Source organism: Musa acuminata, chromosome BXJ1-3 (assembly GCF_036884655.1).
Source record: "Musa acuminata AAA Group cultivar baxijiao chromosome BXJ1-3, Cavendish_Baxijiao_AAA, whole genome shotgun sequence".
Taxonomy (NCBI): Eukaryota; Viridiplantae; Streptophyta; class Magnoliopsida; order Zingiberales; family Musaceae; genus Musa; species Musa acuminata.
Genome location: NC_088329.1, coordinates 9710801 through 9782676, shown reverse-complemented (window position 1 = coordinate 9782676; position 71876 = coordinate 9710801). Strand labels below are relative to the sequence as shown.

The 71876-nt window shown below is 39.3% G+C and overlaps 5 protein-coding genes across 6 annotated transcripts; 4 read left to right on the top strand and 1 right to left on the bottom strand.

Moving 5' to 3' along the window:
• Positions 1-27997: 27997 nt before the first annotated feature.
• Positions 27998-32479, top strand: LOC135622485 (stromal cell-derived factor 2-like protein). Its single transcript, XM_065124385.1, has 6 exons — positions 27998-28419; positions 28508-28648; positions 29851-29991; positions 31580-31629; positions 31713-31842; positions 32052-32479. The coding sequence occupies exons 1-6, from the start codon at positions 28318-28320 to the stop codon at positions 32136-32138; spliced, it is 651 nt and encodes a 216-aa protein (XP_064980457.1). The 5' UTR covers positions 27998-28317; the 3' UTR covers positions 32139-32479.
• A 2329-nt stretch (positions 32480-34808) lies between these two features.
• Positions 34809-38773, bottom strand: LOC135636160 (two-component response regulator ORR24-like). Its single transcript, XM_065147761.1, has 6 exons — positions 38481-38773; positions 38189-38341; positions 37511-37909; positions 37331-37404; positions 35691-36932; positions 34809-34856 (listed from the first exon to the last, which is right to left on the bottom strand). The coding sequence occupies exons 1-6, from the start codon at positions 38605-38607 to the stop codon at positions 34809-34811; spliced, it is 2043 nt and encodes a 680-aa protein (XP_065003833.1). The 5' UTR covers positions 38608-38773.
• Positions 38774-40094: 1321 nt separating this feature from the next.
• LOC135637011 (large ribosomal subunit protein eL39) lies at positions 40095-40760 on the top strand. Its single transcript, XM_065149336.1, has 3 exons — positions 40095-40229; positions 40320-40423; positions 40510-40760. Exons 1-3 carry the CDS (start codon positions 40227-40229, stop codon positions 40556-40558), a joined length of 156 nt encoding a protein of 51 aa, XP_065005408.1. The 5' UTR covers positions 40095-40226; the 3' UTR covers positions 40559-40760.
• An 11463-nt stretch (positions 40761-52223) lies between these two features.
• LOC135622475 (plasma membrane ATPase 4-like) lies at positions 52224-56603 on the top strand. 2 transcript variants are annotated; one of them, XM_065124373.1, is made up of 14 exons: positions 52225-52398; positions 52485-52604; positions 52712-52810; positions 52897-53034; positions 53117-53431; positions 53505-53831; positions 53973-54092; positions 54293-54415; positions 54495-54909; positions 54990-55504; positions 55583-55756; positions 55858-56040; positions 56141-56319; positions 56388-56603. In XM_065124373.1, the coding sequence occupies exons 1-14, from the start codon at positions 52348-52350 to the stop codon at positions 56482-56484; spliced, it is 2856 nt and encodes a 951-aa protein (XP_064980445.1). In that variant the 5' UTR covers positions 52225-52347; the 3' UTR covers positions 56485-56603. The 2 variants fall into 2 exon arrangements, with proteins under 2 accessions (XP_064980435.1, XP_064980445.1); XM_065124363.1 differs by having other exon boundaries at positions 52224-52398; positions 54990-55756.
• Positions 56604-67356: 10753 nt separating this feature from the next.
• On the top strand, positions 67357-71211 carry LOC103978167 (homeobox protein knotted-1-like 13). The gene is made up of 6 exons (XM_009393873.3): positions 67357-68268; positions 69196-69316; positions 70119-70315; positions 70398-70529; positions 70610-70746; positions 70834-71211. Exons 1-6 carry the CDS (start codon positions 67483-67485, stop codon positions 70835-70837), a joined length of 1377 nt encoding a protein of 458 aa, XP_009392148.2. The 5' UTR covers positions 67357-67482; the 3' UTR covers positions 70838-71211.
• Positions 71212-71876: the final 665 nt, after the last annotated feature.

Sequence of the window (71876 nt, the reverse complement as noted above, 5' to 3'; positions counted from 1 at the left end):
AAAGGTCTACCTACCCGAAGCCTCCCATTATCCCTTAGGACCAACAAAAGAGAGAACGGGTTTGAGAGAACGCCTCAATCGGGATCCACAAGCAAACATCTCCGAAAATCACTTCATAAACAATGCAAATTACAAACAAACTTTACAAGCTCTGAACAGTTGCACAACAAAGGGTAAAATGGTTCATTATAGACCGAGAATCTCTCGCACATGTCCACATGACACAACCTTTATTTACAAGCCTAAAGAGGCCACCAACCCAACTAAAATGGGACTATTAAGCCTTCGGCCGTCCCCCTACATGCTGTACAAGGCATGAACATACCAAAAGACACGGACATACATAAGCATTACATCAAACATCCTGTTTAGAAGTTTGTCCGTGATATTCTCCCCCACTTATTCCTTCGACGTCCTCGTTGAAGCCTTTGTCGACACTGCAACTCCTCGCCTTTGCTGAGTCTTCAATCTTCTGCTCCAGCTACAATGCGCCTCTTGGCTCCTAGCTGCTCTCCGTTGCTGTTTTTGAGTAGTCGAACCTTTGATCCGCCATGCTGCTTCAACTCATCAATGACTCTGACTCTGGTGTGGGGTTGGCTGAGTTGTGTTGATCATTGTTGATTCCTGCGGATCCCCTAGATGAAGGAAAAGACCATCCTTACTGCACTAGTCTCTCAAATTCCTCATGCTGCTTGAATTGGGTGGATGCTTGTTAGAGCTTTAACGAGCATCGTCTCGCAAACTTCTGAAGTTTTGGGTCCTTCCTCCACAAAATTTGCTCATTGACTCTTCTTTCACTTAGTTGTCACATCCAAGTAGGTTCGCATCACTTCCGCTTTCGATTGGCATTTCGTTGGGAAATGAAGCGGATAATCTACTCTCAGTAACACTGATCACCGTTGGTGAGGATTTGACAACTATTGTCTTTCATTATCTTCGAAGGGTCTTTGAACATATGCAGAGCTCCTCTACTGGATAGATAAGAGAATTGGGGTACTCGGTTTCGCCCATTCTCTTAAGAGTTGAGAAGGCAAAGGTTACTTGACTTCGCCCGCCTCCTCGAGGTTGTACTCCATGCATCGAGCTGGTTACTAGCCTTCGCCTGCTCTTTGCTCACACTTCTGAAGCACTTGAAGTGTTTGCACTCCTTGCGTTGAGTTAGTTACTGTGATTCACCTTCTCAATGCCATCGAACTTCTGGAATGCAGGAAGTTTTCACCCCAACTTGGAGTAATTCTCTCATAGGTTTGGTCGCCTCTGGGATTGTACCGTCTTCTCCATCAACCCTGCCGCCTACTCCACTGAGTAGCAAAGGTACAACACTGCGTACTGCCTGCTTCGTTCCTTGGTTATGCACTCTTGCATGACCAGAAGTCCTTCACTTTCGGCTATCTTGATGAGAAGCTCATTGACACCGGTCTTACGAAATTCCTCGGCCTCTGCCCTTCAGCCTTGTCTCGGTACTTGGAGATTGCCTCTGCATGCTCCACCTCCTCGGCCCCTTTCACGACCAAGCGCTCTCCCTCCATGAGAGCAAGGGATCAATGACTTTCACGGAAGTCCCGCCTCTGCGGTACCATGGCGCTGCCATGCCCATGGCACTACTATCCGTCGCCTCGCATCTGCATCCCTTTTCTTCATAATCAGTAGATATGCCTCTGTGGCACTCCTCCGAGTCCACCTCCATTCTAACTGATGCTTGATTTTGGGTAGCTAAGTCCCCCTGGACTCGTCATCGCTTCCTCGCCCTTTTCGACCCCCTGCTTCAACACCTCTGTGTTCTCCAAGTAGCTCTCCTTTGGTCGATGGAAAGATAGACTGCAACTCCCATGCATGGCCTCTGCCATTGCATTATAGGGTCTGCACCGATTTTGTTCTCCTTAGCTTCCTTGGTAGCAACGTTCGCTTACTCGACCTTGTCCTCTGACTTGTCGGGCTCCCTTAAGCGAATATGAGCTCTGGAGTAGTCCAACTCTCCAGTTGCTTCGATCATACCTCTGCATGATCAAATCCCTCCATGGAACTCACTGGTACTTGCATTCGAACTTTTCCCTTGGTGGAACATAGCCCCCATATGCTGATGACCAAGGTTCTCATCCGATGCAAAATTCGATGCACGCACGGAAGACCCGCCTCTGCGGTACCATAGCCTTCACTCCTTGAATCCATAGCCCTTCTTGCCGTCGTGTTGTTCACCGAAGTGGAGCTTCCAGTAACTCCCAATCATACCTCCGTATAATCTAGTCCCTCACGGGACTCACTGGTACTTGCATTCGAACTTTTCCCTTTGTGGAACACAGCCCCCATATGCTGATGACCAAGGTTCTCATCCGATGCAAAATTCGATGCACGCACGGAAGACCCGCCTCTGCGGTTCCATGGCCTTCACTCCTTGAATCCATAGCCCTTCTTGCCGTCATGTTGTTCACCGAAGTGGAGCTTCCAGTAACTCCCGATCATACCTCCGTATGATCTAGTCCCTCATGGGACTAGGTCGTGTGTATCGCATTGCCACGAACTATTCCACCACGATCCGCTGCACCATGTCGCCTCCTGGTGACATCTCCATTGCATTCTGATCCTTGTGGAATAAACTCGAATTGTGAACTCTCCATGTGTGGCCTCTGCCAATACATCGCAGGGTCTCTTCCACCTTCGATTTTGTTCGCTCCTTTGGCAATCGACCTTCATCCACCCACTCTTGGGTCACACCTAGATGAAGCACCGCTCTAGGACAGTCCGTCGACTAGTAGCTCCCGAAGTCCTCCGACTTCGCTGCAATTAGTGCACCATTATCTGGATCCTAGGCCTCTGCCCCTACCAGCACAATCTCCGCTGCGCATCGCTTTCTTCATGGCAACTTGAATGGCAACACTGTGGCATATTCTTCAAGAGTACCCGCCTCTGCGTCCTCTTGCCCCGTGCTAAGGCCTTCTGAACCCAACTTCGCCTCCGCAAATTGAGTCGCCTTAGTTCCTCCATCAAATGCTCCTCCGAGATAAGGTGCATGTGCCCAGAAGCTCCCTTCATCTTTGGCACCATGCAAGATGAGTCCACTCCGTCAGAATGAAGGACCCATGGAACAGCATGATTCTACTCCTGCCTTTGCAAGAGTTCATGTCCTTGACCTCTGTCTAGGGAAAGCACTGTGCCTCTGCTCCATGTTCCAACTTCTATGCTGGCTCCCTTCATGCGGCTTGGGTACTTCGCCGAGTTACACCCAAGTTGCTCCGCTCCTCGTTTTTGCATTGAGTCGATGGTGGAACTCGCACCCACCATTCCACGGGTCAGCCCTCCCTTGACTCCGATCTCCAAATCGACTCCAAGTGTGCCTTCATTTGTGTTGCTTTGGGACGCTCCCCCACTTGATCTCGCAATGCATCCACCAATGCATTCTCTCAAGCGAGATCATGCGATGACTCCTCACCGCTTGCTCGGTCCATTGAGCTTCGTGGAGTTGTTGTTTGTTGAGGGACTCCTCCTCAACATGTGTGGTCCGTCCCACATGATTCTCCCTCTGGAGAGCCGGGACTTATCCCTCTTGGATAACTGTCCCATTGGAGCAAAATCTCTCTTCGTTTCGGAGACCACCATCCCCTTAGACTACTCCGATCTGCTGAACAAACTATGCATTGTTCTACCTCCTGCAAACGCACTTGCTAGATTGCGACTCCACGTCAATACAGCCCCCGCTGCACCACTCAAGGCCTAGCAACATGCTGAACTCATTGCACACTTCAGCCTCCTACGGACGTATCCTTCACATGCCGAAGAGAAAGTTTCAATGCTCCATGGTGCTGAGTTTCGGTCGCCTTGGGATGGCCGCGAACATTCCATCGTCCGCATACAAGCCCATGCATGAGTACCAAATTCTTTGAGTTAGCAATTCCCCTCACCTCTTTGAGCTTTGCATAACTCTTTCGATCGCTGAGCAACTCATTCCACCTTGCATGGTCTCATCCTTTACCAAGCGCCTCGCTTGCCTTGAGCACCATCAAGTATAGTTGTCAACGTTGAGCCGTAGCTCAAACTCAGCCATCACAACCTTTGTGCGCTCCACATTCTTCCATGCTTGTCTGTTCTCGTGGTGCCTCTTGCGCGAAGGATTGGCCATTCCTCTGAATGCCAATCTCAGATGTCCGCTCCTCCGAGCGACTCCTTTTCCCTACATCTCCATGCCTGTTTTCCCCCAAACGGTCACGCGTGTGCTGACTGCCCTCAACGCAGCCCCGCTAGGTCCCCCACGTTTGCATGCTAAGTGTTTCTATGTGTGCTTGTCCCACTCTGATACCATCTGTCACGGACTTAGCTGGTTTTGCCTAAGTCGTGCGGCACCCTTGCGTGTCCGTCCGCAAAGGTCAGCCTCCCCGAAGCCTCCCATTGTCCCTTAGGATCAACAAAAGAGAGAACGGGTTTGAGAGAACGCCTCAATCGGGATCCACAAGCAAACATCTCCGAAAAACACTTCATAGACAATGCAAATTACAAACAGACTTGACAAGCTCTGAACCGTTGCACAACAAAGGGTAAAATGGTCCATTATAGACCGAGAATCTCTCGCACGTGTCCACATGATACAACCTTTATTTACAAGCCTAAAGAGGCCACCAACCCAACTAAAATGGGACTATTAAGCCTTCGGCCGTCCCCCTACATGCTGTACAAGGTATGAACATACCAAAAGACATGGACATACATAAGCATTACATCAAACATCCTGTTTAGAAGTTTGTCCGTGACATGTTGGGTCATTGTTTGGGCCTTCACTTGGCCCAACACAACCTAACTTTGGGCCTAATTGACCAATAATTGAGTTAGCCTAATTCCAACCCAATTATGTGCTAACTAGGAAATTGAAGTTATACACTAAGCTAAATAAGTTCGGTTTCTTGTGGCGAGCTTCCGGTGATCTTCCGACAAACTTCTGAGGATCTTTCGGCAATATTCCAGCGGACTCCCGGCAAGCTTCTGGACTTCTCGGTCAATTTTGACAAAACTTTCGATAAACGTCTGGACTTCTAACGAACTCTCAAACTCCCAACGAAATCTCATTCTTGACTCCGGGACTTCATTTTACTTTATGCCTTGATCGCTATCGTATTTAATCCTGCATAATTAAAACCTACTTCGATCTAGATAATTATTACTAAGCTAATCAAATTTTGTCTAGCATGTCATTGGTTTATTGATGCTTTATCTGATTCATCAGTGCATCATCCTCTCTTGCAGCCTATTATCTAATCGGCTAGTTGACCTCCGTAACTCCAATTTCCTCAGCGTAATTTTCGCTCTTCTTGGCCCGATGCTCGAACTCATGGCCTGAAGCCTTTGGCCGATATATCGACCGATCCTTCGACTAAACATCTAATCTTCTGACATATTTCTCTCCGGCCCAACATGATTCTTCATGCTTTAATTATCTCTTCCTGATTGAAGCTTCCTGCGTCACTCAAAACGTAGATCAAATTATCAAACACTATCAATTGGTTTCATCATCAAAATCCGAGAGTCAACAGTAATGTCTAGCATAAATAAATCATTATGCAATATTCCCCTCACCAATCTCTTAGGCTTTGCTAGAATCTGTAACAAATTATAGATGTGATAAGCATTATCGGCATCCAATACTCATGCACTATCATAAAAGTCTGACAATTTGTGACTGATCATGAATGTCCCTAAAGCTTCTCCAAGCTTCTATTTCACCCTCTTTGTAAGGTACTCTTTGCAGTTCCTCTTCAAGTGCTCATCTTTGCCATAGTGGAAGCACTGGCCTTTGTCTTTTTCCGGGTATTTCTTAGCAACCTTTGCTTTACTCGATCTGTTTTTGTCCTTGTCCTTCTTAAGGGACTTTTCTACTTTCCATTTATTTCTGGTCTCACTAGTATAGAGAACTGGCTTCTCTTTCTTGATAGTGCTCTCTGCCTCCCTCAACATATTGAGGAGCTCAGGGAGAGTCACCTCAACATATTGAGGAGCTCACAATTCAAAATCCGTTCGTCGGTGACCTTAACATCAAACATGCAGCGATTCTCGATAGGTAATGCTATCCGAACAGCAAGCTTACTATTTAGGAAGTTAGTAGTACTGCCTGTGTCGATGAGAACAGTGATCGGTTGTTGTTTGAGAAGGCCTCCAACTTTCATCGTTTGCGGGTTTGAGTAGCCGGCTAGTGCATGTACTGTAACGTCAGTCGGTTGTGGCTCTTCTTCCGCATTTTCTTTATGTTCAAGGTTCTCTTTTGAATGTTCAATGACCTCTTCTTCTATTGGTTCAATCATAAGAATTCTCCCTTTCATCGTTTGCAGGTTTGAGTAGCCAGCTAGTGTGTGTACTGTAACGTCGGTCGGTTGTGGCTCTTCTTCCGCATCTTTTTCGTTATGTTTAAGGCTCTCTTTTGAATGCTTAATGACCTCTTCTTCTACTGGTTCAATCAAAAGAAGTCTCCCTTTTCTACAGCAATGCTTGTAACTCCACGACCCGTCGCCCATCTTTTCATGCTATCTATGTAACTTAGGAGTCATGGAGCCCAACATATAACACTGAGCAAGAGTGGAGTTATCAATGTACTTTATGTAGCGAGCAATCTCATCCTCGCTTGCCCCTTCCTCGAGCGTAGGCATCACTGTATCAAGGACGTACACAATTTTCTTCTATATGAGAACAATTCTCAAGTTGCAGAGCCAATCCGTATAATTTGGACCAGTGAGGCGGTTGACATCAAGTATGTCACGTAAAGGATTTGAAAGTGATATTTTCTTAAAGTAAAGATGCAGCAGAAATAAATAACATGCAAATTTTGCAAGAAAAATAAACAATAAGATTTGGACTTCTATCTTAATCTACTCCCACTATTTTACTAGCGAGTCACATGACACCCTCAGTATATGAAACGGAAGTCTCCGACAGACTTCTAGTGGGGATCGGGATCCAATCAGTATCTTAGTATAATCTCGAGGGACTTGACAAATCACACTAAGCCCAAAAAGTAGGCAACTCTTGCCGATCACAACTTGTGATTTCCATCCTATTCGGCATCTAAACCACCATGGTCTCGAGGGACTCGACCAACCATGATGTTCAATTAAGTCAATAACATTGTTACAAGATAAGTCTGATTCGATGATATACCCTCAAAGGACTCGACCAAGCATACCATGTCCTTAGATCACCGTGTTACACACATACATATTTAATATATATCTATATCACATGCAAATATATATATATATATATATATATATATATATATATATATATATATATATATATATATATATATATATATATATATATATATATATAGTAGGTATATAAGCAATCACACATCACATGAGCAATCACACCACATGATCATGGACCACAGCCTAATTTAATCAGGCCCGAGCCAATGGGCCTAATCACTCACATCAAAATCTATGTGTGAAGCAGTGCATCTCTATTCCATGTGATCATCCTTCTCATCATCATCGGTTCCGTCGGCATCTCGATGCATCTTTATGCATCGCAATCGTTTGTCTCGGCCTTGTGGGTCCTGCTATCACTTCCACGCTCCCTCAGCGCCTCCTCGTATGATTATAACTTAATCATAGGCACGCCAACCCGATAATAAATGAGAAATAAAATAGAGGCCCGCAGGCCTCAATAATAATAATGACAAGTACACACATCACACAGTCCATGATTATCCATCCATATAATACATCACATGTAAATATCATTATGTAGGACTACTAGATAATAATAATAATTAATTAAATATTTTAATTAATTAATATTTTTTGAAATTAGGGATATGTAGGGTATTTCCTGAATTACGAGGGGGTATTTTCATAATTTGGTCAAAAGGACAAAATATGAAATTTCTCAAATTCAAGGGGCAAAACTATTTTTGCCCTAAACCCTAACCCTCATTGCCTCCTGCGATGTGGCCGCTGATACCCTGCCAACGGTGCCACGACGCCGAGGGGAGGGGGCGCCACCCCTGCTTGTGGGCGGCTCTACTCGCGAGCGCAGCCCTCGCAAGCGTCACTAACCGCAACAGCGCCTCTACCGGCGGTTGTAGCGCCCACAGGTGCCACTGCCCGTGGGCGCAGTGCTCGCAGGCACCGTTGCCCCTATAGGCAGGCCACCCGTAGGCACCACTTGCTCTCACCGACACCACTACAGGCGGCCGACAACCAGCCGCCTGCATATAGACGGCCAACGCTGCAAGCAGCGTTTGGCCACCTTTGCGATGGTAGCAAGGGCAGCAATAGTTGCTGCCCTTTCTCGCTTTTGCGTTAACGATTTTGACGTCAAAAACATTTTCTAAAACACAACACATGTAGTTCAAAACAAATCTTTCACACGAATAACCTGGCTCTGATACCACTGTAGAAAAATCTAAGAGTGATATCACATGCGCAGCAGAAGAACATTAAAAATAAAATCTTCAATTTCCCAAATATGTGTTGGTCATCGTGCGAAGATCGGTGCACAAAATATGTGAAACTTAAAACTATGTATATGAAGGATTGTGTTACCTTGGGAGATTGTATATTCTTGAATCCCTATATATCTCTAAGAGAGGGTGAAGGAGGTCAAGCGTCCTCCTCTCTAGCAGTGATCCACGCAGTAGGGCTACAAGGTTGCTCCTCAAAACTCCAGGCCTGATATATGAGGAGAAAGAGAGGAGAATAGGAGAAGCAACCCAAAAAAGACTCTAGTCTTTGAACCATTAGTTCCCTTTTATTTATAGAGGTTCGTTGTCAACATAACCATAATGGATCCAGTCCTATTGGGTATTGGATCTCCATCCAACTACCCAAGCCTCTTAGATTAGTGGATCTCTATCCAATAATCTCTCATTGGCTCTTATTGGATCTTATCCATAAGATTCAATAATTCATGGGCTTATTAGAAATCTAATATGATAGGGGCGTCGGCAGATATCTCATATCTAAACTTCTATTCATTGCAATGCCTAACATATATGTGTAACTCTCTAGGCTCAATATCGAGCTAGCCGTGAGTTATACCTATCAAAACTCCTTTTGACTCAGTAAATTATTATCTCCATAATACTTCATTCGACTCATCGACTATGGATGCATTGTCACTAAGCCGCAGTCCCTAGATGATACAGGAGAATTCAATCCATTGGACATGTCTATCTTCAGTTACCATATACCTATAGTCCCTCATCCATCTAATATCCTAGAGACCATATACCGGGCATGGTGTTGTTAGACTCATACGGTTTCTACTTGAGTCTCACTCTAATCAGATTCTCTCGGTGAACTCTTTCTCTCACAATTCGAATGACCCTAGCTAGGGATTTGTTTGAGTAAAAATATATGAGATATTCCTCTCATAACTCTAAGAGCGAATGATCCTCTATTGACATTAAATAGTCCTCGTAAGGTTGGCTACCACTCCCGATAATCAACTGTGATAGATCTAGAACCTCTAGACCTATAAGTCCGGTATCAAATGAGTACTCATACAAGACATCTTTGGTATCTCAAGTTTAAGGACCAGATACACCACTAGGATTACAGAATCACTATTTGACAATAAGTCATGATCAACCATCCAGCATTCCGTAAGCGGAACAATCAGTGAACTCATTCTCCAATGAGCACATATACTGTATCCCTAATGTCCCCACATGAGCAGCTATGAGACCAACTGCATCCATCATATAGACAGATATACAGCACACAAGTCTGTTCAGTTATCTCAATGTCCCTCTTGAGTAACCTATGACAGGGATTATTTAGGATTAGTGTATAAAGGTGAATCGGTTTCATTATCATGATCTCATCATGATCCAATTCTCATTACACAGATCCATGGAAATCAGAATGTATTCAAGCAAAAAGCAATATAAAGTTATAAAATATCAAATAATAATAACAAGCAAAAAGATTATGTATCAAGTCACATGTGTTATCACTAATATTATTGGCTTACAGGGCACCTATGACTAGTAGTACCACCACCCGAAACTGTGCCCTATAAAAGAACTTTTAGGGTCATGGTAGAACCTGTTGGGAAATCCCGGGGGCGACATCACATGCGCAGCGGAAGAACAAGAAAAACAAAATCCCCGATTCCCAAAGAGATGTTCGTCGTCGTGCGAAGATTGGTACGTAAAAATCCGCGAAACATGAAACTGCGTATAGAGTAGATTGTGTTACCTAGGGAGATCGTATATCCCTATTTCCTTGTAGATCCTTAGGAGAGGGTGAAGGAGGTCAAGCGTCCTCCTCTCTAGCGGTGATCCATACAACAGGGTTGCGACGACGCTCCTCAAAACTCCAGGCCTACTTTGAGGTGGAGAGGGAGAGGAGAATAGGAAAGGCAAGCAAAAGCTATCTAGCCTATTGGGCTCTGAATCCCTCCTATTTATAGAGGTCCCTTGTCAAACCCTAATGGGTCCTCCCCTAGTGGGTATTGGATCTGCATCTAATAAGACAAGGGCTCCCTCGGATATCTCATATCCGAACCTCTACTCATCACAATACCTACCATATATGTGTGACTCTCTAGGCCCAATATCGAGCTGGCCGTGAGTCATACCTGTCAGAACTCCTTCTAACTCAGTGAATTATTATCTCTGTAATAATTCACTCGACTCATCGACTACGGATGTACTAGGCCACTACGCCGTAGTCCCCAGACGATACAGGGGAATCCAATCCATTGGACCTGTCTGTCCTCAGTTACCGTGTACCTATAGTCTCTCATCCATCTAATATCCCAGAGACCGTATATCGAGCATGGTGTTGTCAGACCCATACGGTTTCTACTCGAGTCTTGCTCTAATCGGATTCTCCCGGAGAACTCTTTCTCTCTCAACCCGAATGACCCTGGCCAGGGATTTGTTTGAGCAAGAACACATGGAATATTCCTCTCATGACGTCGAGAGTGGATGATCCCCTATCGACACTCAATAGCCCTCGTAAGGTCGACTACCACTCCCAATGACCAGCTGTACTAGATCTGGGACAGCCAAACCTATAAGTCTGGTATCAAAGAGTGGAGCACTCATACAAGACATCCTTGGTGTCTCAAGTCTAAGGACCAGATACACCACTAGGACTACGGAATCACTGTCTGACAATAAGGCATCATCAACCATCCAGCATTCCGTAAGCGGATCAATCAGTGAACTCATTCTCCAATGAGCACCTGTACTGTATCCCTAGTGTCCCTACACGAGCAGCTATGAGACCAGCTGCATCCATCATATGGACGAGTATACAGCACACCAGTCTGTCCGGTTATCACGATGTCCCTCTCGAGTAACCTATGACCGGGATTATTTAGGATATGTGTTTAAAAGTGAATCGATCTCATTATCGTGATCTCAACACGATCTGATTCCCATTACACAAATCCAAGGACATCACAATATATATATATGCATATATGCAATAGTTATAAAGTGATATACGCCAAAATATAATAAGCAAAAAGATTCTGTATCAAGTCACACGTGCCATCACTCACGTGATTGGCTTGCTGGGCACCTATGAGTAGCAGAACCGCCCCCAAACCTTCCTCCACCTCTCCACCACACCACTAAACCTTTCTCCACTTCTCATTCTCCTTGCTTTTCATTTAGAAACCCAAGAAAATCCTTCTCGTTTACAAATCTAAGGATCAATCTCAACCCTTTTGGAGATCACTGCAAGGGTAATCCTTAAAAAATTTCTCTCAATATATTGATTGATCTTGCTTCTTATATGTAGCTTTCTCATTATTAATATATATATATATATAGTTTCATGACACCTAGATGATCCTCAAGGGATAAAGGAAAGAGGAGATTAGATGAAACATTTGAATATATAGTATTTGATTCCCTTCAGCATGTCCTTAAATTTCCAACCTTTGATTCTAAAAGTGTACATAAGGGAAAATATGTAAATATAGAAGAATGAGTGATTTGGAACCAATTCAATAGTTTGCTAACTTAAATGTCATTCCAATTCTTTAAATTAGTGAACACATTTATCCTAGACTTGTTCGGTTATTTTACAACAACTTGCATGTGGATGAATACAATAGGGTGTCCACTTATCTCTTAGGGCATCATATACCCATTACAGATAGTGAAATTTGTAACCTTATAGGAATTTATGAGAAAAGAAGAGGTTGCTATTTTAGATGACAATGAGACATAGAATTGATTGGGATTACATATTCTGAGGCTTTAGGTACTATCTTTGGAAACTCAAATTCGTCTATCCCAATAAGTTATGAACATTTACTACATTTTAACACAAAGTTGCTTCATCACATCATGATAAGTATTCTACTTCCAAAACAACACCATCATGATGAAGTTAGTCAAATGGAATTAGGAACAATGTATTGAATTATGGCAAAACATAATAATTATTTTGGATATCTAATACGACAAAACATGAATGAATTATCAACAAAACATATGATGCTTTCATATGGTGGCTTGATTACTAGACTAATATATGCATATGATATAGTTATTTCATCAGATGAAGAAACTATAAAACTAGATAGATTTAATGTCATCAATGGAAACCTATTAAGAAGATTAAGATGTATAATAAGAAATGGTATTTGGACTAGATTACCTAGGAGAACTGATCCTCCCTCACTTGAACCAGAACTAGAAATACCTAAATATAGGGGAAGTTAATCTTCTCCGACTAATCCCTTTGAGGCAGCACCTCCAACTAAGCCATCACCCTCACCCTCCTCATTTGTCAATTCTTTAGTGACTCGATTGGATCAAATTGAACTCCATCAAGATCAAATCTTAATTGAGATATAGTAAATTCATCAACAACTTGACACTTTTAATACATAGTTTAATACTCTATTTAGGTATTTTAGTTTAATACCACATGAATAGCTTGTATATTTCTCTCTTCTTTTTGTTGATGAAGGAGAATACTCAAAAGTTGTACTTCTTGTTACATTGTACTCCTTATCCTTACACTCTATGATGTACTTTTTGACGTTATATGCTTTTCAATATTATGATACACATCGTGATAATATTATGATGCATTCAACACTCTAAGAATTAAACATGTTAAATCTTTCGAATGTATGAATTCCTTTATATATTTTTTGGATTTCTTTGTTTTTCGTAACTTGATTTTTTGGATTTCTCGATAATCAATTCCTATGTATCCTTCTTCCTTCTATTTACAAGAATATGGATTTAATACATAAATTTCTAATATGCACATTTTGATATTTTATGATGAATCCTTTCTCCTTGCCAAAGTAGAAGCTTAATTCAATGAAACTTATTTTTTCATGGATTTAATTTGGTTCATGGATTTGATTTGGTTTAAATCCTTTCATGGATTTGGTTCTTATAACTTGATTTTTCTTGTGATGAATGAATTCCTCCTTCTTCTTCCTCTTCTTTTTATTTTTATGACAAAAGGAAGAAAAAAATTTGCACATCTCAAGAAGAATAAAAAAATGCTTGTACATCTAAAGCAAAAATGCTAGCTTTCCCATTTCAAGAAGCAAAAGTAGTTAGCATGCAAAGTTTTTCTTAACTTCTCATTTCAACAATTTGCTAGCTTGCATAAATTGGTGTAAAACTTACTTGAATAATTTAAAATATTTGCATAAATTGTTGAATGATTCTCCTTTTCCGTTGATGACAAAAGGGGAGAAATGATGAATGTTTGGAATCCTACCAAAATGAGGTTGAATGTGGTATCATTCATGAAGTGATAAATAAGTAATGTTTGGAATCATGCCAAAATGATGTTGAATGTTATCATACATAAAGTGATAAATGGTTAATGTTTGGAATCATGCCAAAATGATGTTGAATATAGTATCATGCATGAAGTGATAAATAGTTAAAAATACATATGTTAAATTTGGTATTATGCATGAAGTGATGAATGCTTTAGTATCATGGAGGTTATGCCCAAAGTAATTTATTATCATGTACAAAGTGATGAAATTGTGCATGTTATACTTTGATGACTTGAAACTATGATGATGCATAATGTATGAAATTTTCATATATTGCATGAAATTTTCATATATTGCATTTGATCACTGTGATCGAAATTATTTTACTTGAATTCAAAGGTTATGATTCCTTTTGAATTCAAGTTTTCCTTATATTAATATAGCATATAGATAGGGGGAGTTAAGATTAACTATGTCATCAATTGGTTGTCATCATAAAAAAGGGGAGATTGTTAAATCTTGGATTCTGATAATAAAATCGATTGGTGAATTAATGATCTAATCCATCTGTTGAGATAAGTGATGCAGGACAAACTATGATTGTGAGAAAGGCAAAACGATTAAAGAAGAATCAAAGTTGCGCAAGAGTTAATAATTGGGCATTAGGCCCAATGAATCGGGGGATACACCGAAGGATCGAATGATGTAGTGAAAGCTCACCAGAAGTTCATCGGGAGTTCGCCGAAAGCTTATTGGGAGTTCGCTGAAAGCTTGCCGGGAGTTTGCCGAAAGTTCACCAAAAAACCGCTAGGAATTCGCCGGAAGTTCACCGAGAGTTCAGTTGAACAATTAACGTGCCGGACAACTTAGATTACATATATCGTAATTGTTTTAGCCTTAACTATCATAGTTAGGACTTTAATTTGAATTAGTTTTGGAAGAAATCATACTAACTCAATTAGGGGTCAATTGGGCCCAAAATATGACTAAATTAGGCCGGTTGGATAGCTCATTCAGCCACTTGGAGCCATGTCAAGCGGTGGCACCGCCTAGACTAGGCGGTGGTACCGCTCGAGGCTCAGCCTCCCAGGTGGTCTAAGCGGTGTTACCATCGACAGTTAATATTGCTAGGCGATGGTACCGTTAGAGCCTGGTCTCTGAAGCTCTGTCAAGCGATGGTACTGCCCGGTATCAATCTGCAGGTGGTGGTACCACCCAATACTAATGGTGGTACCGCTAGTACCTCGGAAACCCGGGATGAGATACTTTTTTGCTCCATTTTTGAAGTAATTGGGGCCTATAAATACTCCACTCTTTCTTGTATGAAAGAGCACAAAAGTGTGAATAAAAATCTTAAGTATTTGGATTGTAAAATTGCTAAGTGTCCTCCTCCCTTTCTAGTTTTGTGATTATTCAAGAGAGGTGTGATGCTTATAAGGGTTGTCTCCTAAACCCGTGAAAAGGAGAAAGTGTTATAAGAGGGTTGTTGGTCTTCTCCCATTGAAGGAAGATCATTAGTGGACACTGGTGGCCTCAACGGAGGAGAAATCGAGAGTGGACATAGGTCATAACGATCGAACCACTATAAATCTAGTGTGCTTTCTTTCTGTGTCATTTATTTCATGCTTTTCATTCTCAATACTTGCTGATTTACTTGCTCACTGCCCTTAATCACTTATGAATATTTTCAAGTTTAAATGTTTTCTCAGATACAAGCTTTACTGAATGAATTTTGAATCGACATCATTTTTTATCGAAAGCACTAATTCACCCCCCACCCCCCTCTTAGTGCCGACTTAATCCTAACACTTTGGACTTATCTATCCTTAGTTATTGTATACTTATAGTCTCTCATCTATCTAATATCCTAGAAACCATACACTAGACATGGTGTTGTCAAGCTCATACGGTTTCTCCTTGAGCCTCTCTGATCGGATTCTCCTGAAGACGTCTTACTCTCTCTCAATCGGAATAACCTTGGCCAAGGATTTATCTGAGCAAGAACATTGTTGAATCTCGGATTTTGATGATAACAATCAATTGATGGGTTAATTGATCTAATCCATATTATTGAGTTAAGTGTGCAGGATTAACTACGATAACCAGAAAACATAAAGCAAGAATACCGGAGTCAAGTTCGATGGACGTTTAAGAGTCCGAAGAATCGTCGGAGATGCTGCCGGAACCAACCGAGAAGAAATCGGGAACTTATCGAAATTTTTGGAAGTTCGCCGAAGAGGTCGTCGGAGGTTCACGGAGATCACCGAGAAGGCTCGGCTACTCGTTAAAGTCATCACAAGTTCGGGAGCTTGCTGGGAGTCCATCGGAAGAAGTTCGTCGGAAAGCTCGCCGGAACAAGACTCGACGTTCGCGGTTGAAAACTTGCTTAGGATGTTTTTTTGTTATGTAGTTCACTTGTAATTAGGATTAGGATTAAGAGATAATCCTATATCCTGGTTAGGGGCTAACTGGGCCCAAAATTAGAGTTGGTTTGGGCTAAATTTGAAGCCCAACCAATGAACCGAAGGGTCTGGCGGTGGCACGGCCAGACTGGGCGGTTGCACCGCCCAGCACCCGAGAGCTGGGCGGTGGCACCGCCTTGTCACGGACTTAGCTGGTTTTGCCTAAGTCATGCGGCACCCTTGCGTGTCCGTCCGCAAAGGTCAGCCTCCCCGAAGCCTCCCATTGTCCCTTAGGACCAACAAAAGAGAGAACGAGTTAGAGAGAACGCCTCAATCGGGATCCACAAGCAAACATCTCCGAAAAACACTTCATAGACAATGCAAATTACAAACAGACTTTACAAGCTCTGAACAGTTGCACAACAAAGGGTAAAATGGTCTATTATAAACCGAGAATCTCTCGCACGTGTCCACATGACACAACCTTTATTTACAAGCCTAAAGAGGCCACCAACCCAACTAAAATGGGACTATTAAGCCTTCGGCCGTCCCCCTACATGTTGTACAAGGCATGAACATACCAAAAGACACGGACATACATAAGCATTACATCAAACATCCTGTTTAGAAGTTTGTCCATGACAGCCTGGGCTGGGCGGTGGCACCGCCAGTCCACTATCAGTGTCTGACACTGACAAGCGGTGGCACCGCCAGCATCGGGAACACAAAGAGAATTCAAATTTTGGAGCCCAAATTTGAATCCTCTTGAGGCCTATAAATACCCCTCAAATCTCAGTTGAGATTACAACTTTTTGAGAAGCAATTGATTGAGCGAAAGGTCTTAGAAAAGTCTTTGCTAGTCTTGTTTTCAATTTGTTAGTGTTCACCTCCTTCTTTCTTGCTGAAAATCTGTAAGAGAGTGAACCGCTTGTAAAAAGTTGTAAGAGGGGTATTTACCCTTCCCTTTCAAGAGATTTGCTAGTGGAAGGTGGGAGCCTCATCGAAGAGGGGCCTCGCAAGTGGATGTAGGTCATTTGACCGAACCACTGTAAAATCGGCGTGATCTCTGGTTTGCATTTACTTATTGTCATTTATATTACTGCAAACCATTTGCACTTTAATGTTATACTTCTTTGTCTCCGTCTTACTTATCCCTTCAAGTTAAAACGCAATCGAAACGGTTTCAAACGAAAACGTTGCTTTTATCGTATGAAGTTTCTGAAAGTGTTTAAATCGCCAAAAGTTTATCGCACTTTACCGCTGCACTAATTCACCCCCCCCCCCCCCCCCCCTTAGTGCCGCTCCGATCCTAATAATTGGTATCAGAGCAAGGCTCACTCTCATATTTGGTTTAATACCCAAGAGAGATGGCTTACTCCGGCATGCATGAGGGACATTCTATCACATGTCCACCTATGTTTAATGGGTCGGATTACATGTATTGGAAGACCCGTATGAGGATCTTCCTCATTTCCATGGATTTCGAGCTTTGGACTATTGTCGAAAACGGATTTCAAAAATCTTCTCTTCCGATGAGCGAATGGAATGAATCGGAGAAGAAGGTTTTTGCTTTAAACGCAAAGGCTATGAATGCCTTGTTTTGTGCACTAGACAAAAATGAGTTTAATCGTGTTTCAATTTGTGATTCGACTTTTGATATTTGGAGAACTCTTGAGGTCACTCGTGAAGGCACTAGCCAAGTGAAAGAGTCCAAAATCAACATCCTTGTGCACTCTTATGAACTTTTCCGAATGAAACCAAGTGAGTCCATCGGAGACATGTACACCCGTTTCACGGATGTCATCAATGGACTCAAAGCTCTTAGTAAAGATTTTTCTAACTTTGAACTAGTAAACAAAATCTTAAGATCTCTTCCTAAAAGTTGGGATCCAAAAGTTACGGCCATTCAAGAGGCCAAGGACCTCAAAACATTCCCTCTTGAAGAACTTATTGGGTCTCTAATGACCTACGAAATGACATGTCAAGCTCATGACGAGCTCGAGAACCCCCTTCCAAAGAACAGGAAGGATATGGCACTTACATCACAAGAAGATCACTTGAAAGGAACATCAAGTGATGAGGACAGTGACAATGACATTGCACTTTTGACTCAAAATTTTAAAAAATATTTAAGAAAGAATAAATTAAAAAATAATACAAAAAATAAAGTTGAATAAAAGAAGGACCAAGTGATTTGCTATGAGCGTAAAAAATCGGGACACTACAAGAACGATTGTCCTCAAGCCAAAAAGAGAACATTAAAGAAGAAGGCGCTCAAGGCAACGTGGGATGATTCAAGCGCGTCCGAAGAAGAGGAGTCCAACACCGAGCAAGTTGCTCATTACGCGCTAATGGCTTTAGGAGAAGAGGTATGTGATTTATTTAATGAAGATTTATCTTTTGAAGAACTCTCTATCGCTTTTCATGAATTATTTGATGAATGTAGAACTATTAGCAAGAAGTTAAGTATCTTAAAGAAAGAGCATGCTTTGCTACAAGATAAGTTTAGTAGTCTTCAAACTCCTCCATGCTCTAAGTGTGAACATTTAGAAGCAATAAAAAATAAAAATTTGCTTCTTAAAGAAACCTTAAACAAGTTTAAGGTTGGTAGCAAAGGATTAGATATGATCCTTGCATACAAGGGTCACGTCGAAAATAGAAATGGAATTGGATTTGTAAAAGGATTACATCAAAATCCTACCACTTTCATAAAAGGACCTACATTACATGTTTCCTCTTATATGAAATGCAACTTCTGTTGCAAATCCGGACATATTGCCTACAAATGTCCATTTAGGAAAATTAGTTCACAAAAATTAATATGGGTTCCTAAATGAACTATAAAGGATTCAATAATAAATAACAAAGTTAGTGGATCAATTTTTGAGGCACCCAAAATCAAATGGGTATCTAAAAATCATCCTCTTTTGTAGATGAACCCACAAGCTAGGAGCAAGAGATGGTATCTCAATAGTGGATGCTCAAGACATATGACTGGAGATCCATCTCATTTCTCTATGCTCATTAGCAAAGAAGAAGGGTACGTCACCTTCGGAGACAACAACAAAGGCAAAATCATTGGCAAGGGAACTATTGGTAACAAATTTAGTTTTTCCATTGATGATGTTTTACTAGTTGATGGATTGAAACATAATCTCTTGAGTATTAGTCAACTATGCGATAAAGGTTATATCGTTAGATTCGAATCAAATGTGTGTATTATCGAAAAACCAAACAATAACTTGACTATGATTGCATTAAAACAAAATAATGTCTACACCATCAACCTTGATGAACTAAGTAATGAAATGTGCTTCTCCGCTCTAAATGATGATGCTTGGCTTTGGCATAGGAGATTAGGCCATGCAAGCATGAAACTAATATCTAAGATCTCATCTAGAGAATTAGTACGAGGGATTCCAAATATGAAGTTTACTAAGGACAAAGTATGTGATGCATGTCAACTAGGTAAACAAATAAAAACTAGTTTCAAACCAAAAAATCAAATTAGCACCACTAGACCACTACAATTAATTCATTTGGACTTATTTGGACCAATGGACACAACAAGTCTAGGAGGAAGCAAATATGCATTTGTAATTGTGGATGACTATACTGGGTACACTTGGACCTATTTCTTAGTCCACAAAAGTGATTGTTTCAAGTGCTTCTTAAAATTTTGTAAACTCACTCAAAACGAAAAGGGCTTCATGATTTCATCAATTCGGAGTGATCACAGTGGCGAATTTCAAAACCGTGATTTCCAAAATCTTTGTGAAGTTAATGGATACAATCACAACTTCTCCACTCCAAGAAATCCTCAACAAAATGGAGTAGTTGAAAGAAAAAATAGAAACCTACAAGAAATGGCAAGAATGATGTTAAATGAACATAGTCTACCCAAGTATTTTTGGGCCGAAGCCGTAAATACGGCTTGCTACATCATGAATAGGGTCCTAATAAGACCATCCCTATCAAAAACTCCCTATGAATTATGGAATAACAAAAAACCAAATATTTCCTATTTTAAAGTTTTTGGTTGTAAATGCTTTATTTTGAATGAAAAGGATGCCTTAAGAAAATTTGATGCTAAATCCGATGAAGGCATTTTTCTTGGTTACTCTTCCGTTTCTAAGGCTTTTCGGGTTTTTAACAAAAGAACCTTAGTAATAGAAGAGTCTATTCATATAGTTTTTAATGAAATTTCTAATTTAAAGAAAAATGATTTTGATGATGATCTTGGTTTTAATAATTTGAATTTAAATGAACCCCCTCCTCAAAATAGCAACTTGGATGCACCTTCTTCCGAAATTTCCTTACCCAAGGAATGGAAGTATATAGATGCTCATCCAAAGGAGCTAATTATAGGAGATACATCAAAAGGGGTTCAAACTCGTTCCTCTTTCAAGAATTTTTGTGCTAACGCCGCCTTCCTTTCTCAAATCGAACCTAAATGCATTGACGAGGCCATAAAAGATGATTTTTGGGTTATTGCAATGCAAGAGGAATTGAATCAATTTGAGAGGAATAAGGTATGAAAGCTTATTCCTAGACCTAGTGACCATTTAGTCATTGGTACTAAATGGGTCTTTAGAAACAAGCAAGACGAAAATGGTATCGTGGTTAGAAACAAGGCTAGATTAGTGGCCAAAAGTTTCAACCAAGAAGAAGGTATCGATTACGAAGAAACCTTCGCTCCCGTGGCTCGATTAGAAGCCATAAGGATGCTCCTTGCCTATGCTAGTAGTAATAATTTTAAACTATTTCAAATGGATGTCAAAAGTGCTTTCTTGAATGATTTTATTTCCGAAGAAGTATATGTCGAACAACCTCCCGGATTTGAAAATTCTTTTCTTCCTAGCCATGTATTCAAATTGACTAAGGCTCTCTATGGCTTGAAACAAGCTCCTAGAGCTTGGTATGAAAAGCTTAGTTCCTTTCTTATTTTAAATAATTTTAACAAAGGCAAGGTTGATACTACATTGTTTATCAAACATTTTGAAAATAATTTTCTTATTGTGCAAATTTATGTTGACGATATTATTTTTGGCTCTTCGGATGAATCACTATGTGAATCATTTGCCAAATGTATGAGTCATGAATTTGAAATGAGTTTAATGGGTGAATTAACTTTCTTTTTAGGATTACAAATCAAACAACTTAGTGATGGTATATTTCTTAACCAATCTAAATATACATTAGAATTGTTAAAACGATTTAACATGGATAATTCAAAAGCAATAAACACCCCTATGAGCATTTCGACTAAGTTAGATATGGATGAAAATAGTGAAAATTTCGATCAAAAAACATATAGGGGAATGATAGGTAGTCTACTCTACCTCACCGCGACTAGACCAGATATTATGTTTAGTGTAGGACTTTGCGCTAAATTATCTAATCCGAAGAGTGTTAAAAGAATATTTAGGTATCTTAAAGGAACTCCAAATTTAGGATTGTGGTATCCAAAATCTGAAAAATTCGATTTAATAGCTTATGCAGATGCCGATTTTGGTAGATGCAGGATAGATAGAAAAAGTACATCCGGAACATGCCAATTTTTAGGACATGCACTTGTTTCTTGGACTTTCAAGAAACAAAATTCAGTTGCACTATCTACGGCGGAAATCGAATACATTGCTGCAAGTACATGTTGTGCACAAGTTGTTTGGATGAAAAATACATTAGAAGACTATGGAATTCACTTCAAAAACGTTCCCATAAAATGTGATAATACAAGTGTCATATGTCTTACTAAAAATCCAATTCAGCACTCTAGAACTAAGCGCGTCGACGTTAGGCATCATTTCATACGCGATCATGTCCTTAACAATGATATTGTTCTAGAATTCATTGACACAAAGCATCAATTAGTAGATATATTTACAAAAGCTTTGAATGAAGACCAATTTGAATTCATTAGAAGGGAATTAGGTATGTTAAATTGTCCCTAAGAATAAACTTGTTTGAATGGATTTTCCGTAAAGTTTTTCATCCTCTCTCCGTTCCTCGGTGAATCTGATCCTTCTCTCTCAATTCTAAATTATCTTATCCTATCTTGAGTCAAACACCGCTCCCATCTGATCAAGATTAATGATTTTATGATATTTTGTGAATCTCGAAATTGATTTTGATGGCTTGATTATGAGTTTCAAGTTGACGAATTGAATTTGAATGGATTTGTATTCGAATTATGATCTTGACTTATTGGAGTTACTACTTGAAATTTTTTATCTCTTCCTTGTACATCTCCAATTTTTGCTATTTATAGAAATAAGAGATTTGATAAAATGGATGAATGCTGAATTTTCCTTTAAGATGAACTCTGCGTAAATATTTTAGCATACTTAATTTTGAATGATAAAATTTTTATGATCAATGCTGAATTCCTAATGATATAATCACAAATTATGTGCTTCAAGTCTCATTCCCTTTTTGTTGATGACAAAGGGGGAGAAAAGTGATAACTTATACCATTTTAATAGCATGACTTATATGAATTGCAAAAGCTTGTGTGATATGAATGTCTTATATGCCGTGCAAAGTCTTTGAGAATATTGCAAGATTGATTGATCATTTTGAAAGCATGTCTAACATGTATATCATGAAATTCATGTTGAAAATCTTTATCTCCTGTCGTAGTAAAAATTGTCTCTTATCATTCGACTTGAAAATGATTTTCATCGAAGTTTCGCATTTACTTAGGCTTAATGATAATAACGATAAGTTCTACGGTTAGAACTTATCAATTTATGCTTGAATTCAATGGGATGGAATTCAAGTGTTTTTATCTTCTCATAATATGGCATATAGATAGGGGGAGTTATGTTTAACTCCGTCATCAATTGATTGTCATCATCAAAAAGGGGGAGATTGTTGAATCTTGAATTTTGATGATAACAATCAATTGATGGGTTAATTGATCTAATCCATATTATTGAGTTAAGTGTGCAGGATTAACTACGATAACCAGAAAACACAAAGCAAGAATACCGGAGTCAAGTTCGATGGATGTTTAAGAGTCCGAAGAATCGTCGGAGATGCTGCCGGAACCAACCGAGAAGAAATCGGGAACTTGTCGGAATTTTCGGAAGTTCACCGAAGAGGTCGTCGGAGGTTCACGGAGATCACCGAGAAGGCTCAGCTACTCGTTAAAGTCATCACAAGTTCGGGAGCTTGCTGGGAGTCCGTCGGAAGAAGTTCGTCGGAAAACTCGCCGGAACAAGACTCGATGTTCGCAGTTGAAAACTTGCTTAGGATGTCTTTTTGTTATGTAGTTCACTTGTAATTAGGATTAGGATTAAGAGATAATCCTATATCCTGGTTAGGGGCCAATTGGGCCCAAAATTAGAGTTGGTTTGGGCTAAATTTGAAGCTCAACCAGTGAACCGAAGGGTCTGGCGGTGGCACGGCCAGACTGGGCGGTTGCACCGCCCAGCACCCGAGAGCTGAGCGGTGGCACCGCCTGGGCTGGGCGGTGGCACCGCTTGTCCACTGTCAGTGTCTGACACTGACAGGCGGTGGCACCGCCAACATCGGGAACCCAAAGAGAATTCAAATTTTGGAGCCCAAATTTGAATCCTCTTGAGGCCTATAAATACCCCTCAAATCTCAGCTGAGATTACAACTTTTTGAGAAGCAATTGATTGAGAGAAAGGTCTTAGAAAAGTCTTTGCTAGTCTTGTTTTCAATTTGTTAGTGTTCACCTCCTTCTTTCTTGCTGAAAATCTGTAAGAGAGTGAACCGCTTGTAAAAAGTTATAAGAGGGGTATTTACCCTTCCCTTTCAAGAGATTTGCTAATAGAAGGTGGGAGCCTCATCGAAGAGGAGCCTCGCAAGTGGATGTAGGTCATTTGACCGAACCACTGTAAAATCGGTGTGATCTCTGGTTTGCATTTACTTATTATCATTTATATTACTGCAAACCATTTGCACTTTAATGCTATACTTCTTTGTCTCTGTCTTACTTATCCCTTCAAGTTAAAATACAATCGAAACGGTTTCAAATGAAAACGTTGCTTTTATCGTACGAAGTTTCCGAAAGTGTTTAAATCGCCAAAAGTTTATCGCACTTTACCGCTGCACTAATTCACCCCCCCTCTTAGTGTCGCTCCGATCCTAACAAACATGAGATATTTCTCTCATGATACCGAGAGCGAATGATCCTCTATCGACACTTAATAGCCCTCATAAGGTTGGTTGTTACTCCCGATGACTGGCTATACTAGATTTGGAACTTTCAAACCTATAAATCTGGTATCAAAGAGGGGAGTACTCATCTTTGGTGTCTCAAATCTAAGGACCAAGTACACCACTAGGATGGAGGAATCGTTGTCTAACAATGAGGTATCATCAACCATCCAGCATTCCGTGAGCATATCAATTAGTGAACTTATTCTCTAATAAGCACCTGCACTGTATCCCTAGTGTCCCCACACGAGCAGCTATGAGACTAACCGCCTCCATCATATGGATGGGTATACAGCATACTAATCTATCCAGTTATCCCAATGTCTTTCTCGAGTAACCTATGACCAAAATTATTTAGAGTTGTGTTTAAAGATGAATCGATCTCATTATCGTGATCTTATCACGATCCGATTTTTATTGCATAGATTCATAGACATCACAATATATATATATATATATATATATATATATATATATATATATATATGCAACAAGCAATATAAAGTGAGAAAATACCATAATATAATAAGTAAAAAGATTATATGTCATGTTATACGTGTCATCACTCACGTGATTGGCTTGTAGGGCACCTATGACTAGCAACCGGTCCCTCTTGCTGTCCTCTCGCACTTGAGAGGGGGCTGACAACAAGAGAAGATGAGGAGACCGATAACTATAGGGGTCTAGCCTATAACCCTTTGAGCCCCTTCTCCTATTTATAAAGAGCCCCTTTACTAACTCTAATGGATCCTACCTTAATAGATATTGAATCTTCATCCAATTACCCTTAACTTAATGGATATTAGATCCTCATCCAATAACCATTCTAAACTCTATTAGGTCTCACCCAATAGATCCATAAAAATAGCGGCTTATTAGATATCTTATATTCAATCCTCTATTCATTGTATTGTCCATCATATGTGTGTGATCCTCTAGGCTTAATACCGAGTTGGCCATGAGTTACACTTTTCATAACTCCTTCTAACTCGATGAATTATTATCCCATAATACTTCATTAAACTTATCGACTATGGACGTACTAAGTCACTACGCCATAGTTTTCAAATGATACAAGGAGATCTAATCCATCGGACATGTTTGCCCTTAGTTACCATGTATATATTATCCCTCATCCATCTAATATTCAAGAGACCATATATTAGGCATGCTGTTATCAAAAGCTCATACGAAATCCATCTAAGTCTCATTCTAATTGGATTCTCTCGGAGAACTCTTATCTCAATCTTCATTTATTGGATTCATCACAATCTGATTGACCCTAGCCAAAGATTTGCTTGAGTGAGAACATATGGGATATTTTTCTCATAATACTGAGACTAGATGATCCTCTATTAATACTCAATTGCTTTCCTAGGATTGGTTGTTATTCCCGATGACCGTTTGTACTGGATCTGGAAGTTTCAGACATATAAATCTGATATCAAAAAATAGAGTACACAAAAAAAGTATCCTTAGTATCTCAAGTCTAAGGACCAGATACACAATTGGGACTACGAAATCATTGTCTAACGATGAGGTATTATTAACCATCCGACATTCTATAAGTGGATCATTCAGTAAACTTATTCTCTAATGAACACTTGCACTATATCCTTAATATCCTCACGCAAGTAACTATAAAACTAACTACCTCCATTATATGAATGGGTATATAGCACACCAGTCTATATAGTAATTCGATGTCCCTTTCAAGTAACCTATGACTTGTAATATTTATGGTATATGTTTAAAGGTGAATTGATCTTATTATCATGATCTCATCATGATTTAATTACCATTGCACATATATAAGGACATCATAATATATTGATCATTCAATATAAAGTAAGTAAATATCATAATAATAATAATAACCAAAAGAGATTATGTAGCGTATCACTCGTGTCATCACTTACGTGATTGGCTTATAGTTCATCTGTAACTAGTAGTGCCCCCGAGGGCAGTGCTTAGGGATTGTCGAGGATATACCTCCGATCTGACTTCCTTGCTTCTTTAGGTCAAACAGGGCATGGTCCCTTCATCGTCCATCCGAAAGGGAAGGATGGTGAGGCTGGGTCATACTGTTGACCATTAATGCGGAGTCATATTCTCTTTCCCAACTACAGGATCGATGAGGAGTGGGTCTCGCGAGCCTATTTCGGGAAGCCAAGGTAAGCGACGTGACATTCTACTAGCGAGTGTAGGGAGTAAGTGGTTCCCTAGCTTTTGCTTACATGTTACTTATGTGATAAAAGCTAGCGACGTGACAATCTTGTAGCAAGATTGTACCGTTTTAAGGAGAACCTACCCATTTAATCCTTAAAATCTATTAATTTTGTCTTGCACTCTTTACGAGAGACTCAAATGAAAATATTATAATTCTGCTATTATAATATATAAAAAATTTCATGATCTACGTTAATCTTATGAGGTATAAAATTTTATTCTATTGAATGGTAAGCCACGATATCAAGATAATGTCATCAGTGTTCTTATTAGATACAGGTAAGGAATCAGAATTAAATATTAGAGATTAAAACTAAGTAAATCTCATTTTAGAATCTCAGGATTTTGTGATGATTTGATAAGATTTTCACCATCTGAATATTATTGGTCAGAGTTGTTAACCACACACTGAGTAGAAAATTCTTTTTGGTTTTTTGAATTTAATGGTAACATAGTACTTACGTGATACAAAAGGAAGCAAAAATAAATTAGAACCATGCATTGAAAATTAAGCCTTAGTAATATTTATGCTTATTTTGTTTTCCTTTTACATCCTAAATTGAGTTGAACGATAAAATAAATACATGTCAATTCTGAAATTTAAACAAATGTAGTTCAAACACACGACAAAAGTTTTGTTTATACACATTGATAAGAAGAACTAAATTATTATTCAACATTATCACGGGATGTCAAAAATGAAAAAGGGAAACAGACCATATCTTTCATCGATCTACCCATATGGTAAGGGTGCATGACAAACTATTATAGATTGTTCTTTCCCTTTTGTCACTCATATGGACAAAAGATTAAAGGGAGACTATTAAAGGTGGTTAAATGATATCTTTATATAAAATATTTTATAAAATATTTTACCCCTTTTATGATCAGAGATATAAAAGCTCATATTCAAGAGGAGTACAATGAGATTTACTTTTTTTTAACTACTGACATCCACATTTATACACATCAAGTTATTAAATTGGATATCAAATAGATCGGATCAAGAAATCTCTTTCGGCTCGATTTTCGTATAACTAGCATCTCGAGAGCTCGACATTTAACTTGGAGGTACCTCGAATGATCCTACCATTATGAATCATATCGAATTGACCAGACGTCAACGAATATTATACCCCATACATTTATATAGTTGATCAAACGATGAAGAGAATATTAATCGTTTAAATTTATTGTCTACTTGTGAGCTTAAATTCAATAAATAAAAATATTTAAGTTTTATTATATTTTCGTTAAATAGTTTTACTCTTGTTTCCATGGATTTGTCGCTTTAATTTTCATGTTATTGGCGACCAATCAGAGCAAGGGGACGAGAGAAGCGTAGTGCCCAAATGTCTCAACAAATCGTGTCGCGCCACATCATCAGAATTACCACGTGTTCGTGTATAATTTGCTGAAACGCATTCTTCGACGTGGCCCAAGCATCGCTGGATCCACTACAAATGCGTTTGGAACTGATCGCCAGCGGGAGACCTACTCGACGACCGGCGACCTCACGGCTGCGAGCAAAAGAGACTGCGATCGCCAGAGAGAGAGAGAGAGAGAGAGAGAGGGAGACGCTGCCATCACCTCCTACTCCTGTAAGGCTGTAACCGCTCTGGAGGGCCGCCGAGAGCGAGCAGCCGTGGCTCCGTCGGGGCATCAGGGCCTCTCCCGCCGCAGGATCCCGTCCTCCGCCTCCTCTGCCCCGCCGCCACCGCCGCCTGCTTCCTTCGATCCCGAAGACCTCCCCTTCTGGCAGCAGAATTGGTTCCTGTTCCTCCTCCTCCTCATGGCCTTTTCTTTCTTCGCCGTCGCCGTCTTGCTCTACCTCGGCCTCGAAGTCCCCGAGGGCTCCCCCGCCCCAGCTACCGCCGCCCAAGAAGGCGTCCAGGTCGGTGGATTTTATCCGAAACCCTAGATCGCTTCATTGATCATGCATATATCCTTTTCCTCATACTCCGTTTTTTTTGTTTCGGTAGATCACATATGGCAGTGTGATTAAGCTGATGCACGATAGGACGAAGTTTCGACTGCATTCACACGATGTGCCGTATGGCTCCGGGAGTGGACAGCAATCCGTCACTGGATTCCCCAATGTGGATGATTCGAATAGCTATTGGGTACGTGTTATAATTGTTGATTGAATCTTAGTTTATTTTCTTTCTTATACTGTCAATTTTTTAATGTCATCTTCATGGAACGTGAGATTGAATGTCACTTTAGTAGACAGGATTTATTATTTTCTGTTATGATTAAGCATGTGTATCATGACATACAAATTAGAACGTGAGATTTGCAACACTTCGGGAAATGGCTTAAGTATGGAATTTGATTTTTTTGTTGGGACTTATGACTTTTGTTGTTGTTGTTGTTGTTGTTGTTGTTGATAAAACTGGACTTTTTGCAAAGATAAACTAGTGAAATGTGTAGATTGTTTAACTTTGTATCTAAACTTAGATATGCATTCGATACGGTTATCAGATTTTTATAGACATATACACTATCCTATTTTACTTTGTTGATTTCTCCCCCTTCTTTTGTGCTTCCTTTTCATCAAGGAAGGGGTCATTTCACATGGAGAATAAATTCAAGGTCTCGCATAAATTTAGTGGAAGCAGTCACCTAATAATCTCGTTATCTAGAAATTCTCTTTTTCACCATTCCCCATCAACGTTTCTGAAGAGGGCTAGCACAGCTGGTGGCTCATGATTTAATCTCTCTTCTTTCTTGTTGCCATTTACTATTTGTTTATTGTTTCCTTTTTGCATTCGTGATTTTTTTATCATTGTTCAGCTCTGTTGGTTTTTACTTTACGTACAAGTACAACAATACATTCTAGTTGTTTATCGAAAATATATCATTTTTTTCTTGATAGTATTTTTGTGTAGGGATTTTGAGCGATGAACAATGAATATATCATTCATTCTTTAGTCACCTTTAATTTGGTGTATTTGTTTGAGATGGATGATCAATTTTATTAGCAAAGATAGTTGACCAAATGATTTAGCAAAGATAGTTGACCAAATGATTTCCTTGTTATAAGTTGGAAGCTGGATGTGCTGCAAACGGCAGATGAAGATGTATTAAGACTTGCATAATAGAAAGTAGGATATAAATGAGTGCCCCTTAGATCAGTTTTTGATTTACTGTTGGATGAATTATTGAGCAGAGAAAGGTGCATCTGACCAGCTCCTAGTAATCTCTTGTTAATGATGTTTTGTTGTCATGAGATGTTCACAAACTTTAGATGTTATCTGACTGCTCATTTCGTGTAATTTAATATGCCCTGTTGTAATGTTTGTTACTATGTTTAACGATGCAGGTTGTGAAGCCTCCACCTGATTCATCTGCAAAACAAGGTGATGTTATTCCGAATGGAGCTATCATAAGGTTACAACATATGAGAACACGAAAATGGCTACACAGCCACTTGCATGCTTCGCCGATAACCGGTAATCTGGAGGTTAGTATCATTTATGATGTTCCAGTATGGATTTTAGCATTCAACTCACTGTTGGCATTGTATAAGTTTAGGATCATCTAGATCCTTGCCTCTGGGCCTGTTTTGCATATACTGATGTAGACTTCCTGTTGTTTGGATCTTCTATTTGCCCCATGTGCACACAATTTTTATGTAAAAAGGCTTTTTTTAACCTGCATCTTTTTGGCAAATGCAGCAGAATTTGTTGATGAAAAAAGTTATTTTTTGGATGCATCTGGATATCTTGTATCATGTATGATATAGGCTCTAATTGCAAGTAACCAAGTACTGGATATGCAGATGCTGCAAATGCAGAAAACCAAATAACCATTGATGAATTTATAGATGTTGCCTAACTAAATGCATGAATCATCTTTTGTTGCATAATCCATAGGTGTAGATTCTAAACCACCTGTGTCATTGCAACTTTTAGAGTATTTTAGCTCGATAAAGATGGTGCAGTATAGTTTTGTAGGTTCCTGTGTCGACATGTTTATCATGACATTAAGGTAAATGATTGCTATAAGTAAGAAATATAAATAAAAAATCGTTGCATCTTATACTACACCATGAGATGGTGCCAACTAAGAATGAAGAAAATCTGAGGTAATTCTGACACGTCGAAAGAAGGCTTTTTTTTGTGCTATGACAAGGAAGAATAATCCATTTCAAGCTTGTGTCATAGAAGCCATGGAAGACTAATACTATCAATTTTTGGTATGCCTTTTCTATTAATTATTTTGTTCTTATGTTCTTTTTTTCCCTACGCATTTGAAAAGAAAAGTGAATTGAACTTCACAGACAAATGTTCTTAGTAAAAGAATCCTATGTATAGGCTGCACATATTTTTGTTATGGAACTTGAGGTTTTACCAGTCCCATGATTTTGCCTTGTGCTGTCTCTATATATCAAGAGACACTTTAGACATGTCTATCCATTATCTGATTTGCATCTTATTCTACAGAGTTACTGTGTCCTGTATTTGGAGGAGTCAAAGATTATTATCTTACAGTAGGGGGAGGTGTCAATGCAAATGAAAAGAATAGAAAGTAGAAAAAACAGCGACCATACCATCTACTGTTAGGCTGCTTCTTACAAGATCATAGCTAATAATTTGTGATTATCTTCTGATTCGTGGATAATGGTTGACTTTGTTCACAGTGGTTCCAACACGCAGTTGCATATTTTCTTCCAGGTGCAGCTCCTTTTTCGTACTCAAGGCATGGTGCTATTAGCTGCACTAAACTTTGTTTGGCTATATCTTAAAATTGGGGGAAAAGAATTTCCATTTGCTAGAAGATAGGTTTGAAAGAAGCTGATATCAACAGATTTAGGTTACCCTATGGTTTAGGGCAGTGAAAAATGAAAAAAAACAAATGGCAGATAACCCCTCAGCCAAGTCTTCTACAAAGAGCCTTTTGCACATTATGAAAAGTCTCACTGCAACATGGTGTTTTGGCTTCCTTCATTATTTTGTCATTATCATTTGTCTTGATTCACTGATCAATGCCTTGATCTTTTGTTTTAACCCAACCTTTGCTAGATAACTAATATCTTTGGCTAACTACAGGTGAGCTGCTACGGAGGAGACATGAACTCTGATACTGGAGACTTTTGGCGGTTAGAACTGCTTCAAAGCTAATACTTCTTCTCATATGCAAGTGATAAGGCTACTTATGTTTACCGTTACCTTCACTTTTCAGGCTGGAGATCGAGGGAAGTGGGAAGACTTGGAAGCAAGACCAAAGGGTAAGACTGCGGCATGTCGATACTGGTGGTTATCTTCACAGTCATGACAAGAAATATTCCCGTATAGCTGGAGGCCAGCAAGAGGTAGAATACTACCACACAGATCTTGTGTTTATTAAATTTGAAGAGCACCTTACTTAAAAGATACCCCCTAGACGAGCAAGTGTCGGAGGGTTCACCAAACTGTTCTATCATCTTTAAGAATGCTAGCACGAGTTTTCTGAATCTGACACGTATTCCTAATTATCTATCGGTTGCGGATGAGTTGCTATAACTTTTGCATACTTTTGCAGGTCTGTGGAGTTCGCGAGAAGCGTCCTGACAATGTCTGGTTAGCAACGGAGGGAGTCTATCTTCCAATTAATACAAGTGATGTTTGAATTATCAAGCTGCTTTAATCAGCCAGTATTCCTTTTGTCGCCAACTACTTGTGCCACGAAGTTTTGGTTCAATTGCTGGGTGGTGAGTGACTTTCCAACGCACTAACCTGAACGCAGTACTTGTTTTGCTTGATGTAATCGACGGCCTTCATGAGCTCGTACCCCCACCATGGGTATTCCATAATTGTTTTTTGACATTACATATGCATCAGCATGTAACATAAGCATTAGCTGAAACAATTCACCAAAGTATCGGTTGTTATCAGGTTATTAATTAGAAACTGGTTTGCTATCAAGTCATTATTTATAACCCAATGAATTATCCCGTGTATATTGTTTAAGCGTGTGAACAGTTCATATGTAGCTTGGAATCTTTGATCTTGGATTGTAAATTAAAACAATAAAACGAATCCTAGGTTTTATCAAACGTCACAACCCGCGTACGAAGCCTGTGTTATATTCTCTATACATCAGTTGTGTATGTGGTATAATATACTCTTCAATCACAGAGCAACAAGTAAATGTAAATATGGGTAGTATATATATCATTGTCGTCATTATTCATTTAAAAATTTATAAGAAGCATATATAATCATGTTTAATATTAGTTTATTCAAATTAAATAATTTTATAGAAGTATGGACATATAAAATATTTTGCTGCTTTTAGTAGCAAAATGTGTTTAAAGGTATATATTTATGCTAAACTTGATACAGGAAAATCACTACACATGTTTGATTAAGCCTACGAAAGAACTGTCTGCGTGTAGAGAAATTAGAGCCGCCATGTTTATCGGCGCGAGGCTTTGGGAGGGCGCAAAGGACTCCGATCGTGACTTGGACGTGAACATTTTAAGATCAGGACTTGATCCGTCCATCACCAGCGGATCGAGCATGATGAGCTTAAAACTTATTTTTCGATACCAATGGGTCATCAAACCATTGGATCGCGGACTAATCAATGGTCAAAAGATAAAAAAAAAACCCGAACTGCAGGAAAAAAAAAATCAATAGCACATCAGAAAAAGATAAAAATTAAAATAATTTAAAATAATTTTATAAGATGCAAATGTGTCTCAGACTTCTTAGGTTACGTTTGAAAACATATTTATATTTTTAATGGATAGTTGAAAAAAGAAACTTCGGTGAATATATAGTTTAATACTTGATAAATAATAGATGAATATTATATCTTATGTGTATTGATAAAGCTATTATCTTTTCTACAAAGGATAAGTAAGGAAGACAGGATTCGAGCCCAATATCCTTCTAATAATTTTTAATATTTTATTTAAAATTATATATATATATATAATTTAAATTAATAAGTAAAAAATAAATAAATGAATGTACATAATCTTATAAAAAATTTTGCATAAACCAAATATAGAATAAATAAAAATATAATTATATAAATAAATATAAAATAATATTTTAAAAATAAAATAAAATTTCACCTTATAAAAAATATCACTAAATCATTTTGACAATCTTGTAATATTAAATAATATCATGAGATATTTTAAAAATTATATTAATATTTCATAAATATTGAAATGTTAATACTATTTGAAGGTAGTATTAGTATTTGAACATTTTTAATGTAGCATCTAAGCCAAATACGATTCTAAAAAAATTATCCAGCACCAATTCACATTTGAAATGTATATTTACAACAAAAATTATGCAAATGATTTCAAATGTATTCCCAAACACACACTTACTCCCACAAAAACTATACTTTTACATAAAATTATATATATGTATATATATACACATAGTTTTACATAAAACTATATATGTATGCATATATATATATGAATATATGTATATGTATACTTATATATATATATATATATATATATATATGTATATATATATATATATGTATATATATATATATGTATATATATATATATATGTATATATATATATATTTGTATATATATATATACAAATATATTTGTATATATATATATATATTTGTATATATATATATACAAATATATATATATATACATACAAATATATATATATATACATACAAATATATATATATATATACAAATATATATATATATATACATACAAATATATATATATATATATACATACAAATATATATATATATACAAATATATATATATATATATATATACAAATATATATATATATATATATATACAAATATATATATATATATATATACAAATATATATATATATATATATATATAGTGCTTTTGAAATTTACTGAATGGTTGTTCAAAACTGGTTTAAACAAAAGAAAAGGTCAAAGGATCCAACATCATTTTTCTGGTATGTATTCTCTTCTACAACTGCTTTTTTTTCCATTGGAAAAATGCATAGTCATCTGAATATAACATAAGACATACCACCATAAAATCAAATTCAAAGCCTGTAGGGTGCAAAGATCTAAGTCAAAAAAAAAAAAGAATAGAAAAGAAACAATCCCAATGTCCACTGAACTGACTCCTACTCTGTATTATTGTTAATACTTGATGGTTCAAGTAATACAAAGACATGAGCTGTAAGTGTGAAAAGTTCTTCACACATCAACCATAACAGTACTAGCATCTTGAGTTTAGAGAATCTGCATCTACTTAATAAAGCTGCAAGATAGATCACTCAGCTCTGAACAGGCAAAAATATCACATCTTAGTGCTGCCATATTCTGATGTAGCATCATTGCTATCATCCTGCAAAAAAAAGGGTGCAATCAGATGTACTTCTAAAATCCAAAATCAAGTTCGATGACTAAATCATCAAGATCATGAAACTGCACAAAGTTATCGCATTTTTGTATAAGCAGAACTGTGCTGCTCATGTCAAAAAATATGATACCAGTGGATATCTATGATACATTGTTTCCTACTTTGTAATTAGGTTGTTTGCTCTGTTCCTGTTACTAATAGTGGACTTCAGGAATTGAGGAATCATCAACAGAAAGCTTTGATTGATGGGCTCTTCTATGAGAAGCATAATATCGATATGACAGGATTCAACAAAAGAATATCTTTCAGCAAGTAGTGCATTATGAATAAGTTTCTCAGAGCAGCTTGTGATCATTCTCTTTCTTAAGAGTCAGATGTTTCTTACTGATGCATGCTAATCAGACATGGTACTGTCTGCATTCGGCATTTTAGAACTTCCATAACTCCCATCTTTATCAAAGAAAATGACCCTATTCGGCTTGTACAATGCCTTGGCAATGTCTCTTACCAAAAGATTTCAAGCCATATTAAAATGTTCCGAAACAAACTTAGTATCTATATCATTCCTAAAATGCTTTAGCTGCTTATTAGATGTTCACTTGAACTAACATATATAAGGAACTACAAAAGAAAGGCAACCACACATCACGAGATATATCGACATTCGAGAAAAGAAAAAGATGGTGTATAACACTATAAACATATTTATAACTAGTTCACTTTATCATCAGTTGCTAAGTTCTATTTAGACTATCTGAAAGAATGAATAATTGAGCAAGCAGAAAGGTTATAGAGAAGAAACATGGAAAGAAAGCATACAGGCTTGGTCATGACATCTGCAATATTGCCATAGCTACAACCAGGAGAAGTGACACGACTGCACGATTTGTTGTTCTCTGACCCATAGTCATCCTTATAATTCAGCTGAATCTCCACAGTTGACTTATCGAGCATGCACTTATATTGGAGGGATGGAACACCAAAAGCTTGGCCCGTCTCAACGGCACCCATCATTTTGTTATGGATGCTGCTCTCTGATGTCTGATGCTGCAATATTTTTTCATTTACCCCAAGATGTGGCAATGAAGGGCACAAGGAAGAACCCAATGTGGCATTAGGGTCAAATGTATGATGCCATTCCTGTCTATAATTGCCCAGACTTTTGATGTTTGGGTTGTCATCACTACCAGCCGGCATAATCATCATGTTCCCACCAAACAAATTAACTTGGTGTTGTGTAGCAGTCAATGGTGTCACTGCCACATTGCTGAAATATTTACCATGATTTTTATTGCCCGCTAGTGGAGTTTGCAGTGAATTATCTCCTCCACTTTGACAAAGAGATAAGCTTTCATGAATAAATGGGGCACATCCAGGCAATGCATTGGCAGAATGCTCGGTTGATAAAACAGCATCTTGCCATGTTACATTAGGTATACCAATATGAGGAAGCTGAGACAAATCTTGAAGGTCATCAAAAGGGTCTGCACTCGATAAAGGCATCGTAACCGAAGAATAATCGCCTAATCCTCCATGTTCCAGGTGCTGCTTATTTGCTTGCAGTAATGGGAAGTTGCTAGCCACATTAGCAATAGAGCTGCCACAAAGACTGGCAGACAGTCCACTGCTAGATAATCCAGCAATGGAGCTGCTATTTGCTTCCTGGACTACCTTTTGCTGGTGCAATTGTCCTGACTGAAATGATGTTGGCACCCCATGAAGCAGATTTGCTTGAGAATTTCTTGTTAATCTGATGTCCTGATGCTTTCCCAAGTCATTAAGTGGATTGCTTGTGCCATGATACATGTGACCATCTTCAACAGCCTGGTAAGGCACACGCCCTGCAGGTACAGATGGACCATTAACTCTATCCAGCATTCCATTTGGTTGGAGAGATGTAAGTGATGGCAGCTGTCGAGATCGTCCCAGTGCATGATAATTCCTGAAAACATCCAGTGATTCCATATTCACACAGGATAAGTTTCTGAATCTTAAAGCAGAAGCCACACTAGCATGCTGGCCCGTCACAGCACTGAGCCTCTTCAGATAGAGCCTATACTTCTGCAATCATGAAAGGAAAGTGGCTAACCAATCATCAGATGGAAAATAAAACTTGATGATTAGTATAAAAAATAAGGAAGTATGTTATCAGTAATAACTGTCTCCATAAATAAATTTGACAATCTAAATGATCTTGTTATGTCCTTACAAAACTATTCTAGCATCCAAGCGACAAGTCTAATTGATCAGGTGTATCAACTCACTGAAACCAATTGCAGGGATTCTCCAGGGTTTAAGTGGCATGCAAAAGTTCTTCTTTTTGCCAAATAGAAAATTATCTGGTACAATTTTTGGGATTACGGCTTACTATAGAATCAGTGCAGCAGATCATAAATTTATCTTCAATGATAAGTTACAGGATCATGTGCTAAAAGTAACTTAGAAGTGAAACAACATGCCTGTAGATGGCTTGCAACATTTTCTCTTGTCAAATTCTCAACATTCATAAGATCAAGTATTTTCTTGGGTACAGCTTCTGCAGCAGAAAGAACAAGAAAAGGATTAGAATCACAAATAGTCCAATGAAACAACAAAAAGGATAAGTGAGGTCGTATAGTGGAAGACTAATAATCAGAAACACTTACTGTCAATGCCCAATTGATTAACAGCCGCAACAAATTTTCGGTGCAGCTCAATGGACCAAACAACTCTAGGTTTTTTCTGAGAGGATGAAGTTTCATTTTCTTGCATGTTTTCTTCACTATCATTTTCTTCATTCTGATCCTTGTGCCTCTTCTTGGGTCTTTCATTGTGATCCTTGACCCACTGACTACTTTCGGAATCGGTAACCTGATCTTTCTGGCTATCCTCCTCATTGTTGACATTATTGTTTTGAACACCAGCAGACTTCCTCCTCCTAATTACATGTTGCCATATGTTCCTTAGTTCTTGCATCCGCACTGGTTTCAGCAAATAGTCACAAGCACCATGAGTTATCCCCTTCATCACAGCTTGTCTCTCACCATTTGCGGACAACACTGCAATGCCAATTTGCTCTTCTTAGAAACTATATCATCCAATTAGTTTTCAATTGTTGTTCCTATATTCAGTAACTGATGATTCTATGTTCCAACAACCCAAGTTGTTCTATCTATCTTGGAAGAAAGTTGGATTCTTGTCGGACAAAATGTTCCAACTCTCCCAAATTAACATTTTGATGCACTCTACGGACCGAAAAGGAGGTATTACAACAGAAAGCAGTTCTCGTAATAATCACATCCACGAGATGCAACACAAGATTCGAATTCAATACTTACTAATGACGGGAAGGTCCATTTCGAGGCCCACGAGCTCCAAAAGCTTGAATCCGTCCATGTCCGGCATGTGAACATCGCTGATAACCAGGTCGTATTTGTCTCTGTTCTCCCTTAGCAACTTCAGTGCCGTGGTCGCTCGAGTCGTCGTCGTGACTGCAGAACACATGGACAGATGCATAAAAAACGATTCCTCTCTCTCTCTCTCTCTCTCTCTCTCTCGCATCAATCCAAGCCTAACATCCGTCTGTTTGCGCAGGCAAAAAGGGAAACAAAATCGAAGTTTTGGACAGACCATTGTACTGGCAACGGACCAGGAGATTCTCCAGCACCTTCAGGCAAGTGGGGTCGTCATCGACGGCGAGAACGCGCATGCCCACGGGGAACTCGTCCTTCACGGCACTCCTTTCCTCGGCCGTCATGGTGACGCGCCGGTGTCCTATTCCAAGACCCCAAAAGGCAACAAGAGACAGTAGAACAAAGGCCAATGGCTACTTCACAACCACAGCAACCAGAGGAAACGGAACAGAGATGCTGGTGAAGCAAGCATGTCAAGGAAGAAGAGGAACAGGGGAGAGGGAGGTTGAGGGAATGGCGTATATGAGGGAGGAGGGCGGTTGGCCAAGTAAGGAAAGAGAAGGCAGTGGAGGCACGGATGGTAAGGAGCGGATGAATGGATGGGGAGGGGAGGGAGGGGGGGGGGTGGGGAGCGGGGGGAGGGGGAGGGAGGAGGGAGACTGAGTTCATGCACCCATCAAAATGAGAACTTTTTCCTCTCCTTCCCCCTCTTGTCACTTAATTCTCACTTTTCCATCAATTTGACTTAAGTAAAAAAAAAAAAAAAGGAGCATATATTTCTTTTTAAATTTCCTTTAAAACCTAAATTAAAGATATTCTAATAAATAAATTGAATATTTATATATAACAATGAGGTTGCTCCTTTGGGCTTCGGACATTGATCGAACTCGTTGTTTCAAGAGTTTTTCCATAGTTTTAGTTCGAGTAACTATTTTGATTTTTGAAGATGATGAATTTGAGACTCAAAATTAAAATAAATAAGGAAGAAAGTATATAAAAAAAATTACTCTAAAATAAAAATAACTTTTAGATAATCAATTTTCATTGTCCACACATTCTCAGTTCAGTTACATTGAATCATTCTTACCCACATCCATATTATTTTTCCTCATCATAAGAATTAAAGATTTTTCCTTTTTTATTATTGTATGTTTATATATTTTAATCTATAACTTATAGATAAAATTTGTCTCATCAACTTGCTCCAAATTATATAAATTTCTTTTTTAGTAAGAAGAAAGAGAGAGAGAGAGAGAGAGAGATTAGACTTCCATATAATTTGCTTTTTTTTTGGGGCATATACTTCCTGTCAAAGTCTCCTCTACTGTTCAAGCTATGCAACTTTTTCATATTTGTTCCCAAAACAAAGCAGTCTCTTCAACACTAATACATCCTTTTAAGGCAGTATTTTGAACTCAACTTTAATTTCCAACCTTAATTTTTCCTTTTTATATTTCTTGATTCTTGATTCTTGAAGTGTGTGTATATATATATATATATGTATATGTATATATATATATATGTGTATATATATATATGGACTAGTTAGTGAAAGATTAAAACAGCAATTTAGATCAGATTTGATTATTTTGAATGGAAAGTGAAAAAGTTCAGATGGAAGAGATGTATCTAAAATAAGATTCTGAATTCATTACCCCACAGGTTGTCATTCGTACAGTGAGGTAGATTGGATTTGCTCGATCTATCGATCCACTTAAATTGATTTCGGATGAGTTAAGGAGACATTGGCATATGTAATACGTATATATTCACCCATATATACCCCACAAGCGATACCAACCTTTAATGGGCCCAACTTAGTGAGCCCAATTATAAGCCCAATAGCCAAATCCTTTCCCGGACCAACTCCTATATAATTGGAAAAAAAGACGACCCTTTTCGTGTTCGCACTTGTCGCTAGGGTTTCCGCCGCTGCCATCGACCAGAAGACCGGCGGGCTAAGATGGTGTGACTCTCTTCTGCTAGGGTGAGGTTTCGGACGCTTTGGGTTTTTACTTGTTCTAATTCTTGTCGCCTGCTCGTTTGATCTATGTAGCCGTCGCACAAGACGTTCCGGATCAAGAAGAAGTTGGCGAAGAAGATGCGACAGAACCGCCCCATCCCCCACTGGATCCGTATGCGGACCGATAACACTATCAGGTTCTTCCTTTATCCTCTCTTCTTCCGGGTTCGATTGGCCGTCTACTTGTTCATTTTGGCTTACAAGTTTCATATATTGTTCTCAGGTACAACGCCAAGCGCAGGCACTGGCGTCGCACTAAGCTAGGGTTTTGAAGACGCCTCGGGTGTCCTTACTTGCCTTTTCTAGACATTAGGGTTCTTTCTTATCTACTTTGGCTGGAAAGACGTGTCTTTGTCATGATCCATGATCTGATTCCGCTCTGCTGAGCTAGATTTGGATGGTTGTTTTCTCAATTGCTCAACTTTATCTATTGGCATGATGTTATTTCAATGAAGTTCATTTTTCGAGGGTAAATTTTGTCAATGTTGTGATCTTCATGCTTTATTTCAGGGAAATTGTTTTGGATTGATCTAATGTTTTATGCTGTCGATTGCCAATTATAGGCTCTAAGTGAGATGGTTCAGCTATTTAACTGATATAGAGATATGTAGTTCCATCCTGGGAGAATGTAGGAGTGTCTGATGTGGATGTGTGTATAGTCAGTTAGGTTTCGTTTGGATAGCTCCCTTTTATTTCTAAGTTCAGATCTTCTAATGGATTGACTATGGTGTTAGTTTGGTGACTTTAGTGTATGACTTTCTCTGTTAATTCTTTAACTTTGTTCATCTGTTGTTCAAGTCATTCATGGTTAATTGTTGAAGTTTGTGATTCTTCTACTGTTGTTCAACTCATCTGGGGCCATCGTTTTTCTTGATTACTTTTACCATTTAACTTGGAAGATGGTGAATACATGGAAGTCTGCAACTTTGTCATGAAGGAACTTCATAATTCTGTAAGCCGTAAACCAAGAGACTGTAATAATGAGTGTTACTCTCTGGTTTATGAGACTGTTGGCTATAGGTCACACTCATTAAAGCTACATTGTTATATAAGAAGATAATTGAATTGACAAATGAGTTATCTGAATCACCCAACTAAATGGAAATATATTCTTTTTTAGTTTATCAGGTGGTGAGCCACAAGGAAATTGGCTAGACTTACCGATTGTGGTTATGGCCTATCTTGTGAAAATCTGTCTCTTTTCTTGAGGTGGCTTAGTGGGCATTTATTTCTAGGATTTTATCCTAATCGAACTATAAATATGAATATTTGATTTTGTAGTAGAAAAACCTTCTTTATTTGTTATGTTTTGGGGTTGTGCAACCTAACTGGTGCTAATTTACTTTTTGAGTCTTCAAGTTACAAGATGTTTGTCATGCAATAAGTCTTGAGGTCCGTGAGCAAGTTTGCCCGTTCCTGTGTTTCCAAGTTTCATATAGGAAGCCTTATCTGTGAACACAATATAATGTTGCATGTGGTCATATAGGTATTTGCAATGTTTATGCCTGCAATCTTCGTCGACTTTGATGCTGCTTGATGTTTGGTGGGAGACTTTGATTTGTGACTGTAATGCAAATGGTATCTTTTGTTTGATCCTTTGTGCAAACTGGTGCTTTGTTTGTGTGCGTTTGGATCACTGGAGGAGGAAATGTTTGTGTTTCTCCTCGTCTGTAGTTCACCGGCAACCCGTTTAAAGGTTTTCTTTTACTGCAAAGTTTGTGGTCTTTCTGGGGTTGTTGCCGTGATAATTGGATGTAAGAACCAGCTTTAGATATTTATCGTAGCTTCTTGTGGATGGATGTTGACTGTTACTGTGAAGTGTAGCCAATGGCTCTACTGGAATGATGCCCTGTTGCGTGCACACAACCATAGATGGTATGCAGTCCGGTATGTGTTTCCGGATTGAATTCATGTTGTGTGGGAATTACAGTCGTAGGTATAGTTGTTGGTTTGTCTGCTGCATGTATATTTGTAATCTTAGGTACATCTAAAGAGGAAATGAAGTGCAAATACGGCCCGTGAAGAGGAGGGAGTTTTGTAAGTAGATAAACCTCGTAAGCTTGGGACCTTTTTGTTCTCACCTTCGAAGGTCTCATTTGAATATTAGCTACTGTTGAGATCGATGGTGGATTAAGATGATTAAGTTAATGGTAGTCCTCGAGGGGTCTTATTGTGATGATCCAACTCAATGTGGTATTTGGTTTATTATTTTTATCGAGTCTAAATTATGGTTTTAAAATATTTAAGATAATTATCGACTAAAGTCTTTTTTTGTATTATCTTGAGTTTAAATATTTTTTGAAACATGTGCAGTGACATACTTCTGCTTAATCATAACTCAGAACAGATAATAGAGTTAATCACAACTCAGAACAGAAGTTAATGATATTTTATTCAAAACAAATTTTAAATATTCATAAATATTCACATCTTAAAAAATAAAAATCAAGTTTTAATATATAAATTTAAAAGTTATAAAATTATCTCGTATTCCGACTCAGCTTTTTTTTTGCTGATTTTGTTCATATTTTTTTCTACTTGATTCTATTATAATATTGAAGCAAGAAGAAAAATAGTACGATGGATGGAGACTAAAGTAACACAAACCATAATAAGGATAAATCTCGTCACAACCACATTCAATAACATATGGTATAAGTTGGACACTAGGTGGAGCATACTCCTAATAGTAACAACCTTTAACAGATGTTTTATCCCTCGAGATCTTTCTAACTGAAGATGAAATGAATCCATAAGAGAATCTCTCTCCAAGGCATGTAATTAACAAATATTACACAGATCTTTTTATCCTAACTCGCTGAAAGATCCTTTTGCCATATCAATCACATATCTCATGTCAATTTCAAGATTGATGCTATCGCCATATCCATTAATCTAGAAGTCATCAAACATCATAAATTATACCTTAATTAACTCTTAATTAATCTAAACCATAATTGAATCAGTTCAATTGACTTAAATCGAACTCAATTCAATTAGAACATAGCTGAATCAACCCATAATCCTCATAAAAATAGCCTAGAATCATATTAAGCTGATCTACTTTGGACTTGATTAAGTCCAATTTGGATCCAACAAGCTTAGATCGATCTAAATCGATTCGAAATTATCAAAATCGAAATCGACTAAATGTTCAGATTCAATCTAGAGGCCAATTGGGCTTCCTGGCCAACCCAAAATCCAACCCAATAGAGAGTTAAAATTAGGTCAGGGCGATTCAGGACAGTGCTAGGTCAGCCTACACCAGCCCAAACTATACTCACATGTTAGGCATGTGTATCAAAGAGGGAAAAAGGGGGCATGGGCTAGGTCACATTATGGGCTTCAATTGGTGTGTAATAGGGGCTAATTACATATTACAATCTTATACTTGGATCATATTTGTATTACGATTCATATATTTAAAAAATTTATATTGGGATCCCTGTAATTCTGAGAGTGAAATAAATAACTTCATTTGTCCTAACGTCGTTAGCTATATTAACGAAAAATAACACGAGTTGTTGAAAATAGCTCTAGTTGTCATTGGGCTGAGCTGAGCCTGCTAAGTCGTCGACCTAGTCCAATCGATCATCGGAGAGTAGAACCCGAACTCGAGTGGAACCCACACCTAAGCTTAAGATCTGACCAAAGTTTGGTCAATTTTTAATTTTGATTTTTTATTATCTTTTTCTATATTCACATAGTTCTAAAATTCTATAATAAATCTAGTAATAGATCTAAAATCTCATACGTGCACAATAATTTAGATAGAATATAAACATGATTTATAAAATCCTAAAGCCATTTTTCATGAATTAAAATCATAAAGAATTAATATATTTAAGTTAAAAATTGATAAATCATGAAACATACTGATGCAGCCTAACACAATTAACAATTGTTGAATCTCGTATTTTGATGATGAAACCACTTGATATGTGTTTATGATTTAATCTACATTTTGAGTGACGCAGGATGCTTCGATAAGACAATTAAAGCAGGAAAATCATGTTGGGCCGGAGGAACATATCAGAAGATTGGACGTCGGGCTGGTGGATCGGTCGACGTATCGACAGAAGGCTTCGGACCGTGGATTCGAATATCAGGCCAAGAAGAGCGGAGATTGTGCCAAGGATATCGGAGTTGCAGAGTCAACTGGTCGATTGGGCAATAGGCCGCAAGAGAGGACAATATGCCGAAGAATCAGACGAAGCATCGAGGGACCAATGACATGCCGGACAACTTGATTAATTGCTTAGGATTAATTGTCTCGATCGAAGTTTGGTTTTAAGTGTGTAGGATTAACTACGATAGCTTGAAGACATAAAGCAAGTCTACCGGAGTCAAGTTTGATGGGTGTTCGAGAGTCCGAAGATTCATCAGAAGTGCTACCGGAACCAACCGAGAAGAAATCGGGGACTTGTCAAAGTTTTCGAAAGTCCACCGAAGAGATCGTCGGAAGTTCACGGAGATCACCGAGAAGGCTCGGCTACTCGCTGAACTCGCCACAAGATCGGGAGCCTACTGGGAGTTTGCCGGAAGAAATCCGAAGGTGTATCGGAAGTCCGCCGAAAGTTTGCCGAAAAGCTCGCTAGAAGGAAACTCGACGTTGCCAGTTAAAAACTTGCTTAGGACTATGTCTTAATTTTGTAGTTTGTATGTAATTAGGGTTAGGATTAAGGGTTAATCCTATAACCTAGTTAGGGGCCAATTAGGCCCATGTTCGGACTGGTTTGGGCCAAGTTTGGAGCCCAACCAGTGAGCTGAAATAGTCTAGGCGGTGGCACCGCCAGACTGGGCGGTGGCATTGCCCAGAGCCCAAGAGTTCCGGCGGTGGCACCGCCAACAAACTATTGGATTGGGCGGTGGCACCGCCCAGCACCCGAGAGGTCTGACGGTGGCACCGTCGAACTGGGCGGTGGCATCACTAGTACACTACTAGTGTCCGAAACTGACAGGCGGTGGCACCGTCGCTGACAGGCGGTGGCACTGTTGGCACCGGAAAACCCAAAAACAATTCAAATTTGGAGCCCAAATTTGAATCCTCTTGGGGCCTATAAATACCCCTCAATTCTCAGCAGAGAACACAACTTTTGAGAAGTTAGAAATTGAGATAAAGCCTTAGCAAAGTCTTTAGCAAGTCTTGTTTTCAATAGATTAAGTGTTTACCTCCCTCTTTATTTTTGAAAATTTGTAAGAGTGTGAACCAGTTGTAAAAGGTTGTAAGAGAGTATTTGTCCATCCCCTTCAAAGTGATTTATGAGTGGAAGTTGGGAGCCTCATCGAAGAAGGCTTCGCAAGTAGATGTAGATCATTTTGACCGAACCATTTTAAATTGGTGTATTCCTTGAATGTGTGAGTGTTTACCTTTCTTAAACTGTTATTTACATAGCATCAAGTTTTCGGTTTTTATCTTCTCACTTTACTCGAGCTATTTTCACCAAGTCATTTATTATCAAATCAAAATCTTTACGCATTTACAAAATCGTTTTCAAACTTACGAGTTTTAATCCGCTGCACTAATTTACCCCCCTCTCTTAGTGCCGCTCCGATCCTAACAATTGGTATCAGAGCCATAGTTTTCTACTTTGGTTTAACACCCAAATAGAAATGGCTTCTTTCGGCCTTCAAGAGGGTTATTCTCTCATTTGTCCTCTCTTTTTTAATGGGATGGACTACACTTATTGGAAAACTTGAATGAGAGTTTTCTTACTTTCTTTGGATTTGAATTTATGACACATAGTCGAAAATAGATTTGAAATGTCTTCTCTTCCAATGAATCATTAGAATGATTTGGAGAAGAAGATGTTTTCTCTAAATGCAAAGGCTATGAATGCTTTATATTGTGCACTTGACAAAAATAAATTTAATCGTGTTTCGAATTGTCATTCGGCTTTTGATATTTGAAGAACTCTTGAGGTCACACATGAAGGTACTAGCAAAGTGAAAGAGTCCAAAATCAACATTCTTGTGCATTCTTACGAACTTTTCTGGATGAAACCAAGTGAGTCTATCGGAGACATGTACACCCGTTTTACGGATATCATCAATGGACTCAAAGCTCTTGGTAAAGAATTTTCTAACTATGAATTAGTAACTAAAATTCTAAGATCCCTTCCAAAGAGTTGGGATCTAAAAGTTACGGTCATTCAAGAGGCCAAGGATCTTAAAACATTTCCACTCGAAGAACTAATTGGGTCTTTAATAACCTACGAAATGAACAATATGATAAAAAGGAAACTCGAGAACAACCTTCCAAAGGACAGGAAGGATTTGGGACATAGAACACATGCAGACCACTCGATTATAAGCTCAAGTAATGGTGAACTTAAACTACAAATGAAACAAAAATTAAAAAACAAAAAGAACAGAACTACTTGTTTTGAATGCAAGAAGAACAAAAATTGGGATGAATTGAGCTCCTCCGATGAGGAGAAAATCAAGAAAGACGAGATGGCAAACTACGCCTCAACGGTATTCAACGATGAGGTAATCGAAACCCCCTTAATTTATTTTGAAATTACTTGATATTTTCCATGATGCATTTTCTTTTTTTTGAATAATCATTTTTCTTGAAAAGTGCATGTTTTATGTTAATGAAATAAAATATTATATTTAAATCTAATGATCATATGTATATTTTTCTTAAGAAGAAAAATTGTGTATCTTGATGATTTCCGATTTTGATTGAAAACATGTTTGATATCTTAATGAAAATATTAAGAAGTTTAATATCATGCTTAATGATGATACATGGCTTTTGTATGAAAAATTAAGCATGAAAAGATAGATTCACCTAAAAAGAAAATTACATGACTACAACAAATAATAAATAATTTTGGTTGAAAATACCTTATGCTCAATGAAACCATGATTGATGAATATGCTTTATGTTTAATGATTTCTTTGTGTCATATGTCCTATCATGATTAATATTTTAAAAATAAATGAAATCATGTTTGATTTGAAGTAATGCATAATGATCATGCTTAATGAGTTTTCTTTTGAAATGATACATAATAATTTTTATGATTTATGAATTATCGATTTTCACAATAATAAAAGTGGCTTTAAAAATAATGCATGTTTTGATTTGATATAAATGAAATAGGCATGCTTGACGATTGATGATTGTATACTTTAAAAATGATGATTGACAATTGACAATTGACAATTGATGATTCACGATTCACAATAATAAGAGTGGCTATTACACATAAATGAAATAGTGTCATGCTTAATGATTGTATACTTAATGATGCATAAAGTTGTAATAAAAATATTAAAATTTTGATACCATGATTTGATGATTTTATGCATGAGATTTTAAAACTATACATGATGATATTTATGGTTTATTGATCTTGATGGTTTTTATGAAGAAATTTATTTTTCAATCCTAAACGCTGATACATGTTTTTATTTGATATAAATGAAAAAGGCATGCTTATACGAAATCAATCACTTAAAAAGTATCACATAAAAAGGAAAATATATTATTGGGTTTAAAATCATGAATCTATTTATGAATTTTGTGAACCTTGAAATTGATTTTGATGGTTTGAATATAATGGGTTTTATGGAAATCACGATCTTAATCTCTTGAAATTTATAACATGAAATCCTTTATGAATCAAGATTTCTTACTCATTATTCTCTTACATTTTGAGAAAATTTTTAATATGAATCATAAGAGTTCTTATGCATGAATTGAAATCTTTTTTTTTCGACGTTTCCTTTTATGATTTACTAAAGAGAATATCTTTTTTTAAAAAATTCTTGACTTAAAATTTTATTTGAAAATCTCTTATTATTTGATCTCCTAAGATCTCTCTTTGAATATTTAAAGAGGAGAATTTTCTAGATGAATCATGATTTTGATGATTGAATATTTGATATGCTTGAATTAATATCTTGCTCTCCTACAAAATTGAATGAATTTTATCTATATCATGATCTTATAAGATTTTCCTTTGATTATTTAACAGGAGATTTTTTCAAAAGAAAACATATCTTTTGGTATTGTCTTTTCATGATATAATTTTTATGCAATTCCTTGTATTTATGAAATATTTATCTCATCACCCAATAACTCTTCTTGATATTTCTCATGTGATGATATGAATACATGAAATGTTTATTAATTTATTTTGGTGTATACAAATAAGAAATTTTGATCACGCATGGTAGGATGTAATTTGACAAAATTGGTATTATCATGTTGTGAAATAAATGATGATTTGGAATTATGTATGTAATGATGATTTTACATTTTATATACATGATGATTTGGAATTATGCATGCAATACTTCAACTTATGATAATGATGCATACAATGATGAAATATTCATGATAAAATAATTATTTTAATATTCATGATAAAGTTTCATCTATGATATTTACCTTTGTCATAATTTTGAAATTAACATAAAGGGTCTTCCCTTCTTCTTTTTGCCAATGATAAAGGGGGGAAAGAGTTGCTAATGTGCTATCTTGAATTGATGTTAAGGGTTATCTCAAAGAGAAATGTTGCTAGCTAGCTTGCACAAGTCAGAAGATGCAAACATACTTCATGTAGTTTGCTTCATGTAAAACATTGTCTGGTGCAAGCTTGTTATCTTGCACTTTGCTAGCTTGTACTTTGTAAAGGAAGCAAAAATAGCATTTCTCAAAAGAGAAGAAAGAACTTACTATCTTGAACATCATAAAAATTTGCTACTTTGCATGATGTAAAATTTGCTAAGATTGTTATCTCAAAAGAGTTGTTTTCTTGAACATCTCAAAACTGTTAACTTGCATGTTCTAAAATGTTGTAAATTTTTGCTAGCTTATATGAAGTAAAACTTGCATATCGTAAAAATTGCTAGCTTGTAGTCTAAAACGAAGCAAACAATTGCTATCTCAAGAAAAGCAAACATGCTAAACTTGTACATCTTTAATTGCTAGATTGCATGATGATAAAAATGGAGATTATGTTTATCATGCAAATGAAATGATTGAGACTTATATTACAAACACTTATTGTGACACTTCTCCTTTTTGTTGATGACAAAGGGGGAGAAGTATGATCATGTTATATATGATGATGTGTTGCAAATATTCATGATGAGTATTGCAATGACTTGAATTCAGTTTGAATTTAAGGTTCTATTAATATGGCATATTGATAGGGGAAGTTTGTTTAAGCTCCGTGAGTTAAGGTTAACTCCGTCATCAAGTGATTGTCATCATAAAAAAGGGAAAGATTGTTGAATCTCGTATTTTGATGATAAAACCACTTGATATGTGTTTATGATTTAATCTGTATTTTGAGTGACGCAGGATGCTTCGATCAGGATAAGATAATTAAAGCAGGAAAATCATGTTGGGCCGGAGGAACATGTCAGAAGATTGGATGTCGGGCCGATGGATCGGTTGACGTATCGACAAAAGGCTTCGGGCAATGGATTTGGGCATCGGGCCAAGAAGAGCGAAGATTGTGCCAAGGATATCGGAGTTGCAAAGTCAATTGGCCGATTAGGTGATAGGCCGCAAGAGAGGAGGATGTGCCGAAGAATCGGACGAAGCGTCGAGGGACCAATGATATGCCGGACAACTTGATTAATTGCTTAGGATTAATTGTCTCGATCGAAGTTTTATTTTAAGTGTGCAGGATTAACTACGATAGCTTGAAGACATAAAGCAAGTCTACCGGACTCAAGTTCGATGGGTGTTCGAGAGTCCGCCAAGAATCCGAAGATTCGTCAGAAGTGCTGTCTGCACCAACCGAGAAGAAATCGAGGACTTGTCGAAGTTTTCGAAAGTCCACCGAAGAGATCGTCGGAAGTTCGTGGAGATCACCGAGAAGGCTCGGCTACTCACTGAACTCGCCACAAGATTGGGAGCCTGCTAGGAGTCTGCCGGAAGAAATCCGAGGGTGTATTGGAAGTCCGCTGAAAAGCTCGCCAGAAGGAAACTCGACATTGCCAGTTAAAAACTTGCTTAGGACTATGTCTTAATTTCGTAGTTTGCATGTAATTAGGGTTAGGATTAAGGGTTAATCCTATAACCTGGTTAGGGGCCAATGGGGCCCAAGTTCGGACTGGTTTGGGCCAAGTTTGGAGCCCAACCAGTAAGCTGAAATAGTTTAAGCGGTGGCACCACCCAGAGCCCGAGAGTTCCGGCGGTGGCACCGCTAGCAAACTACTAGATTGGGTGGTGGCACCGCCCAGCACCCGAGAGGTCTAGTGGTGGCACCATTGGACTGGGCGATGGCACCGCTAGTACACTTACAAGCGGTGGCACTACCACTGATAGGCGGTGGCACCGCTAGCACAGGGAAACCCAAAAATAATTCAAATTTGGAGCCCAAATTTGAATCCTCTTGGGGCCTAAAAATACCCTCCAATTCTCATTAGAGAACACAACCTTTGAGAAGTTAGAGATTGAGATAAAGCCTTAGCAAAGTCTTTAGCAAATCTTGTTTTCAATAACTTAAGTGTTCACATCCATCTTTCTCTTCGAAAATCTCTAAGAGTGTGAACCACTTGTAAAAGGTTGTAAGAGGGGTATTTGTCCTTCCCCTTCAAAGTGATTTGTTAGTGAAAGTTGGGAGCCTCATCGAAGAAGGCTTCGCAAGTGGATGTAGGTCATTTTGACTGAACCACTTTAAATTGGTATGTTCCTTGAATGTGTGAGTGTTTCCCTTTCTTAAACCGTTATTTATATAGCAGCAAGCTTTCAGCTTTTATCTTCTCACTTTACTCGAGCTACTTTCACCAAGTCATTCATTGTCAAATCGAAATCTCTACGTATTTACGAAATCATTTTCAAACTTACGAGTTTTATTCCGTTGCACTAATTCACCCCCTAGTGCCGCTCCGATCCTAACAACAATAAGTCAGATCGAACTATAATCTATAGTTGGGTTTTTGAACAATTTCTAATCTTAAATTTCATGTATTACATTCTAAAAATTAGCATGATTAATAATAAAAAATAAAAAAATTTACACTAATCTAAAATAGATTATTCATCTTTAATACTAAAATAAAATTTATGAAATTATTAAGCTTGGAGAGTCGGAGCGAGCAACTATTTTTCTAACTCTCCAACGATGATGATTCAGCTTTAACACTAAAATTCTTATGCATCTTGCTGGATTGACTACGTGCCTCTTCGATAAGATCGAGCCTCTCACCATCGCGAGAGAGAGCTTTGCCTGTCCTGTCCAAATAGAGGAGAGGAGTAGAGAGTCTTATTGTATTACGATTCTAATAAAATATTTTTGAGATCAATATTTAATTAATATAATATTATTTAATTCATAACTTATTTATTTCGGTTTCAAACTTCTTTTATTATCAAATCAAGTTAAAAAGGGATAGAATATGATAGAATATTCCTAATTTCTTATTCGTTTTCGAAATTGTTTCAAATCTATGATTTTTAGGGGATAAAAATATGAGACTCGTGTGTGTATATATACATATGTAGATTTAAATGGATTAGATCAAGGGATTATGCTAGCGATTCAAAGTTGAAGTGACCTAATAACGTAGAATAAAATATACATTTTACGACATCTTCTTTTCTTGATTTTTCTAAAAGAGTCCATATAGTTAAGTGATTGGAATCTAATTCCATTCTCGGCTGGTGGGTTTCTTAGATACGAATATTATAGAGTCGATGATTTTAAAAGATGAGATGAAATCCAACCCAAATCCAAATGATGGGGGGAGGTGTTTGAGATAAAACCCAGTAGCTTCTTATCTCATAGATATGTATCTCCAACCTCGGCTGTTACTTCGGAACCGCCCGGTACCGAGTCACCGTGCGTCGTCTTCGTCTTCCCTCGCGTTGTTTGAGATCCAAAAAGCACGACGCTTTTCTCTTTCTCGCGCGTTGGAATCGGCTCCTCCTTCCCACACAAATGCGGGCTGCTCCTCCCTCCCACAGTTCAAGTACTCCACACCGTTTCTCCTACTGAAGTAGAGTGGTACTACTCCCCACCACCTCCCACTGAAGTAGAGCAGCATCTGTTTGCGCTTAGACTTCATCGCTTCCACCACCACCACAATGTCGTCCGCCATCTCACTGGAGGAGATCAAGAACGACGCCGTCGATCTTGTGAGCGTCGCCTCCTTCCTTTCTTTCTCTCCCTCTCTCTCTTTGGATCGCTGGACTTGTTTGTGATGTACGTGCGTGTTGTTTAGGAGCACATTCCGGTCGGGGAAGTCTTTGAGCAGCTCAAATGCGACAGGAATGGGCTCACCAACGTCGAGGGGGAGAACCGCATCAAGATCTTTGGGCTCAACAAGCTCGAGGAGAAGAAGGTCTGCTTCTACCACCTCCGCTTTCCTCGTGCTCTTATTTGAGAAAGCCAGGAAAGATCAATGGTTTCACCTTCTTCTCCCTCTTGTTCGCTTGGCTTGAATGACAGGAGAGCAAGGTGCTCAAATTCTTGGGGTTCATGTGGAATCCGCTCTCGTGGGTCATGGAGAGCGCCGCCATCATGGCCATCGCCCTCGCTAATGGAGGGGTACGCTTACCCCGACTTCCCTTCCTTTTACTTCTCTCTCTGTGTCGGAGACCTCTGTGGGGGACGATAATTGGTGAATGCAACAGGGGAAGCCTCCGGACTGGCAAGACTTCATCGGCATCATCTCCCTTCTCATCATCAACTCCACCATCAGCTTCATCGAGGAGAATAACGCCGGCAATGCCGCCGCCGCTCTCATGGCTGGCCTTGCACCCAAGACCAAGGTCGGCTCCTCGATCTTTCCCCGCCTGTGTTAACCTTCTTCTTTCTCCGTTAATGATTTGCTGGCGGTGCTGCTGGTTGAAGGTGTTGAGAGACGGGAGGTGGTCGGAGCAGGATGCGGCGATCCTCGTCCCTGGAGACATTATCAGCATTAAGCTCGGCGACATCATCCCTGCGGACGCACGCCTACTCGACGGCGACCCGCTCAAGATCGACCAGTCCGCCCTAACCGGCGAGTCGCTTCCAGTGACCAGAAACCCTGGCGATGAGGTCTTCTCGGGCTCCACATGCAAGCAAGGCGAGATCGAGGCCGTCGTCATCGCCACCGGCGTGCACACCTTCTTCGGCAAGGCCGCGCACCTCGTCGACAGCACCAATAACGTCGGCCACTTCCAAAAGGTCCGACGACTCGCATCCTCTTCAACTCACCATCACAACATCCTCGGCTCCGGTTGACGCTGATCTGTTCCAGGTGCTAACTGCGATCGGAAACTTCTGCATCTGCTCGATCGCGGTCGGCATGGCGATCGAGATCGTGGTGATGTACCCGATCCAGCGCCGGAAGTACAGGGACGGGATCGACAACCTACTGGTGCTGCTAATCGGCGGGATACCGATTGCGATGCCCACCGTGCTGTCGGTCACCATGGCCATCGGATCGCATCGGCTGTCAGAGCAGGGAGCCATCACGAAGAGGATGACGGCAATCGAGGAGATGGCAGGGATGGACGTGCTCTGCAGCGACAAGACCGGAACCCTCACCCTTAACAAGCTTACCGTCGACAGGAATCTAATCGAGGTATGATGACTAGGATAAATACTTCAAGATAAGAACACCTATTTCCTCCGTCAATTCTTTGAAGCAAAATTTTCACCCTCGAGCATATCGAATCTAGCACGTAAAAAATGCATCTTGTTGTTCTAATTACTACTTGTGCAGGTATTCGAGAGAGATGTGGATAGGGAAGCCGTGATCCTCCATGCCGCAAGGGCCGCCAGGGTCGAGAACCAGGACGCCATCGATGCCGCCATTGTTGGAATGCTTGCTGATCCCAAGGAGGTAATCTCATGATTGTTGCCGTATAGCTGAACCTGTAAAAGTTTTACATGATTTGACAGTCAATTACAAGATACCAATTTCCACGCTCAAATCGTGATTCAAATTCTCAGATCGTCTAGTATGAATATTATTACTGGGTTCAGATTCCTACTTCGCGGTGATGCTCTGTTCTTGCCGTCTTAGAACTTTATCTGGAACAGGCACGTGCAGGGATCGATGAGGTGCACTTCTTGCCCTTCAATCCTGTCGACAAGCGGACGGCCATCACCTACGTAGACTCCTTTGGCAATTGGCATCGATCGAGCAAGGGAGCCCCGGAACAGGTACAGATTTGTTCCGTGATCTCGCTCTTCTGCTGGTTTCGGAGTTCATCCCCCGATGCCTCATTCGCTTTTTCTTTAGATCGTTGAGCTGTGCAGCATGAGGGAGGATGCCAAGAAGAAGGTTCACGCCGTCATCGACAAGTTCGCCGACCGTGGCCTGCGGTCGCTGGCCGTCGCCCGACAGGAAATTCCTGAGAAGAGGAAGGAAAGCGCCGGAGGGCCATGGCAGTTCATGGGGCTGCTACCGCTGTTCGACCCACCGAGACACGACAGTGCGGAGACCATTCGTCGAGCACTCAACCTAGGCGTGAACGTGAAGATGATCACCGGTGATCAGTTGGCTATAGCCAAGGAGACCGGGCGGAGGCTCGGGATGGGTACCAACATGTACCCCTCGTCCACTCTTCTCGGCAACAAGAACGATGATCTCACCGGTAGCATCCCTGTCGACGAGCTCATCGAGAAGGCCGATGGTTTTGCTGGTGTCTTCCCAGGTCGGATGATCCCTCGTCTTTTAGTAGAACATGATATGGAATGCAAGGAGAACTCGATTCACCATCTGCTGTCGATGCAGAGCACAAGTACGAGATCGTGAAGAGACTGCAGGAGAGGAGCCACATCTGTGGCATGACAGGCGACGGCGTGAACGACGCCCCGGCCCTGAAGAAGGCGGACATCGGCATCGCCGTCGCTGACGCCACCGACGCTGCTCGTGGCGCTTCGGACATTGTCCTGACGGAGCCGGGACTCAGTGTCATCGTCAGCGCCGTCCTCACCAGCCGCGCAATCTTCCAGCGCATGAAGAACTACACCATCTACGCCGTCTCCATCACCATCCGAGTCGTGCTAGGCTTCCTCCTCCTCGCGCTCATCTGGCGCTTCAATTTTTCCCCTTTCATGGTCCTCATAATCGCCATCCTCAATGACGGGACCATCATGACCATCTCCAAGGACCGAGTCAAGCCCTCTCCGATGCCCGATTCGTGGAAGCTCCGCGAGATATTCGCCACCGGGATCGTCCTCGGCACCTACCTTGCGCTCATGACTGTGTTGTTCTTCTGGATCGCCCACCAAACGGACTTCTTCCCCGTGAGTACTCTGCTTGAACTAAACGACGATGATCATCATATGGTCCTCGTACATGTAAACTCCGGCCTTTTGTTGCAGAAAACATTTGGAGTAAGGCCGATCAGGGACAATCAAGATGAACTGACCTCCGCGATCTACCTCCAAGTGAGTGTAGTTAGCCAGGCGCTCATATTCGTGACGCGGTCCAGAAGCTGGTGCTTTGTGGAGCGCCCCGGGCTGTTGCTTGTGGCTGCCTTCGTTATTGCGCAGCTGGTGAATGCTTCCTACTCTTCTTAATCATCTGAATCCTCTCAAGAACTTCCTCATTTATAGATTTGCGTGTGCAGTGCCACTGACAATCGTCGCAAGTGCAGGTGGCTACTTTCATCTCTGTGTACGCGAGCTGGGGATTCGCGAGAATCCATGGCATAGGGTGGGGGTGGGCTGGAGTGATATGGCTCTTCAGCATCGTCACCTTCTTCCCGCTCGACTTCCTCAAGTTCATCATCCGGTACACACTGAGTGGCAAGGCTTGGGTCAACCTCTACGAGAGCAAGGTATCGTCTTCTTCGCTCTCCTCGTTCTTGGATTGATTACTGTCAAGAGGAAGAAAAACCAACAAACTTGAGTTTCTCATCCGCACCGGATCGAAAGCAGACGGCTTTCACGACCAAGTTGGATTACGGGAAGGGGGAAAGGGAGGCGCAATGGGCGCTAGCGCAGCGTACCCTGCACGGCCTCCAGCCACCAGACTCTTCAGGTCTCTTCAACGAGAAGAACTACAGGGAGTTGTCTGAGATCGCCGAGCAGGCTAAGAGACGCGCCGAGGTCGCCAGGTAACAAGGTATTTGGAAGCATTGTACCCTCTTCTTCTTCTTCTGATGGTGGCCTCAAACTGCTGCAGGCTTAGGGAGCTTCACACGCTAAAAGGACACGTTGAGTCAGTAGTGAAGCTCAAAGGGCTGGACATTGAGACGATGCAGCATCACTATACGCTTTGAGAGGAGGGAGGACGATGGCAGACCAAGAGAGAGGCTCGAGAATAAAGATGTCGGTTTCTTTGCTAACTTCTCTGTGTTTAAGATTCTTTTGTTCTTAGGTAGAACCCAAAAATAAGTCACAGGGGAATCAAAGACCTGTCTGTCTTTTGCATCTCAGATTCTTCTCACGTGCTTCTTGCTTGGATCTCCTTGGCCAAGTAATCGCGTTCTTGTGTTCTACATTGATCTTTATGCAGTTAAAGTTTAGAGGATTTATTTTGTCCAGAGTAGATTTCTTTGCACCATTGACGCGGTTGCTTAATGATGATAAGCTCGCTGGATATCAAGGTGAGATCCGATGAGCATAGCATCAAACTCTGCTGCGTTGACGCACAAACGTAAAGTCTCTTTTAGATGTGTGGTAGGAAATCCTTTAAACTAAAGAGATATTCCATCGTCAAGAACATTTATTATCATTAACTCATAATTTTTAAGAATTAATTAATGTTTAGATCATAATGAAAAATTTTAATAATATTAAATAAAATATTTAATAATAATATTTCATTTAGAATGAAAAATCAAAATATTTAAACCACAATGAACGATGAATTTAATGAGAATGATTACATTATTATTAAATAAAATATTTAATAATAATGATTATATTCTTTTACTTGGCCCATACTTAATCATTTAAATTAATTTTTATCGAACAACCAACTTTCTTAATAAATAAATATATAAATCATAATGATAAGTCTTCTAAGAGCAAGTATTATCATCCATGTATCACGATAAATTTAATTTTTTAATCTTAATGTGATAATATTACTTAACGAATAAATCTTATATTTATTCTTGGTCCAGTAATAATATATATTTTTAAAATAATATGCATGAGAAAATATCGTAATATATAAGAGTTTCAATATCATTACAAAGTGGAACCAAGTCTCATTTTCTCTACATGATCCTTGAATTTTAGATGTTGTATGTCTTTAGTCAAAGGATTAGCAATCATCAATTCAGTGCTAATATGCTCAATGACCACTTTCTTTTCTATTATATGTTCTCTTATGGCTAAATACTTAATGTCGATGTGTTTATTTCGACTTTCACTTTTATTGTTTTAGCCATAAAGATAATAACTGAATTATCACATAAAATTCTTAATAACTTAAAAATAAAATCTATGATTCTAAGCCGATAAATGAAACTCTTAAACCATACACCATGTGAAGTAGCATCAAAACATAAGACAAACTCAACTTCCATGGTAGAAGTAGCAATTAAGGTCTGCTTAGAGCTTCTCCAAGAAATAGCTCCACCAACCATCATAAAATATATCATGATTTTGATTTACGAGAATCAACACAACTGGCAAAGTCTGAATCTGAGCAACCAATCATATATAGATTATTTGTATGTCTATCCATAAGCATTTAATCTTTGATTCCTTGTAGAGACCTCATCACTTTTTTAGCAACTCTCCGGTGGTTTATATTTAGATTACTTTGATATCGACCTAGCATCCCCATAATAAATGCAATATCAGGTCTACTATAGACCTAAGCATATATAAGGCTTTCTATAGCAGAAGTATATGGGATATTTTTTATTGATTCTCTTTCAAGGTTGTTCTTTGGATATTGGTTCAAATTGAACTTATTACCTTTCACAATGGAAGCAACACTTGATGAACAATCTTTCATTCGAAATCTTTCTAAAAGTTTATCGATATAGGTTTCTTGTGATAGACCTAAAATACCTCGAGGTATATCTCTATGGATCTTAATATCAATGACATAAGATGCTTCACCCATATCCTTCATGTCAAAATTTTTAGAAAGGAATTATTTCACCTCATGCAGCAAACCCTTATCATTAGTTGCAAGCAAAATATCATCTACGTATAAAATAAAAAAATATATTTTACTCCCACTGACCTTTTGGTATATGCATTGATCCATTGGATTTTTAACAAATCCGAATGAAGAAATCAGTTCATAGAATTTAAAATACCATTGGTAGGAGGCTTGTTTTAAATCGTATATAGACTTCTTAAACTTATAAACCAAGTGTTCACTAACACTAGAGGAGAAACCTCTAGGTTGTTTCATATAAACTTCTTTCTCTATATCTCCATTAAGAAATATCATTTTCACATCTATTTATTGCAACTCAAGGTCAAAATGAGCAACCAATGCCAAAATGATACGAAGAGAATCTTTCTTAGATATAGGAGAAAACGTCTCCGTATAATCGATTCCCTCTATTTGAGTAAATACCTTTACAACAAGTCTTGCCTTGTATCTCTCAATGTTGCCTAACAAATATTTCTTAGTATTAAAGACCCATTTTCTCCATCAATCGTGCTTCAATTTACTCAAAAAATATATCATTGGAAAGATATTTCAATCTAATTCTAATAAAACAAGTTTCGTATAAATCAAGGTTTCTAACAAGGAGTTACCATTGATTTAGTAACTAAAGGTCTAAAATAAAATCATTGTTTTGCAAAACTCATAGGGTCGATTTCAACGGATAGTAAGATGGGCATTTGAATTCAAAATTTTTCAATCTATATATCAAAAAAAAGGTCTACAAGTCTAGTTTCAAATGAAGTTAGTTTTTTATAAATCAGAATTTTCAATAGGGACTTATAGGCATTTTAGTATCGAAAGGTCAGAAATTTTGATCCCTGTTTTACAGCATCCTGAGTTATTCAGTATTAGTTTATACTTAAGGAGTAACCAATCTATCATTTGATGTGGAAGACTGAGATTCTATATGATCATGTGCAGAAACTATGTTCCTGAACTGATCGCTCCCACTAATCATGTCATCCTCAAGAAATTTAGCATTTCTTGATTCCACAATCTTAGTTATGTGAGATAGACAATAGAACCTATAACCTTTAGACTTTTCGGCATATGCAATAAAATACCCACTAATAGTCCTCGGGTCTAGTTTCTTTTCTTGTGGATTATATATCCCGACCTCAAACGGACATCCCCAAATGCACATATGTCACAAACTCAGTTTTCAACCTTTCCATAATTCAAATGGTGTCTTTAGTACAGCCTTGGTTGGAACTCAGTTTAATATATACACAACCGTCTTTATTGCTTCAATCCATAATAACTTAGAAAGATTGGAGTTGCTAAGCATACTCCGCACTATGTCTAATAATATTCGGTTTTTTCTTTCTGCAACACCATTCTGGAGAACCAGACATAGTGTACTAGGCAACAATCCCATGTTCTTGAAGAAATTTAGCAAAAGGACCAGGTGCTTATCCATTTTCAATATATCTACTATAATATTCTCCACCTCTATCTGATCTCATAATTTTGATTTGCTTACCACATTGGTTCTCAACTTCAGCCTTAAAAGCATCCAATGCTTCATTTTTGTTATGAAGTAAATAGATACACATATATCGTGAGTAATCATATATAAAGGAGATGAAGTATTTCTGACTATGTGTGTCCATGTCTAGACAACATATATCAGTATGAATGATTTCTAATATGTTTGAACTCCTATCAGCACTCCTTTTAGACTTATTGATCTGCTTTCCCTTAATACAGTCTACACAAGTCTTAAAATTAGTAAAATTAAAAATACTAAGTACCTTATCATTAACTAATCTCTTAATTCTCTCTATGGAGATATGTCCTAATTTTTCATGTTATAACATAGAGGAGTTCTTATTAATATTACACCTTTTAGTGCCAACGTGAACATGCATTGAACTTTGAGTGTCATCGTTTTGTAAGAAAATACGATAAAAATCACTAGACAAAATATATTTTTCAACATAACCAGATTTATATAATAAACGAAATAATGTATCTTGAAAATTAAAGGAATATCTAATTGATATGAGTTTGAAAACAAAAATTAAGTTTTGTGGGAAAGTTAATACATAAAAGGTCATTTCCAATTTTAAAACAAAACCACTACTTAAAGTTAAAATACATATTCCAATTATCTCGACATGTGAGTCATCTTATTTCCTGATAAGATGCTTGCTCACTTCCCACCAGCTTTCTTAGGTTTTGCATACCTTGTAAAGAGTTTACAATATGGATTATTGATCCAGAGTTAATCCACCATGTGTTAATATTAACATTAATAATATTAGATTCACAACACACAAACGATGTTGGTTTACCTTTCTTTTCAAGCCATTGTTAGAATTTTGTACATTCCTTTTTCATGTGTCCCTTCTTTTTATAAAAGAAACACTTTGCTTCTTTCTTGATATCAGCTTAGGGTGGTATTTTACCTTTTCCCTACTGATGAGCATTTTGATTGGCTTGATTTTTATCAGTTTTGTTCTTCCCACGAGTGGTTACCACCAATGCACTCTCACCCAATTCCATCGCTAGCGCTTCTTGAACACATATGGTCATTAATTCATTTATTGACCACTTATTATTATGTATATTGTATGAAATCTTAAAATGCCCGTATTGATGTGGAAGGGTGTTCAGAATATAGTGCACCAAAAAAGATTCTGACAAATTAACCTTGAGTTTCTTAAGTTGAGTCGTAATATCTTGCATTTGCATTATATGCTCACGCACACCCTTTATGTTGGTGAGTCTAAGGGATAAAAATTTTATTATTATGGTACTTACTAGTATCTTTTCTGAAACGATGAATTGCTCATCGATAGCTTATAGTAAGTCTCGGACTTTTTCATGCTGGTCAACAGAACCATGTATATCAACAGTTATCTTAGTTTTAATAAACATCACACTGAGCCGATTGGATCGCTCCCATTGCTCATATAACACAATCTCAATTGGAGTGCTGGAATTAGTGATTATAGATGGTTCGTCTTTCCTAATAGCATAATCAATATCCATCCATCATAAATGGAGGAGAACCCTCTCATTCCATATCTTATAGTTATCACCCCTAAGTTCAAGAATGTCATATCGAATATCAAAGAAATTAACAGATTGAGAAATTACATAAAATCAAACATATTTATATCAAAATTTGAAGCTTAATAGTTTAAATTACATGTTTTACCAAACATGTCAAAAAATATGAATCTCATGACATAAAAATTGCCTACGGACTAAATTCCTAATTCAAATAGATTCAAATTATCTTTATGATAAAACTATCAAATTATATTATAATTCATAATCCCTATGGATAAATTATGAAAATAATTTGATATTTTATCCTGATTAATTATATTGAATATAGTAAAAGATCATGTGGGATAATAATTATTATATTAAATATAATCAGTCACATGTCTAATTACTTATGTGGTCCTTATTTTAACTTTATATATAATTTTAATTAATTAAAAATATTATAATTAATTTTTAATTAATTAAGATTATATGGATCACTATACATTTTTGACATATAAAATGGACTCATAAGCATAAATCAATATAACCAAATATACATATGAGTATTTTACTAACTCCAAATATTTAAAAGTTATAATCTTATGATTTTCAAATATATCAAGATGTTTTAAAAAGAAATCAAAATAAAGTCATATTCATGGTAAAAAAAATGAAAACTTTTTCATATGAAGGCAGAGGTCGGAGGGCTCTGATACCAAATGTTTGATATTTTTGATACCAAAATGTGTTTCTAAATCATTATAATAGAAATATTTTTGATACCTTCCGTCATTATTGTCAAAATTTTCAGCAATAGTTTCTTCCTTAACTTTGACACTTCTCAACTTAGAACTCTCGCTTTAGATGATATATCCTTTAGACTTCAAGAGATGTTAAGTCCAGGAATCAAAATCCACGTTTATATAGATATTCTTCAAGAATATTTATTATCACCAACTCATAATGTTCAAGAATTAATTCAAATTTGTAACGTTCGGACTATAATAATTTTTTTTAATAATATTAAATAAGATATTTAATAATAATGGTTCATTTAGAATAAAAATAAAATATTTAAATCATGATGAAATTGATTATAATGATAATGAGAATGATTATATTATTATTAAATAAAATATTTAATAATAACGGTTAGACTCTGTATGCAAACCCTTCTTCCTGCTGCTCTTTCTGACCTCGGAAGCAGCAGCACGGACAGGTCAAAAGATGCAGCCCTCTCCTTGTCGCAAGCTAGTTCCTTGTGCTGCTGCTACTTCTAAGTCCCACAACCTGCATCTGTTCCCGAGCACAAGGGAGAACACATTTGATTCACAATCACCACCACGAGTGTCGAAGAGGTAAGGTCTAAAACTTTAGTCAAGTTCTCCGGTCTAATATTTGACTCGTTAACTTTATTGATTATGATTATGGATCATGGCACTAGACGAGATATCATATTTCTCTTCTTAATATCCTCATATACTTGAGATTGAGATTTGTCATCAGATCTCGTGTCAAACACAAGTTACATTTGAGTGGACAAAAAAATGTGTTGTCGATGGACATCAGGATAATCAGTAGCATTCAAACTTTATTGATCAGGTATTAAAACTTCTCCTTCTCTGATCTAGTTGTCGTATGATAATTGATTCGTTAATTTTATTGATTATGGGTCATGATACTGGATGAGATATTATTTCCCATCTTAATATAATTAAGGAGGAGATTTATCATCGCACACCAGTGGATAAAAAATATATTGTATCGATGGATAATTTGTAATGATATATTATTTTCTAATTTATGAAGAGATATACCGATAATTAGTAGCTCAGTATAGATGATGAGTTTTGAGTCCAAGAAACTCAATCTCTCACCAAGGTTTTATTCTCGCAATCAAAGTGATTATTTTCTCGAATTATTTAGATACACTAAAAAATTGGCATGACAAGCAACTTGGCTCAATTGGTATTAGGTTCGAAGCTTGGGTGGCAGATAAAGGTGGAAAGAAAGGAAATGTTGGCTGTAAAGATGGAGAGAGGTTTTGCCACTAGACCAATCTTTGCTATATCCAGCCTTAGAAGCAATTCCCCTCAACCACATCGTTTCCTTTGCTTTCTTTGTTTTGACATCTCAAAGGAAGCATTTTTCATACTGAAACAATGATGATATGAAAGAAAGACTTTACTCATCATTGAGGTGGAGGTTTTGGGCAGTGGGTCATACTCCACCTGTAAATTAATGAATGCAAACATCACATTACGGGTTGTCGTGTAATGTTCTTCTTCTTGACAAACGAGGATGATGAGAAGCCAATACTTCGATAGATTGATGGACAGACAGACATGAGGATGGATGGAATTCAAACATCACATTACGGGTCACTGCATCCTTTTCCCGTCAGATCTGAGATTGGTCACCAAGCGCAGAGCTAATTAAGTACGAGGAAACGCGAGTTTGACTTCATCGAGTGCTACTCATTTCAGAACTGCAAGACAAGTCGATGCTTTTGCTATCAGGGAGTAGATGGCTCTGAATACAGTGAAAGATCTCTGTCAATTCAAATCACATGCGATGAGTCTTTGCATGGAACCCCGTAGATGAGGGTCCCCTTTCGGCAATGACAAAGTCATGCTGTAGTGAAAACCTGCAAACAGTGTGCCAATGACATGCACGAGGAGACAACAGGATGTCACCGGTTGGCTTCTTCCAGCTCTGTTTCTGCATGCATTGGACACCAAAGGCTGTATGTTGCTCTTCATCCCCACCCTCTTCAAGCGAAGCTGTGGATTGGATGGAGTCCCTGTGCTCAGGCACCATGATGACAATTATTATTTGGAAAAGGCAGCACCAGTAAAAGTGCTTGGAGGACCCCCTCCCTGTTCAGAGCTGTGTTGCCCCCCCCTCTCTCCCCGGCAGACCCTAACAGATAACACACTACCTGGAGAAGAGAGCAGAGCCTTCATCACTAGAGACAATTTATGGGATTTGCAGAGGAGGTCAGGTTTCAGAAGGTCAGAACTCTTTTCATCCCACACTCACAAGCGTGTCTAACCTGCAACAAAAATGTTACCGACAAGCCCAACCCCCTCCCTCCTCATAGCTGCCGATGCCATAGGAGTGACAGAGGCTTTTAACATGAGAGCTAGCTGCTTTAATTGCAAGCCACGGCAGGGCACAGACAACAACAGCCTCCGGTTCCCTGCTAAATGGTAAGAAAGCAATGCCTGGGCTTCCTTTGCCTTCTCATGGTCCCTTTTCCTTTGAGTTGAAGTACAAGCTTTTGAGGTGTGTCGAGGAACAGTATCCTATCCATCTTTCTTCTGTACGTGAATAGTTTGACACTGGTCACTATCAGGTAGTCGGAGCCCACTTCATACAAAAGAAGAGCAGGAAGAAGAAACAAAATGCTGGAATGGTTTGGGTGGCTGATCCAATTCCCTTCAACTTGTCATATATGATACTGTCAGGTTGATTCAGCATCATTTCTGGGGTCCAAAAGGATAAAAGTCATCAACAGATATGATATTTATGACCTACTATGTAAGTTAACAGTGCCTTTCCAATGATTTGGTACTCTTGTATTGTATATGGTTGCCATTTGCTGTCGCCCTGAACCGAGTACATGACATATTCTATGTGGATGCGAGTGGATACGGGTATTCTTAGTATCTGGTCACAGATTTGAGTGACGACATGGATACCCAAATCCAGTTAGGGAGTAGTATAATTTAATTTAATTTAATTAGGTTATATATATATATATATATATATATACATATATATCAAACATTTCCTTAATCATGTACTAAATCGAGCCTCATCGGTATCCACGTGATTTGGGCGGAAATGGGACCGCGGGGCCCACCGGATTGGTAAGCCGAGTTGACATGCCTCGATTGGTAGCTTGGTGGGGCCCTGACACGTCTGCGATTGGCGGATCCGAGACGGAAACCCATCGAATCCGAACCTTACTTTTCTTACCGTCAAAAAATAATAATAATAATAAAGGAGTTCAGAGCCACTCGAACTCGACGCGTGTCGAAAGGAGGTCCACTCGAAGAGAGGGGGGTGGCGTGGGGTGGAGGCTTTGTTCTAGGCGGAACTCGGAAGACGAAGACCGCCGGACTTGCACCGACACGCGCACACGACGAAGAACGCAATCGACAAGCCACGCCAATTTCTCTGTGGACCCGATTCGGGACCCACGAGCCCACACCTTAGTCGCCTGCGCTCCCTATCACAGTTGATCCATTCACCCCCCCCGGACCCGTGATAACTTTGTTTGGGACGACATTTCCTCGCCTCTGTTGATTTGGAATGACATCACCCAGACAATTTTCAAGGATGACTCAGTTTGTCTACATGATTTACGACGAACGATATTTATCGACTCGTGTGGAGAAATAAAAGTCAATCATGTTAAGTATCTGGTGATGATGATGGCCATTTCTCTTGTCATGGTGGTGTCGAAATGGGCACCCCTCCCAAATAATAATAATAATTGCTTCATGGGCTCGAGCTCACAAGGGGAGGGAGGGGACCGCTTTACCACTGACGGAGCGCCGATCCACGTGGCGTCATCTGCACGACGTCGTGCGCGGGGACCACGTCGGGACCGGAGCCTCCCGACCGGTTGTGGCAGCAACAGCGGGGACCGCCCTCCCGTCTTCACGGTGACGGTGACAGGGACGGGGACGGTGACGGACACGGCTCCCCTCCCCTCGCCCCACTCCCCACTCCCCACTCCCCTCTCCTCACTCCCCAGTGTGGTCCCGGACGAACGAAACGCCGTCACCTTAACGGCCTCCGCGGCTTTGAGCTTCGGTGGAACCTTCAATTATTAGCCTCGCGGGGCGCTAATCCTACGCTTCTTTATGAGTTAGATACGGGTCCCCACTTAGCTCACGATTTTGACCACGACAGGCGGTGTACCGCGCCTACCGACACCAGCGGATGTCGCATGCCAGGTATTTGACTATGCATATATGCAATCAGCCGATACTACTAATAAATTGTCGATAATATAAAATTAGTTTCCGAAGGTTCTAAATATTAAATCAATACAAGGCCTCGAATCGAACGAACACATCGTCCACTTTGCAAAACAATACTAGTCTAAAATATTAACCATGGTCTCGTCAGCTTTCTTCAGATGATGTCATTATAAGATTATTCTTTCACGGTCTAATTTAAGTTATAAAAATAATCCCTAATATATAAATAATATTTCTTCTACCACGTGAGGATATATTATTCGACGCATCTTATCCAGGGGCATAATTTCAACATTAATTTTCCACGACTAACTAAACTATATATAATGGTATCCAATCTGCGCCTTTCGCGACCAAATGGTTGGTATGTGATCGTACCAACAGCTGCGATGTAACCCATGGACCGATTCCTTTTCGATAAGTCAAGTGTGGGTGGAGTGCTCCGTCGGTAAATAGTCACTTGGTTTGCAATAAAGCTTCTTGTATTTATAATTATATATGATATACGTATGTAAATGGGGATCGAGTCTAGAAAGTTCGGGGTGGCGATGCTGAGGTTACCCAAAGAGTAGCTAACGGTATCCGGCAAACGCGAGACGGGTGGGAGTTAAAGGGGGACCAACCAACCCAAAAGAAGAAAATAATAATAATGATACTAATAGAACAAAAGGACACCAAAAGCCGTGTCCCGAGCCGGCGGCGCACCAGACACCGGAAACCCCCTCGAGGTCAAATTCCCTCCCATGTGCCGCCCTCCCATTGGCTGGTTCCCACGGGCGTGCTCCCCACTCCTGTGGTCCTCGCCTCCTCCTTGTGCCACGTATCCACGGGCGCTGGTGACGGCTCGACTTAATAAATGCGGGGCTGGCGAATGGGTAGGAATAACGTGGTCGAATTAAAACCGTCGGATTAAGGGTGGGTGCAGTGCCGACGGTTGGGAATTAGGAATTAATTAAGATTGGTTAAGAAGTGGTCATTAAGAGAGTGTCTCAAGGGGTGGCATATCGTTTCAACGTCTCCCTCTCGCTTTCGCTTCTCCTTCTCCTCTCTACCTCTCGCTTTTGTTTTGCGTCGGGTTCCGGAGAGAGGAGGAGGAAGGAGAGGGGAACCGGCGGTGGGGTGGGAGAGGAGCGATGGCGTTCCACAACCACCTCTCGCACGAGCTGACGCTGCCGCAGTACGTGGAGCAGCAGCAGCTGGGAGGGGACAGCTCGGCGGTGCTCAGGACGACCATGGATCAACTAGCCGCCACTGGACCCTCTGGTGCCGCGCCCGACGCCGACGGGGCGAAGGACGGGAAGGACCTCAGGCGACTCATGGCCGACGCCGCGGCGTCTGGGAAACCGCCGATGCCCGGCGGGGGAGGGCCCACGTGGCTCAACAGCGCAATTCTGCGGCAGCAGGGGCATCACTACGCCGACGGCAGCTTCCTCCACCTCCAGACCACTTCCGACTCGTCTGCGTCGCCGGTCGCGGCCGGGGGAGGAGGAGGACGAGCGGCGACGGGGCACTGGTTCTCCCGGACGCCGATCCTGCAGAGCAGCGGGAGCGACGTGGAGGTCCCCGTGTCGAGCCAGTCCGTCATGGCCGCGGCGATCTCGGCGGACGGAGGAGGGGGCGGCGAGCGGGGCCACCCGGGTGGGGAGCTCGGCGAGGCGGAGGCGGTGGCGCAGGGAGGCGGCACCGGCGGGGAGGGGACGTGGCAGAACGCGAGGTACAAGGCGGAGATACTGGCGCATCCCTTGTACGAGCAGCTGCTGGCGGCGCACGTGGCGTGCCTGAGGATCGCGACGCCGGTGGACCAGCTGCCGAGGATCGACGCGCAGCTCGCTCAGTCGCAGCAAGTCGTGTCCAAGTACTCGGTGCTCGGCAACAGCGGCCAGCTGCTGGGCGACGACAAGGAGCTCGATCAGTTCATGGTAAGGCAAAGAAAAAAGAAGCTCCCTTTTCCTTCCCCTATCTCTTCCAATTCTGTCTTTTTTTGGCGATTCAAGAACCCTTCTTCTCGATGCGTTCTCTCGAATCTCTGACTCATGATTTATGTGTTTCATTGCTTCCTCTTTGGAACATACGCTGTTCTTCATGGTTGGATAGAGAGACAGACATTTGTCGTCCACCGAGAACAAAACCTTTCAACTTGGTTATACTTGCAGATCGGAAGACAGATGTTTCCATCTGTGTTCGACCCCACAATATCTGTACTGTGGAGAGGCTTGCTTGAGATTGAGATTTGCTTAGCTGTGTTTAGGGAATCTGATAGCAGTCTGCTTGCCAAGTCTCCAGAAGAGATATGTCTCTTCTTCATGAGCTTGAGATAGAGAAAAAGCTCAAGGCAGGCACATGTTCTACCGTGCACCTTGCTGCACCCCTCCCGCTTCTCGTCTCCGCTGCTTTGTCTGACATCCACTTGAAATCACCTTTCTTGTTTGCTTAAATGCTTGACAGCGTGCTACTTGGATCAGGAGCTGAAGGTTGAGCCAGTGCTATATGACATGAGGATACTAAAAAAATTGCATATTTAGATAAGATCTTCATGAAAAAACAATGAATGATGCACTTACAAAATTGCATTGCATAATTGATTTTCTAAAATGACATTTGATATTCCTGCACATTAATCTTTCTTGTTTGTCTTTTTTTTTTTTTTCCTTTACAGTAATCACTCTATCATAAATTTCCCTTGTACAGTAGAATGTCTATTCACTTATTTCCAGATATTTAGTCGAATAAACCACACATATTCCTCAAATTTGCTTCATCTGAGCTCTTCTGATGATTCACACGCTGCTGCTATTGTTGCTTGACTTCAAATTTCTAATATGCGAAGCATCTCATGCATTGGTCAGACACATTATGTCTTGCTACTTTGTTCCTTCAAAGAACAACTGCAGCAGCATGTCCGTGTTCATGCAATGGAGGCAGTGATGGCTTGTTGGGAGCTCGAGCAGTCGCTTCAAAGCCTAACAGGTTGGTTACCTCCATATCCTTTCTTCTTCTAATAATAATAATAAATGTGCTTAACATAAAGTTTGTAGTTATTATTAGTTATATTTTATAGACAAATCAAACTTGCTGACATATCATCCTGCAGTCATCCTTGAAACTTTATACACATGAAAAATTTTATCTTGCAGTCAACAGGTACTGATATCATATCTTGATATATTTCGATTTTTTACACATTAGAATCATTTTCAATCTATATTCATATATTTACAATACTGCTGTAGAGGCTTTCAACCTTCTGACAAATATAATGACTCGTGTTAATTCTAAGCATACATCTGACATGAACTTCAAACAGAAAGTGTCTACTATTAGTGCTGGTACTGTGGTTGCTTGTTAACTTAGGTTCCATAAATATAAATCCTATCTTTGCAAAATATCACACTTAAATGTTAATATGATAAAAGATGAATAAAAGACAGCTTGAGCCCATAATCACCAGTGGACTAATTCCTGATCTAAAACAAATTCAGGTTTTGGTGCCATATAGAATTTGGATGGAGATAGCCAAATACACTGTAAAACATAACATTCTTGCTATGCCAGCTTAGGCCTTGGGGTTTTAACAGTGAAAACAATAGAAATAGTGTTGAACACTTCCAATCCTTAGCAATGGCTTTTGATGGGTTTGGTGCCAAAAGATTAAAATCTGATGTGGGTCATATTTGACATGAAGCTAAGTTATGGAAGTGTAAGCCATGTGTTGCATGCAATTTTCACTGTAAATGCCTTTTTGTTGAAGAGCATGGGTTGCTGCAAACAGGTGTGTCTCCTGGTGAAGGCACAGGTGCAACTATGTCGGATGATGATGAAGATGATCAGGCAGACAGCGAAACAAACCTGTTCGACGGAGGCTTTGATGGAACGGACAGCATGGGATTTGGGCCGCTAATTCCCACAGAGAGCGAGCGATCCCTGATGGAACGCGTTCGCCAGGAGCTGAAGCATGAGCTCAAGCAGGTTGGTGTCAACATCTCTGGTCTCGAGGGATGATGATAGATCAAGGAAGAGAGTCTCCAAAAGCTTACATTTGGGCTTTCAGGGGTACAAAGAGAAGATCGTGGACATCAGAGAAGAGATCCTTCGCAAACGAAGAGCAGGGAAACTTCCCGGGGACAGCACTTCCATGCTCAAAGCTTGGTGGCAGTCCCACTCCAAGTGGCCGTATCCGACGGTACGTTCCGCTTATCCGTCGTCCCCCTGCATCATCTCATTCGATCTGATCTTCCTATACCTTGTGCAACCTCGTCACAGGAGGACGACAAAGCACGACTGGTGCAGGAAACAGGGTTACAGCTAAAGCAGATCAATAACTGGTTCATCAACCAGAGGAAGAGGAACTGGCACAGTAATGCATCGTCGTCCAGTTCGCTCAAAACCAAGCGTAAAAGGTTTGCGATACACCGCTGCTCGAAAGCCTTTCTTTCCTTCTTACCAACCTCTTCGTTCTACTTAGAACTTAAAACCGAGTGATACAGGTGAAGACGACGACAGTGTTGGCCACCTCATTAACAGTGCTCGATCAAGACATAGTATCGTCGTCTACAAGGGAAGCTAAATCATAGCACGCGAAACGTGCAGTTGCAGACTACAGTACCAAGATAGAGAATGTGCCAAGTGTCTTCTCATCTTCATTCCATTCACTCACCAATTGGCGGATTGAGGTTTCAGTTTACTTGTACATGAATTCCATGGAAGAAGAAAATGATGTGGGTGTACAGCGAAATAAAATGTACCGCTAATATTTGACATCTTTGTGGATGCAGTAGCAATGTGTGATGTATTGATGCAACGAGGGATCTTGCATGATTCAATTGGTTTACACATGAATCAATTTCATAAATGTGTTGTGTTTTTGCTCTTTGTTCCTCTTAAAAAAGATTGCACTGTACCCGAGAGCTCCGTCAAACAAGATTCAGAAATAATAATAATTATAACATTGCCCGTAGTCCTTCCATTTTATAAGTTAGCCAATTAAATTCTCTGGAAGAAACAGAAGATCTTGATGTAACGAAATCACGACACAAATTCAAATTAAAGAATAATCATACAAAAACAAAATTAAAATTTAGAATGTAATAATAAAAGAGAAGAATTAGCTAAAATGTTAAAAGCACAAAAATATTTGAACATCCTCAGAGGTACTGAAGTGACTTTTAATGATGCTGACATGAACAATTTATAGGTCATTCCTGTGGGCCTACTGTTTTTGCATACGATCTATTTTGTTCTGATCGAGAATTTTAGGACATTACAAACTAAGAAAAGTTCGATTCAACTTCTAACTTCTCCTTCTCTAGTTATTTCTGTACTCAGATATCATTTCGAAATTTCACGTCATATATATGTGTACAACATGCATAAAAAGGATATGAAATTAGAATAGAACCATCTGCAGCATTCACAGTGAGAAAGAGCTACACTCTGCAGGCAGGAGAGAAGCACGCTTTCGTTGACGGAGAACCGACCATGTCCGTTACCTTTCGATTGCCCTCCTCAATTTCCCCTGCACTTGTTTCCG

What these genes read in the sequence shown, in the direction of transcription:
- LOC135622485 (XM_065124385.1), top strand. Translation starts at nt 28,318, where the DNA reads ATGGCCTTTTCTTTCTTCGCCGTCGCCGTCTTGCTCTACCTCGGCCTC. An exon ending in CGATAACCGGTAATCTGGAG is followed by an intron (nt 29,992 to 31,579) that starts GTTAGTATCATT and finishes GGCTAACTACAG; the next exon opens with GTGAGCTGCTACGGAGGAGA. An exon ending in TAGCTGGAGGCCAGCAAGAG is followed by an intron (nt 31,843 to 32,051) that starts GTAGAATACTAC and finishes ATACTTTTGCAG; the next exon opens with GTCTGTGGAGTTCGCGAGAA.
- LOC135636160 (XM_065147761.1), bottom strand. Translation starts at nt 38,607, where the DNA reads ATGACGGCCGAGGAAAGGAGTGCCGTGAAGGACGAGTTCCCCGTGGGC. An exon ending in AATGGACCTTCCCGTCATTA is followed by an intron (nt 37,910 to 38,188) that starts GTAAGTATTGAA and finishes TTGGCATTGCAG; the next exon opens with TGTTGTCCGCAAATGGTGAG. An exon ending in ATGTTGCAAGCCATCTACAG is followed by an intron (nt 36,933 to 37,330) that starts GCATGTTGTTTC and finishes TCATGATTGCAG; the next exon opens with AAGTATAGGCTCTATCTGAA.
- LOC135637011 (XM_065149336.1), top strand. An exon ending in CGGACCGATAACACTATCAG is followed by an intron (nt 40,424 to 40,509) that starts GTTCTTCCTTTA and finishes TATTGTTCTCAG; the next exon opens with GTACAACGCCAAGCGCAGGC.
- LOC135622475 (XM_065124363.1), top strand. Translation starts at nt 52,348, where the DNA reads ATGTCGTCCGCCATCTCACTGGAGGAGATCAAGAACGACGCCGTCGAT. An exon ending in TCGCCCTCGCTAATGGAGGG is followed by an intron (nt 52,811 to 52,896) that starts GTACGCTTACCC and finishes TGAATGCAACAG; the next exon opens with GGGAAGCCTCCGGACTGGCA. An exon ending in TGCTTGCTGATCCCAAGGAG is followed by an intron (nt 54,093 to 54,292) that starts GTAATCTCATGA and finishes TATCTGGAACAG; the next exon opens with GCACGTGCAGGGATCGATGA.
- LOC103978167 (XM_009393873.3), top strand. Translation starts at nt 67,483, where the DNA reads ATGGCGTTCCACAACCACCTCTCGCACGAGCTGACGCTGCCGCAGTAC. An exon ending in AGGAGCTCGATCAGTTCATG is followed by an intron (nt 68,269 to 69,195) that starts GTAAGGCAAAGA and finishes TGCATTGGTCAG; the next exon opens with ACACATTATGTCTTGCTACT. An exon ending in GTCGCTTCAAAGCCTAACAG is followed by an intron (nt 69,317 to 70,118) that starts GTTGGTTACCTC and finishes TGCTGCAAACAG; the next exon opens with GTGTGTCTCCTGGTGAAGGC.